General features: G+C 39.3%; 2 protein-coding genes across 4 annotated transcripts; one reads left to right on the top strand and one right to left on the bottom strand.

Annotated features, from left to right (window-relative positions):
- Window positions 1-17558: 17558 nt before the first annotated feature.
- On the bottom strand, window positions 17559-43679 carry LOC121859244 (rabenosyn-5-like). Of its 3 annotated transcripts, none has more exons than XM_042355986.1 (11): window positions 43631-43679; window positions 42342-42516; window positions 40363-40503; window positions 39482-39622; window positions 36765-36926; window positions 35874-36085; window positions 27828-27967; window positions 26290-26580; window positions 21145-21331; window positions 20330-20442; window positions 17559-19529 (listed from the first exon to the last, which is right to left on the bottom strand). In XM_042355986.1, the coding sequence occupies exons 2-11, from the start codon at window positions 42499-42501 to the stop codon at window positions 19433-19435; spliced, it is 1644 nt and encodes a 547-aa protein (XP_042211920.1). In that variant the 5' UTR covers window positions 42502-42516; window positions 43631-43679; the 3' UTR covers window positions 17559-19432. The 3 variants fall into 3 exon arrangements, with proteins under 3 accessions (XP_042211920.1, XP_042211918.1, XP_042211917.1); XM_042355984.1 differs by having other exon boundaries at window positions 43617-43665; XM_042355983.1 differs by lacking the exon at window positions 43631-43679 and adding an exon at window positions 42694-42974.
- Window positions 43680-44163: 484 nt separating this feature from the next.
- LOC121859243 (NADH dehydrogenase [ubiquinone] 1 alpha subcomplex subunit 12-like) lies at window positions 44164-57643 on the top strand. The gene is made up of 4 exons (XM_042355982.1): window positions 44164-44299; window positions 51302-51384; window positions 54629-54744; window positions 56672-57643. The coding sequence occupies exons 1-4, from the start codon at window positions 44205-44207 to the stop codon at window positions 56798-56800; spliced, it is 423 nt and encodes a 140-aa protein (XP_042211916.1). The 5' UTR covers window positions 44164-44204; the 3' UTR covers window positions 56801-57643.
- The last annotated feature ends 14446 nt before the right edge of the window (window positions 57644-72089 follow it).

Here is a 72089-nt window from a genome sequence, read left to right as displayed (position 1 = left end):
TCCTTTTTCATTCAGAGACCTCCTCGACCCAAGAGAATCCCACCTTGGTCTCTGGAAAAAGTTACTAATCTTCTTATGGGGCCTAATTACAATATAAATCTGAACAGGGATAAATTACTTCAGAAGGCAGCTTTCCTTCTAGCAATAGCAACAGGTATGAGAATCAGTGAACTGATTTCAATTTCCAATAATCCATCATTATTGGTATTTTCTGACGAGGATGTTATCCTCTTTCCTACGGAGATCCTAAGAAAAAATGAAAGGGAAGATTTCCAAGCTCAACCTATTAGGATAAAACGTCTAATGGATGAAACGAGGGTTCCTCACATATTGTGTCCAGTTAAAAATCTTAAGGAATGGTCAACCAGATTCTCTAATCGAGGCCCTTATGTTTTCTCATCAAGGGATGGTAAGAAATTATCTCCTAGTCAATTGACAAAATCCTTATCTCAATTAGAGAATCAAGCAGACCCTGGCAAGAAATTTTTGGCACATGACACTAGGAAATATGCAGGGTCTGTGGCCTTTCTGCGGCATATGAGTCTCAGTCAGATCAAGGAAATGGGCTTTTGGAAATCTTCAAAAACTTTCAAAGACAGCAATCTTCATCTACCTCTGAGATATGCTTCAAATTTGGTGGTGCTGGGTTCCCCTCCCCCATCTAGTCAATCTTCACTACCAGGACCTTCTTCCTCATCAGAATAAAGTGAGTATCCTTTTTGAGTAAATTAACATTTTACCTTCCGGTAAATGTTCCTAATTTTGGATATGTTCAAAACGGTTTATAATATAATCGGGACCTCAGTCAGCGGAGCCTTGTAGGCAAAGTCACCTCCCTCTCCACCTCCTGCTCGGGCATTCTTGCTGACGTCGCATTCAGAGCTTAAACAAAAAGCCGTTTTTTTCTAAAAACCAGTTTTTGTGATACAGCTCGAATGCGACGTCCATAACCCACCCATCTCCGCCCCTCGAGAGTTGACTTTTAATTACTGCTCTCTCTGAAGCAAGAGATGAGAGTCGTGATGCGTATAGTGGGGGGTGAAGGAGGGGGTTTTGAGAATTGCAATTAAATGCCAGGTAGTGACGTGTCCTCCTAATATTACTTATTAAGTAATTATTAGATATTTTAATTGCCTGTATGTTGGCCTGGTGAATTGGCTAGGAATTAACATACCTAGGTAGCATTTGCTGACGTCGCATTCGAGCTATATCACAAAAACTGGTTTTTAGAAAAAAACGGCTTTTTTATGCCCAAGCCAGGACAAGGATTAATTTAATGAGGCCATGGTACTGTATTATACTACATATATTTGCCTTTTACTTTGACTTTTTACATGGAAAAAAAATAATTTTGGAAACATAATAATGGAAAATATCAGCTAAACCTAAATTCCTTTGTTTCATACACAATTTAAAGAAATTTTTTAATAAGTTCCAAATACTATAATTCACAAGGAAAATACAGATGGCATTCTTTCTCCAATATACTCTTTTCTTTGACTACCCATACTTCTCACTAAGTAGTATACTTTCTTTACCATGTTTTTGTTATTTATTTTACATAAAACTGTGAGCAAGTTAAAATAATATTCCTTCTACTTTGACTTTTTACATGGAAAAAATATTCAGGAACATAATAATGAAAAATATCACCTAAATTCCTTGTTTCAAACATCATGCAATAAGTTGTAAATCATATACCTGTATACACAAGTACCCTGTATACTAGGGGGCAGTGAAATTTTGCTCAAAGCTGCACTCTTCAGGCATTGTTCCTTATACATATCTAAGACTCCATGCCAAATTTGAAGCTGATATGTCGAGGTTTAGTCTGCCGCATTTTCTACTGAAATTTTTTAATTTACCTACAGTACTAGCCAAACAGCAGCTGTGGCGGTGCAATGTTCTGTTCAGTGTTTATCAACTTTTTTTCATATCTCTTATTTCATTTAAGTTGTCTTGTTGCAGATGAGTATGGTGCTATGTCTATATTGATTATCAGCCTTTTCTGATCCAAGGGCTCTGACAGACACCAGTTCACAGAACCGGACAAGACTCCTTACACTGGCTGCCGCTTGTGACCGATACTTGATTAGTGATTATGCTGGAGCTGCCATTGCTACTGCCACCTTAACTGACTATGGCATTATCACAAAGGATGACAAGAGTCAGGTTATTGGACCACATAAGCTGCAGGATGCGAGACAAAAATACCGATTTAAGAGGCAAGAAATTGAGATGGCTAGTTTAGATAATTTGACGTCACTCTATTTTGATGGTAAGAAGACCGCCACTCGTGTGATGATAAAGAATGAGAAGACCGAGAAATGGAGTTCGAGGATGATGGTGAAAGATCATTATGTCATCATGGTTGAGCCTGGCAATGAATATCTCACACATGTGACTCCCAAGACTGGACACGGAAAGCAGATTGCCAAAACTATTCACGAGTTTCTGGTGGAGAAAAATCTAACCCAGCAGCCCATTGTGTGTGTTGGTTGTGATGGAACCAATGTAAATGTAGGATCAGAAAATGGAGTCATTCATCATCTTGAAATGTTACTTGGTCACCCGCTCCATTATTTCATATGTCAGCTTCACGGAAATGAGCTGCCTTTCCGCGCAGTTTTTTATCACTATGATGGTAAACCAAGTGGTCCTGAGCATTGGCGTGGTCCCATTGGAAAGCAGATCAAGGAGTCTTTGTCTGAGCTTCCAGTTGTCGCCTTCCAGCCAGTCAGTTTCCCTGATTTCCCTGTGTTTAATGATGAAGTGGAGAAAGATCTGTCCTGGGATCAGAAATACCTGTATAGGATTTGTAAAGGAGTTATCACAGGTGTTGTTGAAGATGACTTGGCTGCTATTGAGCCAGGTCCTCCCTGTGTGTCAAGGTGGAACACCTTATGGAGTAGAATCCTCAGGCTGTATGTAGCAACATCAAGACCCAGCCATGAGTTGAAAAGAATTGTCATTACAATAATAAAGTTCAGTGCTCCAATGTGGTTTTACATCAAGATACACCCTTACGTAACACACGGCTCAAGGAACGTATTCCAGTCCCTGCTATATATGAAACACCTGAATAGTGAGGAGGAGACGATAGTGAAGAAGGCTGTCCAGAGAAATGCATACTTCGCCCACACAGATCAACTTCTTCTTGGTATGTGTGCAGATGAGGACATGACTGTTAGAGAAAAAGCTGTCTCAATGATAAGAAAAATTAGAGAGGAGAATCAGCAAAAGGAAGAATGCACTGGCAGATCTGAAGAGGAAGAGGAAGATTCTGATGCTGCTGTTGACGAGAATTTGTTAAACTATACTGATGAGGAGGGTAAAGATGGAGATGGGAATGAGGATGTGCCTCCTGTAGTCAACATGAGAAAGGTGGTGACTCCGAAACTAAAGTGGCAAGCAGGTTAATGACATTCTTGAGACACCATTAGTGGTGCCCAAGTGGCCAAACAGCACTCAGGCGGTCGAGAGAGGCATAAAAGTGATGACTGAAGCTTGCACTGAAGTGACGGGATACGAATCGAGAGATGGATATATTAGGCAAAGATTATTGTCTAGGAAAATGATGCCAAGGTTCTGCACAAAAAAGAATTTCAATATGAACTTGTAATGATTTTCTATATGGTGTACCTGTAAAATAACAAGTGAATTAAATCGATGTCACCCATGTAAAATTTATCATTATCCTGGAAAACATTAAATGACACCTAATTTTTGGTATACACTAAAAGTTGACAAAAAGTCGTTCGCGATGCGGCAGGGTAAGTATGCATGAAATAGCATGAAATTTTGCACAGGTGTTTGTTACAGCCATACAAACGATGCCTGAAAAGTGCAGCCTGCAACTCAAATAAAAGTGTTTTTTCCCTGCCCCCTACTGTATACTATACCACAATAATACACAATTTACTCTTTTGCCTTTGTCTTTGACCATCCATACTTCTCACTCGATAGTACATTCTTTAGCATCTTTCTGTCATTTCATATTTTGTCATATAACTGTGAGCAAGTTAAATCAATATTAACTTTGCAGGAAAGCAAGGCTTAAACAGCACTCTCTGCCACGAGGCTAAGGTCTTGGGACCAAATATTGTTCATAATCGAAAAGACTCTTTCTACAGGGGCTGATGTTCCAGGCAAACAAAAGACAAATTCAATGACATGAATGAGACTAGGCACAGAAATGTTCTTTTCACTGAAGTGGTTAAACATCTGAACCCATTTTGCTTCACGGTTAGTCCCTGCATTTTCCCACTCTTTCTTCCTGTCACAGTCAGACAGGGCAATACCATTCAAGGGTTTAATTAACGTGATAAGCTGTAACAGGAATTGGATGCATGAGAAGGATTAGAACGTAGACATAGAGGAAGGGTGGCGAAGGGAGGGAGGGGTGGGAGGAGGATAGGGAGGGCCCTGGGCCCTCTCTCTATCTACCTACTCTTTCTCTCTCTCTCCCGGGACAATCTTACCAACCGACCGGGACCCTGGGACAAGAGTTCCAAATCGGGACTGTTACCGCCACAGTAAGATAAGCTAGAAGAGAGAGAAAGAGAGGGATAACCATAATAAGATAAACTAGGCGAGAGAGAGAGAGAGGGGATGAGATGAGATAAGAGATATAGTGTTGACAACGAATTTGCTGACCAATCTGCTGAAGTGTTTCAATACGAAAACATATGGCCCTCGCCTCCGGGCTGAGATTGCCCTCGAGGGTAGTCTACTGATTTCTACAGGACAGACAACACGTTGGTTCAGACCACTAGACCCTAAAACGTGAGTGATCGTGAAGTATTAGAATCTGCTAAGAAACTCTAAATAACTTTAATAAGTATATTTGTGTACTGCAATTTGATCATATTATACCAATTGTCTCCTGTATCAATAGTTATAACATGCGAGTTATATTTAAGATGTTAACAGGCTATGTACTGTATATTGATTGTATTTCATAATATGTGTCCTGAGATAACAGCATTTGTTATATGAGAAATGTTCTTTAACAGGTTTTGACCCAATTATATGGTACGCGTCAACGTTGAGGGTTTATTTCTCCAGCAACAAACCAATAACGCTCCTATGAGCGTTAACAGGGACTGTCCCAGCTAATCTGGGACGTATGGTAAGCCTACGTAAAGAAACCTGCCTATAGTTTCACTCTGCCCGGGGATCAAACCCGAGTCCGCTCGCTTGCGAGGCAAACATGCTGACCATTATACCACAGGTGGTGTTATAAAGCAGGTGAAGGCAGCAGCAACTAAATTAACGGGAAAAACTAGGGATAGAAGCTGATTAAGATGGAAAAGTTGCTATTCCTCCACCTGATTTGCATTAGTCTTAAAGTAAGAAAAAAGTTTTCTTCTATAGAGAATTTTTGTTAGGTTGGTGTATAACCCAGACCCTTGTCTTTAAATATTACAGATATCAGAAGTCTGGGAACTCCCCATAGTACCAGATACAGTACTGCTATGGTACATTATACAGTACTGTATGCTATACAGGTGTAATTTATCGTTCATAAAATGAACCAAACAAATCTGCATAACCTAACCTATGCTAACCTACCGACCTCAACTTGAGTGTTACCTATACATTATTTCGTGAATTTCAAGTAATCTTCGATAGCTATACCTAATCTTCCTCCCTAGCATTTGAAGATCATACGTAACAGCTTGTCTGATGTGATTCAACCAATGGGAGCCACGAATTACCCAAAAGTACCCAAAAGTATAGCAAATAAGGGTAAAATCTTAACGAACATCTGTTATACATACACAAAACATGTTAAATAATATTTTTCGTGTAATTTTGTAAAAATAATTTGTAAGATGAAATAATAAACAGCGAAAAACTTTCAGCATTGGCAATCGCTAAATTCCAAAGAGTTCGTGAACAAGGGAGATAACTCAGATCCATCGTGATGCACTTTGCTAACCTAACCTAACGAAAAGTAAATCCTACGGCTATGTTAAATACCCCAAAGTAACAGAAACATCGGTAATTATATCTCCATTTTGGATAGGTGACTCTTTGGAATTTAGCATTTTTCGCTGTTTATTATTTCAATATTTTGACTACATTTCAATGAAAACATTATTAATCAGGTTTTATTGATGTAAAACATATATTCGTTAAGATTTTACCCTGATTTAATATACTTTTGGGTACTTTTGGGTACTTTTGGGTAATTCGTTGGACCGCAACCAATAGTACAAAATAGAAGATAACTCTCTTAATTTTGGTTTTGGTAGTTAACGAGGGTCAATTTGTAGTTTCGACCAATGACAGCTCTTGAGTTGAGGAGGTTAAGTTAGTTAATTTTAGGTCATTTGCGAGGAAAATGCCAATGAAGAAAAAAAATTAAAATTTGTCTAAACCATTGGAAAAACACATTGCTGAACTCGAGAGCCATGGTTGGTCGAAACTACATTATACAAGATTATCCCGAAAGCACTTATCTCCAATAGAGTAATATCCTCAAGTCAGATAGATGGTCACCCTGAATCAGTCTCTTTTAAGTGTTACTCTGTCATTAGCTGAACAGATTTATAAAACACCTCTACTAGTTTTTTCCTTCACTCGGCCACTGAACTGAGCAACAATAATCCCAATAAAAAAAAATAGCTAGAACTAAGAAATAAAATAGCAACCTTTTCTCTAACCTATACCAGTTTCATTATAAAAGCAGTTCATTGGATGATATGGAGACTTACCTGGGCGTTTAAAGATGAAAATTATACAAGCTGTAAATGCACAGTCACCTGTAACTGTTCAGCCCAGAGTTAGGCCATGTTCTTGTGAGGTTAACGTGACAGTTATGCCTCTCGTCTTAGCTTCTGTACACAGCAACAAATAACTGTAAAATGACCAACATGTACATCTATACTGTGGCGTTATCCCTGGGGAAAGAGTTGGCAGGGTGTCACGTCCTCAGCCCAGTCCTTGTCCTTTCAGGGTATAACTTGTCAAGCCAATTATCACTCCGGGATCCAAATGCATCGACAACAAAGAATAGATAAAAAAAAATGAAAATCGAATGTTCAATTAATTTAAGAGGCGGAAAGTAAGTTCTTATACATTATATGTCTTCGAAGCCCCGCCACAGTCCATCCAACGAATACTGACGCGAGACTAACCATAACACGGTCGACACGGCAGTTTTCATGTGGCAGTGACACCCGCAACTTCATACTTCACAAATTAACGTACCTGAAATTTTTATGTCGTGCTGGAATATTGGAATGTTCTTAGATGTATATGATTCAGTTTTATTTTATTTAACTTAACCCTTTGGCAGCGAGAGGTTACCCTAAGCTGAATAAAATTGTCTGTCGGTAGCGAAAATAAAATGGCAAGTGCGGGAAACGCGGCGAAAGGGTTAAGGTTATCATAATCTCTAGAAAACTGGTTACGAAGAGGATTTGAAAACTACAGGTTGTGGGGTTTCAAGTTCAATTCTTGATTCCCCCAAACACAAGCTGCGGTGAGTGTAAAGTGTATTCTAAATCAAGTGTTTATTACCTGAAATTTCTTGGGAGTGAGGTAGTTGTAATGGTGACTAAGGTTAAATAGTGCAGAAAAAAGGCAGGGTCCAAGAAGTTGTGGATGGGGGTCAATAGTAATAACTTTTTACTATACAAAAATGCTTGAATACAAAACTCTCCTGGATCCGCCCCTGTTAAAAATAGTTCAACATGCATATACATAACACAGGTATACGTTATACATAGGCCATGCAGATATATAATTTCCAGTGTATCTAGATTGTGGGTATACAAATATAAACAGTCAGGTAATTTAACCAAAGATATATAACACTGGTCAACATAAAAGAAATTCTCATGGTTCTGGATCAAAACAGTCTGATTCTAGTGTAATTGTATGTGCTGAACTCAATTATGACATTCGTATAGCTGTATCAGGCTCAGTTTTCCAGAACCAGCATATCTATATATTTAGTGTACCATGCTATTCATACAGTAATTTATATGCTCATTGGCTCCACTTATGCAATTATTTTGTCCTGATTTGTACTTTTTTGTTTGTTTCAGTTTGCTGATTCATGAAATTGCATATCTACACCTGCATGATTTGTAATTACTCTGAAATTCACAAAACATGGAACGTCGCAAGTGTGTGAACGGTGCTGACAGTTTTTGCTACATATGTGGTGCCTTCACTCCTGGTAGCCTCAAGAAACCAATCACAAAAGCTGTTCGACTGAACTACAAAAGTTACTTCAAATGTCATTTGGGTGACCAAGACAAGAAATGGGCACCTCAGGCTCATGTAGCCTGTAAGTCTTGTGTTAACCACCTGAGCGAGTGGATGTGTGGTAAACGAAGTTCAGGAATGCCGTTTGCTGTACCAATGATATGGCGTGAACCTAAAGACCACAGTAGTGACTGCTACTTCTGTCTCACAAATATTAAGGGAATAAAAATCAAGACATGAGGCAAGGTACAGTACCCCAATATTGCTTCTGCAACCCGACCAGTACCGCACAGTGCTGAACTTCCAGTCCCAAATCCACCGACTGAACAAGAATTGAGTGATTCCGATTCTACCTCTACCTCAATGGAAAACGACTACCAGGATGACTCTGAAAATACCAGGCCTAAACTATTTACTCAAGAAGCGCTTCATGATCTCATCAGGGACCTAAACTTGTCAAAAGAAAAGGCTGAAGTTTTGGGATCCAGACTAAAGCAGCGTAACCTGCTAGAAGATGGAGTGCATATCACTACAGCGCGTTACCGACATAGACAGCTGTCTGCATTTTTCAAGATGGCAAACAACCTTTGTTATTGCGAGGACGCAGTATCTCTCATGCAACAACTCTGCAAGTCTGAAACATACAAGACAGAGGATTGGAGGCTGTTTATAGACTCAGGAAAAGACTCTCTGAAAGCTGTTCTTTTACACAATGGCAATCGGCTTCCATCTGTCCCAATAGCACACGCAACAAAAAGGATTTGAACTTATGTTTTTTGGTACAATTTTTTATGAGTTTATCTGTGATAGGTTTAAAATTGTATCTTGCATGACGCGATAATGTTACTATATTTACTATTTTTTTTATTCTTTAAGAAAGTAGGTCTGATGGTAGAATGAAACATCCAATTAATATTCATTAACATGAAATTAGTCATGAAAGCACAGTCACATGAGATAATCTCATCTTTTGCACGACACGTGATGGAATATTAAATATTTGTACCTATTGATTTTTTTATAAAACCTGGTCTGATAGAACAAAACAAATATCAGATTCGAATTCAGCAATATGAAATTAGTTGTGTGAGCATGATCTCATATGTGAACCATTTTGGCTGTTGACCAGTGTAGTTAGAGGGATTAGAATGGTCACCCGTCTTCGGGATGAGCTAAACCAAGGCATGCTTCCAAGAAGAAGGAAAAGTTTGGGTTTTAAGGCAGAGGCGAGCAAGCACAGGGGCCAGATCTTCAGCAGACTCCCTCAGAACACGAGGGGGTATTCCGTCCGGTCCATGTGCCTTACTCACATCCATCCTGGATAGCACACTAGCAACCCTGCGAGTGGAGATTATAGAAAGGTGCATAGGTTCAATAAGAGGAGCAGGGGTAGGAGGGATAGAGTGGGAATCGTCTAAGGAGGAGTTAGAGGAGAATACGGTGCCAAAGAGATTGGCTTTGTCAGAGAAAGAGTTGTCTATAGAGTTATCAGGTCGGAAGAGAGGAGGAAATGAAGGAGTGCAGTGTGTTGTGCCCGCTATTGTTTGCTTCATAAATGATAAATGACATGTCTGAAGCTGTACATTCCTCCATACACATGTTTGAGGATGATGCCAAGTTATTTCGGGAAATTAAGAACCAAGCAGACAGTGAAGAGCTGCAGAAGGATCTCTGTGAGCTTCAAGAATGGTCGAAGAAATGGTGACCAAGAATCAATGACACGAAGTGTAAGAGGCTGCACCTGGGACGTACCAACGGTAAGGAGTTATATCATATGTCCCAACGGGATGAAGAAACTGCATTAATTAAGATTGAATGTGAAAAGGACCTAAGTGTGTATGTTGACAATGTACTGAAGTTCTCGGGCCATTGCAAGAAGAAGGTGAATCAGACCGCTAAATTAATAGGTCTTATAAGAAGGTCGTTCAGATACAGTAACTCCTTGCTTAACGTCGTCCCGCTTAACGTTGTTTAGGTACTACGTCACTGAACTTTAAGAGATCAAAAATTCGTTTAATGTCTCGGGGATCTGATACTACGTCGTTTTGCATCATCATGGACTGCTTCCTACGGCGCATCACCCGGTCTTGTCTGGCCACGCTACGCTCTCTTGGCTCAGTGCGCCGCCCTCACTTATGGAACGTCACAGCTTCCCCAAGCGATGCCAAGCCAGTCTCTGCTACGATTTCACATCATTCATGTGTGCTTAAGTGCTTTTGCTCTAAAACTGTACTCTAACCATTCGAAATGGCTTTGAAGCACCCATCAAGTGCTATTGATGCTAGTGTAGTGAAGAGGCAACATAAGACCATTATCCTTGCTACGAAAATGGATGTATTAACCCGATTTGAAAAAGGGGAACACGCTGTGGACATAGCCGCTGTGCTTGATCTAACCACCACAACGCTGTGTACTATCTGGACCAACGCTGACAAGATTAAGGTTAGTGCTGGAAGTGGTTCTTCTCTGAGTGCTACTAAGACGACTCGTACTAGAAGCACTGTGATAGAGGTGAAAAAGATACTGGCAATGTGAATGGAGGACCAGAATCAACGCAATGCCCCTGTGAGCCTTATGGTTAACCAGCATAAGGCCAGATCCTTGTTTGACGACATGAAGGAAACAGAGGGTGAGGATCGAAGGAAGAGGCCTTTACGGCCAGCCGAGGCTGGTTTCAGCGATTTAAGCGTCGGTATAACTTCCACAACATAAAGATGACTGGTGAAGCTGCCAATTCAAATACGGTTGCTGCCGAGACATTCCCGGCAGAATTCAAACGGATTATCCAGCAAGGAGGCAACTCACCGAAGCAAGTCTTCAATGTGAATAAGACTGGTCTCTTTTGGAAGAGGATGCCTGAGAGGACCTATATCTCCAAGGAGGAGAAAAGACTGCCTGGTTTTAAAGCAGCAAAAGACAGCTTGACGCTGTTGCTTGGCGCGAACGCTGCTGGTGACTTCATGCTGAAGCCTATGCTGATTTCTCACGCTGCCAACCCACAGGCCCTGAAAGGTTACTCTAAGGATCACCTTCCTGTTATCTACAAGGCAAATAAGAAAGCATGGATAACCGGCGCCATATTTAGCCAGTAGTTGAATGTGTACGCCGTCCCTGCACTGAAGGAATACTGTGCCAAGGAGAGACTTAACTTCAAAACTCTTCTGATCCTTGACAATGCTCCAGCTCATCCTCCCAATCTCGACAACTTGCATGAGTTTAAAAGTTGTATTCCTGCCTTCCAACACGACAGCACTGATGCAGCCTATGAACCAAGGCATCATCACTGCATTCAAGGCATATTATTTACGCCGTACCATGGCTCAGCTGCTCAAGGCTACAGACGGAGAAAATAAACCAATGATCCGAGAATATTGGCTCAGTTTCAACATTCTTCATGCAAGTGACAACATTGGCAAGGCATGGGAAGAGGTTTCAGAAAGTTGCCTGAGTTTTTTTTTTTGGGGGTGTGGATTAGCTCACCCGGGCACAGGTCACTGACCCACATCAGGGCCTGGAGGAGAATAATAATAATAATAATAATAATAATAATAATAATAATAATAATAATAATAATAATAATAATAATAATAATAATAATAATAATAATAATAATAATAATAATAATAATAATAATAATAATAATAATAATAATAATAATAATAATAATAATAATAATAATAATAATAATAAAATAAATAAAAAGTATAACAATAATAATTATAAATATATACAAAAATGAAAAACCCAATCAACAGTGAGAAACGACAGTATGTATGTTGTGTTGGCAATAATAAGAGAAACAATTGAGGCCCTGCAATTGTGTGTAAATGAGGTAGAAAGACAGATCAGCAACCTGGGACTTGGTCACAATTTTTGTGATACCATATGGCATAAGGGTGTGAACCTTCAACCTTTATTTTTATTATTTTAAATCTTTAATTCCCTAGTAGGGTTTTCTTAATAGTTATTTCATTTCAACTTACTTCAATCTCTGACTTGTGGTAGCGTGACTCGAGGTGTTAGGACACATGGGTACATGTAATTATGGTATCAATCAATAGGAAGGAATAATGGTGACAACTGTAGGTGAATAATAGTCCCAACATACAAATACATTGGTTTATTAAAGGGTAAAAAAATGGTTCAAGGTTCACACCCTTATAAATGATGGCAGCAGTGGGATGTTTCCACTGGGAGACTCAGAAGGTTTTGTGGACGTGGAGCGTAATATGAATTATTAGGTTTAACAGGCTAACCGTCATTACGATCATGACAATGGCAGCAGGGTCTACCATTAGACAACACATTATGCTTCCAATATCTTCCCAGGTGGTAATACCTCCCTGTTTGGTAGTTGCCTACTACCTACTAGTAACTGTAGCCCGGGTGCATCAACAATTTTACGGGATTCGTGGACTTAGTCCAAGCTGTGAATAGGGATATCCTCAGCTTAGCTAGACAGGCAGGCTTTGATGAGCTGGAATCAGAGGATATTGAGGATGGCCTGGCATCCCATACAGATGAGCTCACCAACGAAGATCTGCAACAACTAACAGAACACAGACTCGTTGAAGACTATGACGAAGACAAAGAAAAACCTCAACGAACGCTAACTTCCAAGAGGACAGCAGAATAATTGAACATGTTCAAGCAAGCAATGCAAATCCTTCTAGTTGACGACCCAAACAGAGAAAGTAGCTCAAAGGTTCAACACAGCATTGAGGACAGTCTTGGTTGTTCACCGAGATCTATAAGGAGAAGATGAGTAGCACAACGCAGTCAACACTGGATTAATTTGTTCGTCGCGGGATGGCAGAAGCAGCTTCTTCACAACAGCCGGCGGCCGAGGAGGATCAAACAACAACGGAGGAGGAGCAAGCAGCGGCGGAGGAACCCCAGTCAAAGCAGGAGGAGGAGGAGGCAGCCGCAGTCTCGTTAACTCATCACCCTCCTCGTCTCCCGCCCTCCTGCCATCCTCCTCCTTCGCTCCACTACCCACCACACACATTCTCTCTACCATTGGTGAGTACCAAAACAAACTTAGTACTGTAGTTCTATATACTGTATATATACTATTTTCTATAGAAATGGCAATGATTTTCAGTATATGTAATGTTTTTCATAGGGCAAAGGGAGGCTGGGGAACATAACTGCCATATTTTATCTATTTCTTATGGGGAAAATTGATACGCTTAACATTGCTTTGCCGAATGTCGTGTTTTCAGGAATGTAACCCCGATGTTAAGCGAGGACACCCTGTGTCTAGACGGTCCATCCCTCGTAACGATCTTCAAAGGTGAAGTGCTTCCCCATCTGGAGTACTGTCACCCCGTCTGGTCCCCGAGATATGCATGGGACTGTCAGTTGATTAAAAATGTCCAAAGGAGGGCCACCAGACTGGTGACTGCACTATGGCACCTCAGCTACCTTGAGAGATTTGAGCGCCTGCATTTGCCTAGCTTATACTACAGATTGGCAAGGGGGGACTTAATTGAGGTGTATAAACATTTCAAAGGGCACTACTCAGTCAAGTAGTTGTAGTAGGTAGTAAGCAGCTATCAAACAGGGAGGTACTACTGCTTGGGAAGATATTGGAAGCATAATGTATGTCTAATGGTAGACCCTGCTGCCATTTGGCATTACAAGAATTGTGACCAAGTCCCGGGTTGGTGATCTGACTTTCTGCCTCATTTACACTCTATTGCAGGGTCTCAATTGATTCTCTTACTATTGACAACGCAACATACATGTTGTATATCGTTCCTCGCTCTTGATTTATTTGTTCATTTTTGTACAGTATTTATTTATGGTTATTATTATTGTTGTTGTTTTTTGTTTCTATTATAATCTTTATATTTTTATTCATTATTATTATTATAATATTTTCACCCCCCAGGCCCTGATGTGGGTCTGACCTTTGCCTGGGTGGGCTAATCCCCATAAAAAAAAAAAAAAAATTGCCCTTACCTGGAGCTGGCAGATGCTCGTCCCACAAAGGGTCACAGCTTAAGGTTGAAGAAGCCGCAAGCCCAGAAAACTGTGAGGGTAACCTTTTCAGAGTGAGAGTTGTGAACTCTTGGAACAACCTGCGAGTGTGTTGTGGCGGCACCGAGTGTGAGCTCTTTCAAGACCAGACTGGACAAGCACTGGAGCAGGTTCAGATACATTCAGGAGCCGGTGCATGCCCAGTACTAGCCAACAGTACATAACAGAGACGTGACCGATCACCCAAGCGGCTAACGAGCCGATCAGTGGTGAAGAGGATAAAAGTAAGTATCACCAGATGCTTATTTCCAGTAGAAGGGTCCTTTGTTTTGGCTTGGTTACTAATCATTAATAGTAAATCCACAAGAATAAAATTAAAAATGATTTGATAAACATAACACACAATACATTACGCTTAGCTATCAGAGGCTGATATGGATCACTTCAACAATACACTTACCGTAATATGAATTTCTATTTTAGCTTTGAAATGATTGATAACGTTTCTGGTTTTAATATTACACTTTTAAGACATTTCAGACTCAAGATTGGAGCTTATTTATAACTAGCAGAGTTACCCGACTTTGCCCGGTGGAGCTTCAAGAATATAATGCACGACCATCCCTAGGAATAGGCCACTCGCACCTCCCTACACATACAGAAAAAGGGCGGATCCAGGGTGGGGACCGCACACCCCCTTTTCACCAGAAAATTTCAAAACTTTTTCTTTAATGCAGTATTGTACTCAGACATTTTTCTATAGTAAAAATTATTTACTATTGACTTCAGAATATCTACAAATACTAAGCGTGCATGTTCCCCCACCCACAACTTCTTGGAACCTCCCCCCTTTTGATATTCCTGGATCCGCCCCTGCAGAATGTATCTTAAATACTGTATATAGATTTAACCTCTTATCAGCCGATTGGTCTGTTATTTGTTATGACCTTTATTGTCTAGTGCTGGCAGCTTAAGTTTCTTTTGCTATATAATGACCGAGAAATAATTAATTTTAAGTATCACGCATATTTTTTTTTCATTTTGGCTTCATATCTAACTACACAACCTTTGTACAAATATACTGTATAGTAAAAGAAAACAATGCATAAAATTGAACAGTTGTGTACTGCTAGCCCAGTTGAACAACACTGCCCAACGAGTCATTACAAGCTCTTTTGAGCCCCAGAGCCCTATTTCGAGCAGGAATGATTATGATTTTCATTAGGATAGATACAGTAATTCAGAGAAAAGTCACTTGAGTTATTTACCTAATGGCCACCAAAACTTGGGATGGTCATGCTGATGGACTAGAGCCAGTGGCCTGTGTAGGATCCCTCTCTGCTGGCTTACAGTACAGTACATGCAAATGTTCTTTACTTTATGACTTTGCTGTTACAGTACTGTACATTAATATCTGTTTACCTGTAAACTGTTGTTTCAGCTCTGTCGGTATTCAAGATGGTCTCGGAACAGAATGGTCAGGTCACCCATTGCCAACAAAGCGTGTTTCTAAATTTTGCTGCCAATCATCGTTAGACAAAGAACATAAATAAATATGTTGAAAAATGCTTTTATGTCTGGAAGCCAGGGCAAACCAGTTGTCCAAGCCATCAGTGGCACATTTGCCCAAAATTGAACACATTTTGTGGATCCCCCAGATGACAAGTCTGTATGGTTCGTTCCTCAACATACAGGTAGTTCTGCTATAACGCGATAATTGTGTTCTTGTAAAATATCGTGTTATAGAAAATCGCGTAATAGAAATAACAGGGCTTATGGAGAAAATAGGGTTAGGTGCAGATTACTCGAAATCGAAAAAATTTAGTAGTTAGCCTAACACAAAGGATAGCACAGTCTAAATAAATGTTACATTCATATCTAATAATGAAATCATACAGTAAATGTAACACTTTACCTTGAAAAAATATGAATGTAACTTGATGGGGGAGAAGGGTGATTTTGAGGTTGATAACATCGAGCTTCTCTTCAAGTGTTATATCCTTTCTTTTACGATAATCACCGGGAATTCTATCATCAGAACACTTTTTGGAGATATTCTTCTTTACCATAATCACAGTTAATACCACAAAATTGGAGAAATAGTAAGCAAAAATCGCGTTATAGCAAACAAGCGTTCGCGTTATACAAATATTGTTCCGAATTCATAAATCGCGTTAGAGCAAATTCGCGTTATCAAAACACGCGTTATAGCAGAACTCACTGTATCGCTGTTAGTCAAGTCTGGACTTAAATCACAGCCGCCTTTAACCCTTAAGAATACCAATGACATTTAGATTTTGATAACTTCACCAGCATTTTCTATCCATTACCGTCTGTATTACAGGAAGTACAATCCTTGCAAAACTGCTTCTTATAGTAATTGTCTGCCAGAATGCCAGCAAACCCTTTGTTGATGGGATCCAACACTCAGGACCTTTGCACTTTTGATGTAATGGGACAAACTGACTATCTCATTCTATCACAAATTGAGGTTTGTAGGTAAGTTTTCTCTGCTGTTCCGAGTTTAACTCAGAACTGTTAATGTGTTTCTGATGAGAGAGAAGGTAAGTCCAGTAATCGGTAATAGTATTGTGCCTGTAAGCCATATAAAAAGGGAGGGATAAATGAAAAACTATATACAGGTATGTAGTGTTGGTAAGTTGAACAGTGTATGCAAATCAAAGATGTACAGTATATGGTTTGATTATAAAGTGGAATGTTTTGCAAGTGTCTGAGATGGTAGGAAATGACAACACTCTATGTGCAATGTAATTTAAATGAAATGTGGGTTTAAAACACAAATTTTATTTGTGAGAGAGAGGCTTGCAATGAAAAAGATGCAATAGTATGAAACTAAAGACAAAATTATAAGATATTCTCAAAATGTAATGACTCTTAATCTTGTGGTGTTAATTTTATTGTACTGTCTCGTACACTTGAGTGTTTACTTCCTTTGCACTTACAAATATACAGTGCATAACATTATTAACTAACCTATATCTTTGGTGTTCATATGATACAGAAAAGGACGTCGTACTGAATGAGAACTGTAATGAGCTGTATGTTTAATTTGTAGAAGACCAAGCTGAGTTGAAGGGATGGAGCTAAAGAGTATAGTATGAGGGAATCAAGTATGGAGCAATACAAGATGAGCTGCAGGGTAAGTCATCTTCATGTATGCAGGAGAAAACATCATAATGTAGGTAAAGGCATTCAAGATTGATAAAATTACATAAGTAATTATACAGGCCAATTTCGAAAAGATTTGTGTATACACTACATACAGACACATATTCTTACATAGCAAAGAAAGATTCCTTGAGGTATTGTATAAATATATAAAATGGTTATTTTCTTTTGAATTATTATTTTTATTAATTAACTTGTCACCACAATTATTTGTATTTCCAAATACAGCATTACAAGTAAAACAGCAAATGCTTCCAATTTAAGGAACTAATATGTGTGTGTAAAACTAAGACCAAGATGAAATGATATGGTTGTGAGCCATCAAACTCTTCCATATACTGTACCTGTACTGTACTAAATATGACTAAATGTAAGAACATACTCCAGTACAAAGTCATTTATATTTACAGTACTGGCAGCTCTGCATCAGTTTATATGACTGTAAACCATTAGCAACTGAGTTCAAGATATGAAAAACTTACTTTTGTGGTAACATCATTGATAATGCATCATTTTGAGGTTATACTGTAAAGCTATATGAAGCTAAATCATGCTGCAAAAATAGCTAAGGTCCACTCAATTATGGAAATAAAGTTAGCATCCATTTATTGAACACTGTATATAAATACAGTATACTAGTACCAATGTAATCTGCATAGTTCTATAACCCATGAAAAAACCATTTACAAAAAATTGGAATGTTGGGATAAGTGTCTTAAAATCTTATTTGAGTGTAGAGAAGTATCTGATTTAATCAGCAGTCTTATGATGCATTAACTCCTCTACATACAGTTATAAAAAAAATCAGAAAAAAAAACATATACAGCACTAAAACCAGCTGAGGCACAATTGATAAAGTTGTACAATACTTTGTTACGGATAGAGAATCTATATAAAGACATAGAGGAAATTTCATGAGCTTTCAATAATCTTTGGTATACCCTACCTTTAAAAAAGTGAGAATTTATATATATAATCTTATGAATTTATAATACAAAAAGATCTATACAACATAACAACATACAACACAATATTCATTTTGAATCAAGTAATATTGAAAATCACATGGTCAATCTTATTCAAGTTATCATTAATACTTCACCTCAGATATTAAGCATATTTCACGTGGATTTGCATAGTATGTTTTTGCTGAATAAATTGTCAGCTATATAGTACAGAACAAGAAAACAATAATACAAGATTGTGTCATAAACAGTTTAAGAAATGTGCGGCAAATTAAAGCAGATATGTGCTGTAGGGACATTCTTGTTCTCTATATGAGGAAGCCTTATTACCTTAACTATGAAGAATGTACATTATACATATACTGGCAGCGTAGACAAGTCAAGTGGTCAAAGTAAACCAAATATTGGTTGTCTGCCTTTAAATAACAACCCTGAATTCTGTTAAATATTACCAATAAAAAATTCAATGGTAAATAAATATGGAGCAACTGAACATTGCTTTTTATAAATGTAAAAAAAAAACTTATACATTTAATGGAAGAGCCAATGTCATTACAGATTCAATAAACATTGTACCCAGTACGAGGTGATAAGGCTGCTGTAGAACTAACAAATTCCTAGTGACTCTTTTACTTTCACTTTACTTTCACTGACGCCTAACGAACACACAAACTAACTGATCTTCCAACACCATTAAGTAAAATACAAAATGTTTATATCTGTATAAAAAATTTAACAGAATATAAATGCAGTTGCTAAAGTACACAAGGGAATTTTCTGAGGACGAAGGCTTAGTGACAACTAAGAATAAAGACACTGTAATGGTAGATAACAGGAAGGACAAGCCGAACTTCCTGGTAATGTATTGGATATGAGAACTTAATTTAAATTTCAGAATCTCTTAATATACACTACTTACATCTTGTTTATCATGATAACACTTAAATGCTCAATTAATAGAAAATACTGTATGCTTGTTTAGAATTATGAGTACAGTAAGTATATCCCCCTATAAAAAAAATGAGGAAGAATTTTGAGTATTATGAGTAGTCACCAAGACCTTTACTGTACTATGGATTCATAAGTCTCTGTTGTTTCTTATACTCCTCTTGAAGTTCTCGAAGGTTTGCTTCTAGTAACGGCACATCGTCATAACGACTCGCTTCCCTGCAAGAATAATTTAGTCATGTGATGAGATGACACTATACTGTACATGGATAACTGATGATAAAATCCCTTAGGCACTCTGGCTAGACCCCAAGATAATTATTACCCAAGTCTGGTAACTGATTACCCCCCCCCATGCACATCCAGATTCAATAAAAAGTTCATTGTGGGATGGAGAGAAGGCAAGGAGTCTGCTTAGAGCCAGTGACTGACCAATTGGCTACAGTAAATCTGTTTTGCATGATGCATCTTTTAAGGGATCACACATCATTGTAACTTCATGCAATTATGAATCCATTTATTGATGGGGAAATAGGGGTTAGGATCCTTGGACCACTGAGTCAATCCATTTCTGTAATTTTCACTTTCTGTATTATATAAAGTATTAGAATCATCACATAATATTGGTTGGAAACAACATTTCAAAAATCAGCAGTACTGTACAGCAATAGGAAAATGCATGTTAGGTTTAGGGCATCAAATTACAGCAATGTGCCAAATAATTACATTCTTTGCTATCATCAGTTATATCAAACTATCTGCCATCCCTGCATCAGAATCACCAAATAATTGCACAGTTGACATAAAATGTTTTTGACAATTCCTTACAAATGAAAGCACAGAAGGGTGGAGTGGCAGTCGTGCCCTTGTAACATCCGCTAGCACCATTCCCACTCACATCTCTTTCTTAAAAATAATAATTGGGGAAATACTAAATGGAGCAGTCTAATTAAATTGCCTTCCTTGTCATGAAAACCTTTGACAGAAATACCTGTAGTAACCCTGATATCTGCACCCACCTGGCTTGTTTGATATAATTCCTAATGATATTCATCTGTTGAATCATTGGGTCATCTGTCTCAGTCACATTATGAGCTGAGGAGTCTGCCCCCCAGCCTGTGTCCACTACCACCTGATGGAACACAGATGACTTATTAAACCATATCAAGAAGGAAGAGGATTAAGAAGATGATGATGATGAAAAACTATGAAGAAGAAGAAATACAAAAAAGACTAATAATAAGAAGAAAGACTAGAAAACAAAGAAAATAAAAATGGAGAAAAAGAAAGGCTGATGCCCGAGTTTTAAACTGAACGAGTCCTGAGGGACACCGCAGTGCAGTACTTAACGGGGCGGTGTGGCGGTAAAATTAACTAATTCCAATAAAATTAATTTATAATATTGGCTTCAGTTAATTTTACAGCCACACCGCCCCGTTAAGTACTGTACTGCGGTGTACCTCAGGACTCACTTAATTTAAAACTTGGGTTGAAACACGACGACCCTCTTCAAGGGGAGATGTTGTTTAATAATACGGGCATAAGAGTAAGCAGAAGAATGAATGAGGAAGAAAGACAAATGGGTTTGATTGAAAATACATCAAATACAATTCACTATTTCAGGATAATTTGATATATTCTTGTGAAGGTAAAATTCACAGGATGATTTTTGTAATTTTGACAATACTTTTTTTTGCTCTAGTTGACTCCACCTTCTAATATAATGTAGAAAAGGTTGGCTACAGTATGTTACCTTGAGAGCTCTATGGATACTGTAATTTAATGAGAGAAGAAGCCAAAATGTTCATGATTAAATGTGGAATTGCTCACTAACCTCCTCTGTTTGCTGTCGCTTCTTGAGGCTGGAAAAAGATGGAGGAGTAACACTGCTGGAGCGCGATGGTGTGGAACGTGGAGAGTCTCTTGAATCTCGGTCTCTGCGTCGTAAGATCTCAGCTGCACGTGCCTCTGCTCGACGTGTTGCTTCCTTCTCTGCTGCTAGTCGAGCTTCAGCTTCCATTCTGACACAAAGAATAGATTTTATTTTTGTCTATGCATCTATTATCCATAATCCAAACCAAATACACAAGGAAGAACAATGTCCCACATGCAGTTAAATTTATCCATACAGTATTGTCTTTGTGATGGCAGATTTGTGTCAAAAATAATTTCACGCACACAGGCAGATTTGTGTTGCAAAGATAACGAGTAACATTATTAAGTGATGGGAAAGAGAGATGAAACTACAGGTCTATATATTTACATTTACCGTATAAACCCGTGTATAGCACGAGTTTTTAAGACCAAATTTTTTGGCAAAAAGTTGGGGGTCGACCTCTATACGGGTAATAGTTTTGTTAGGTTGAAAAATATTTACCAGTAAACAATGGAAACGACGCACCAACGCACCACCCGCTGTGAGTGTCAGTACAGTTGCCAGGGCAGATCTCTTGCGTCATCACAGCAAGCCCAAAGTAGCCAAATGCATGGTATGGTATGCACAGGAGTATGTAAAACATAAAGTATTCATTTTTAAAAGTTTATTTATAGATACATAAATTTTTGTTAATTAAATTTGAAACATCAATCTTTGTTAATTAAATTTGAAACAAAAGAAAAATACGATACCTCATTTCTAAATATTTTCATTAAAATATTACATCACAAGTATATTTTACCTTAACTGTGCCTGAATGAATATATTCTCAGTGGAAAGTGGGATAAAATTGTGACGAAAACAATGACTTTCACTTTCTTTCGTCGTTCAAAAGATTTTATCGTAATCGCTTTTCGAATGGTTTTCAGTTAAAAAACTGTTGTATTACAGTAATATTCTATCCTAATTGACTTGAATAAATACTACGATACCATATTTCTGAATATTTTCATTAAAATCCATCAAAATCATTTTCCTTGTCATCATCTGTAGCACCAGACAGCTCCTCCCAGTCCTCTCCTTGAACAGCATCGTCATATGGATCAACACCATCATCAGCCATAGGATCATCAATATCTTCATCCTCATTCACGCTCTCATTAGCCTCATAATCCCACAACAAGTCGTCTTCTGTTCCATCAAGAGCATTCGAAATCCCACATTTCTTAAAAGATTTCACCACAATTTCTGGTCTGATTGCATCCCAGGCCTCTACAATCCATTCACATAATGTTGCTAGTGATGGAGCTTGGATGTTGCCTCCCTTTGTGTATGTCTTATCGCCTTCTATCATCCAGTTGTTCCACTTCACTCTTACCGCATCTTTAAATGGTTTGTTTATTTTAACATCCAGTGGTTGGACAAGACTTGTTAATCCACCAGGAATCACAGCTGTATCAGTGTTTTCCTTCCTAATCCCAGCAGTAACACTGTCAACAAGATGTGACCGAAACATATCCCACACAAGAAGACTTTTTTCTTTGCGCAGTCCCCCTGGTCTAAAGTTCCAGACTTTTTTAAGCCATATTTATATGCCGCCTTCATCCATCCATCCTTTCTCGTGCACATGGATGATTATACCTTTTGGAAAATTTTGCTTTGGAATTGTTTTCCTTTTAAATATTACCATAGGCGTCAGCTTTGTGCCGTCAGCCATACATGATAGCACAACTGTGAATCTTGATTTTTCATGTCCAGTAGTTATAACTAAAACTGTTTTTTCACCAACTTTATTCACTGTTTGACTGATTGGCATGTCAAAATTCATGGGCGTTTCATCCATGTTTCCAATACACAAAAGTCTATATGAATTCTTCTTCCGGTGTTTGATTATGAACCTATGAAATTCAATAACCTTGTCATCAAGTTCTTGTGGAAGACGCTGTGATATTTTCGTTTTCCGTCTCAGTACAAAATCATTTCTTTTCATAAATCTTGTGCACCAACCATGACTCGCCTTAAAATCTGTGATACCTAATTTCCTTGCTAGATTCAAGGCAAAGATTCGAATTGATCCTCGGGAAACACCATATCCATTCTGTCGGTTTTCACTGACATACTTTGCCACTTCAACTTCCAACTGTGGCCACTTGTTACACTTTCCTCTGTTAGCACATTTGTTTTTCGGCAAAAGCTTAAGTTGTGCAGAGAGCTTTTTCCAGTCTCTAACACTTTTTTTGGAAACCTTAAATTCCCTTGCTGCTGCACAGTTGTGAGTCTGTTCTGCATATTCAATCACTCTCAGCTTGAACATTGCTGTGAACATTCTTCTTGAATCCATGCTGAAGAGAATATGGGTCAAGCACGTCTACACTGTAACAAGACACAATTTGAAATATACATGTGGGCTAATCGTGATGACATAATATGATGTGACTCAGGTCATCTACACACAGTTGCCAGTTTCAAAATTTTCCTTTTAAAATTTTAAGTTACTGAGTATTTCTTTTCCCAAATCGTTTTACAATACTGTAGGTAAAACAGTATACTATTGTGCAAACCCCACAGAAAAAAAAATTAACAAATGGAGACACCAAAAATGTAAAAAAAAAAAAAAATGCTGTCTGACTTGCAACACTGTTGGTAGGGTCAGGTGGTTCTAACGGCACCTGCCAGGACCAGGTAATCAAATTTATAACAGTATCTAACCTCAATTACTGTAGTTTATCTGATGTAGGCAATATGAAGTAAAAAATACCAGTTAAAGTGAGAAATTGGAAGAGAATAAACAAGAAAGATGTCGGGCTACTTTTGGTAGGGCTGAGGGAGAGAGTACCAGCTGTTTGGTCTTTTTTGGCGGGAGAATCACGCAAATATCCGTACTAGTATTTGTTTGGTGTCGTCTGTATTTTTAAAAATGAATACAGTGGGGTATGCTATAACGAATCTAATTGGTTCTAGAACCTTGTTCGTTATAGCATTCGTTCGTTATAGGATTAATCCGTTCCAGGCCCCCAAATACAACCACTTAACACTGAAAAATATAATATAAAATTGTAAAATTTGTAAAAAAGTGCATACATATGCATCTAAACCCCTGAAATAAAGAATATCATTAATACTTGTAATAAAAAAACAATAAATTAGTAAAAAAAAAAAAAAAAAAATTTTTTTTAAATAATGTTCGTTGTAGGAGTTTCGTTCATTATAGCATTCTCAATATTATAGGTAAAACTGTTCGTTATAGGAATATTCGTAGTAGGATCCGTTCGTTATAGCATACCCCACTGTACTTGTAAATTTAAAGTACCGTAACATTGTATTAATATACAAACTTGTCATATTTCTGGAAAATAAGAATATACCAGTAAACACAATTTCAACGTACGCTAAAATTAAAAGCTGCTTAAGAAGGGCCGATGCAAAAACAAAGCCTCCGCAACCAGGGCTCTGCCGTATCAGCTAGACGGTACACGTGTTTTTCGAATCTTTTTCAGTTAAAAAACTGTTACATCACAAGTGAATTAGGATAGAATATTATTGTAATATAACAGTTTTTAACTGAAAACCATTCGAAAAGCGATTACGGTAACATCTTTTCAACGAAAGAAAGCGAAAGTCATTGTTTTTGTCACAATTTTATCCCACTTTCCACTGAATACGTACGTCATTTCAGCAAAAATATTACATTCCCATATTCTCAGAAATAAATAGTAGTTTTGCTGAAACGTGATGTATTTCAATGTAAATTAGGATAAACTACATGACGAAAACAAAAGACTTTACCTAACCTTCCGATGTTCAAGAGATGTTACTCGTTTTTTTAATAGTTTTCGGTTAAAATACTGTTATATTAGTGATATTCTATTCATACTGTGGTTGATATAATACATTCACGGAAATGTAATATTTTTTGCTGAAATGACGTACGTATTATAGTGGAAAGTGGGATAAAATTGTGATGAAAACAATGACTTTTGCTTTCTTTCGTTCAAAATATGTTACCGTAATCGCTTTTCGAATGGTTTTCAGTTAAAAAGCTATTGTATTACAATAACATTCCCTCCTAATTGACTTGAATAAATACTTGAATGGAAATATACAATATTTTTGTTGAAACTACCCGCGTTTCACTGTAAAGTGTCGTAATAATAAATGGTAAACAAGTTTATAGAACGTAGAGTGTTTTTACTGAAGGTTTTGTTGTTCCATTACCCTCAAAAACTTGGGTCGACCTATAAACGAGGAATATCATAAATTAACGATTTCTTGGTCAAAAAATCGGGGTCGACCTATATACGAAGGGGGGTTATAGACGAGTATATACGGTATTTGAATTGTTTTCTTTATCTAATAATTATTAATAATATATACAGATATCAGTATTTTATTCTGGGGCAGTCTGAGAATCAGTGTCAAATGGTGGAGTCTGCGTTACAATAACCAACAGTTTATTGAAAGGAAATGGAAGCAAAAGAAGAAAGTACCCATAGAAATGACATGAATTACAAATGTCAATATTGGGACATGAGTCATTCAACAAAAGCTTTCAATGTGAAAAGAGGAGGAAACATGTGGAGAACATGCAAGTTAAGAGGAATCTGATAATTATCAGACAACACAAAAAGCATTAACATTTTGCAAACAGTAGCATTAATCATTGCAACAAGATGACAAGACAATTAGCCAATACACTCAAAGATCCAAAAAGCTCATAAGAAAACTTATAAGACAAAGAATCTGAAAACAAAAACTAATGCACAGTACTGTGATCTGGACAAGGTGAAGCTGCTACAATGAATGAGCTGTGGGGTTTGGTGTGCATATGTGATGAGTCTGATGACCCTAACATGTCAAAGTGGAAATTTGGTACATGATATTTCCTAGACATGCACGCACATTATTCATTTGTGAATTTTCTCGATGGTTTGTGCTGTACTGGATGCATATGGATGGTTTCCTTCTCACTAAGCATGGTTCATGCACACCTCAGGACATTTGTAGCTTATGCTGTGGTGAAAAGAAGAAAGAAAAAATCCTTACCTGGCTATACAGTATTTAAGGGAAATGCTTAAATGAGAAAACTGAAAATTATTAATTAACCTTCTCCTCTCTTGCATCTCCTTCAGCTCCTGATGAGTTGGTAACTTAGGTAGACTAAGAATTTGTTCTTTGAGAAATGCTGTTGTAGTTGACTGTATTCTGCGTTGCAAGAGTTCTTGTCGTGGACCTGAAGGAGGAACATGGCTTGAAGCTGCATCTCCTATGTCTTGCCCTGTGCTGCTACCAAGGTTACGCACACGCTGAGCCATGGAGTTGAGACTATCCCCTTTTTTGAGGATTTTCACTCTTAGTTCTTCAGCATCACGCAAACTGTATGTAGTTTCTCCACAACTGAAATAATATACTGTATTGTACTGTAGTTCAATTTTACTATAGTGCATTTTTTCTCAGCTGATAAAAGATGCCCCGCCCCTTCCCCAAGAGTTACAGCTGATTGGCTGTTACAAACCTGTCCGATTTTGTCCTGAAGTATCTAAATGAGTGAAATATTTAGCTACGCACCGTTAGCAGAGGTGGGAAAAATATGAAGTTGTTCGATGTCATACTTCCCGCCTCTGCTGACGGTCGTGTAATATTTCAATGTGATTATGATCTTTAAGAATGTTGTTTTTGCACAATGTAGTATTACTGATATGTAATTTGTCTTAGTATGCCTTAGTGGATAAAAATAAGTACTGTATATATTAAATGCATCTTCCGAAAGAGTGAATTTGCTACCAGAGTTTAACAGTTAATTCATGTATAATACTTCTGATAAACTTCCTACATGCTCATGTTTGAAATAATGAATTTATGTATCTTTATATAATTTAGCTAAATATCTTTCTCGTCAGCAACGGTCATCCCAACGATTATGAATAAACTCATTTAGAAATACATTATTACTTCAGGACAAAATCGGACAGGTTTGCAACAGCCAATCAGCTGTAAATTTTGAGGAGGAGGCGGGGCATCTTTTCTCAGCTGGGAAAAAACGCGCTATAACTGGCTGTTGTAATCATCACCATCATCATCACCTTACAGTCTCTTGTATCTTCTCTCAGTAGGTTCTTAACTCAAATGTCATTTCTTATAACCTGTACTCATGTTACTCTTGACCTTCCCCATCTATCCTCCCTTCCACATTTAGACCCATGCACCTCTAAACCCAACTGGTCTTCTCCATTTTATCCAACTGCCCAAACCATCTCAGCTGCCTCTATGCTAAACTTTGCCAATATGTAGAGGTACTCTCAATATCCAGCTGCCCTCTTAGCTCTGAACAGGGTATTTTATCTTTCAGTGTCACACTGTACATCCACCTCATCATTCTTATTTCAGGTCACTTAACCCGCCATGTTACACTGCCATAAAGCATCATACTTCTCATGCCAGATGCATACAACTTTTCAGGAATGTATCCTGAATGCTAAGTGAGGTATTACTGTATATCTTTTGACTATGTAGAGCTGCCATCAGGTAATCATGGCTAACCCCTTTAAGCAAGGAAAATTATTTTAAAGTAAAGATGACGATACATTTTTACAATTATGCGAAAGCAAAAGTCACAAAAAAAATAAGGACAAGCACTGCCTTACCTTAACGACTCTGCCATACGTATAAATTGTGGTAAAAGGCTCTCAATTTGAGATCTGTATTCCATCAATTTTTCATAATACATCGACAGTGTTGGTTTTGATGTGCGCTGCTCCACTTGATTGTCTCTTGCCTGGAGACGCTGAAAATTAAAGGATTAAACTGTACAATATATGAGGAAAGCAGTTTTCAATAATGTTAGAAGAGTAATCAGTAAATAAAAACTGGACAACAGAAGATATAATAACTAAACACTGTAAAATGTGTCAGGAGAGAGAGATACAATACAGTATAATAACCAATTACTGATACAGTACTGAATACAGTCATCCCTTGATATTTGCGAGGGTTACATTCTTGAAAAACCTCATGAATAAAGAAACTGTGAATGTAAAATCCTTGGTTCTATGATAAAAAAGAGTTAGGCTCCTGGTACAAGTGAACATGGGGAGGGGAATGGTAAACGTTTAAGAAAAATGTCTACAATAAACAGTGCACAATTCAATACCTGTTAATAATAATAAACTAGAGAAAGTACTGTAATGTGCTTTCTTACTTCCCCTTGATGATAATAGAGATCTGAGGTATGCTGTGTGACTGTCATCCATTATGATATGCAAAACAGTATTACTTTCACTCTTTTCCACACATGTTTTTCTCTTACAAGAGTATTCAGACTCACTAGGCTGCACATCACTATTAGAGAAGCTAATTATGTTGGCAAGAAATGTAAATTAATGACAAAAAAATGCAGAAGAATCACAACTTAACACAGACTGACTGGGAAAGCAGCTGAATTGAGCCATATAGAGTAATACTCAATCCTTTTTGGCTGACTGAGCCATGAGATTCATTTGTGATGCTGAATAGTTACTGGCTGAGGCAGGTTCATCTCACACTGACCCAGACCCAGTTTACACTGTGACTGCTTTTTCTTCAAGTAATCATCATAAAATTATTAGTTCTGTTACATTTTACACATCATAAGGTAGGATTCCATAAAGGCTGGCACAGCACCAAGCTATTTTCTTGAATGTGTGCTAAATCATTTTCATTAATAGTGCGAAAGGAGTGACCCGTAAAATTCTTTAAGAATTCAAAATTACATTACAAGTTATTTCACTTAATATGTTTATTACTGGCTTATATTTATTGGGTATACCAAAAACTTTCATTGTAAACACGTTTTATTGCATTTTACGATATTTTTGGGGAGTTTTTATGAGGAATGTGTGTCAGCTTTTATAAGAACATGAGAATGGAGGAAACTGCAGCGGGCCTATTGGCCCATACTGGGCAGTCCCGTTTACACCCAACCCCTATCGCTCATACTATATCCATCCAACCTATGTTTGAAGATATCCCTGCACATTCAATTTAATGATGATGTTTGGTAACTTGCTCCACTCATCCACAACTCTATTTCCAAACCAATGTTTACCTATCTCATGCCTAAATCTAAATTTGTCTAATTTAAAACAATTGCTATAAGTTCAGTCCTGGTTGGATAAGTTTGAGTACCTTTGTTTTTTCACCTTTGTTTAGCCCTGACTTCCATTTATACATCACGATCATATTGCCCCTCACTCTACATCTCTCGAGGGAGTGCAAATTAAGATGCTTTAACTTGTCAAGATATAGTTTTAGGATAACCTCGCTAGTCTTGTAGCTAACACTCCTTTGTATGAACCCAAGTACTTTGTTAGCCTTGTTTACTTGGTTTAAGATTCCTACTTATCATTACTCCTAATTCTTTCTCACAGTCAGATTTTTCTATAACAACATTGTTCATCTGATATCTGGTTTCTCTGTTTACATCTCCTTGACTAAGTAATTTACACATGTCCACATTAAATTTCATCTGCCATTTTTTTAGACCATTCGAAATTTTTTTTAAAAAGCTCCCCATAGTGTTGCGGAAACATCGTCAGATTTAATTACACGCCCTATTTTATTGTCATCAGCAAATTTACTTATTTTGCTGTCTATGCCTATATCTATGTCGTTTATGTATATAATATATAATAATGGTCCAAGTACAGTACTGAGTCTTGGGGTACTCCACTAGTGACGCTACCCCAATCCGATTTTAGTGCCGTTAATGCTTACTCGCTGTTTCCTGTCCTGTAACCACGCCCTAATCGATTTTAGAATATCTCCTCCAATGCCATGAGCCTCCACTTTTCGTATTAGTCTTTTGTGGGGGACTCTGTCGAAGGCTTTGCTAAAGGCGAGATATACCTCATCATAATCGTGTCCGTCGTCCACTGATTCAAAAACAGCTGAAAAGAATGTTAATAGATTAGTTAGACATGAGTGCCCACTTGTGAAGCCATGTTGGGAATCATTGATCAACTTGTGCTTCTCCAGGCGTTTTTGAATAGCGTTTGAAATTATTGCTTCCAGCAATTTGCCTACAAATGATGTTAAACTGATTGGACAGTAGTTAGAGGATAGTGATCTATCTCTCTTCTTGAAAATCGTTATCACATTCGCCCTCCAGGATTCTGATACTACACCCGTTTTTAACAACAAGATAAATAAATTTGCTTAGGGCATACTAAGCTCTTCCTTACATTCCTTTAATACTCTGGCAAATATCTCATCGGGACCTGGTGACTTATTAGGCTTTAGCTTGTCTATTTGCTTACTAAAGGTACGCCATAGATTTTCCGGCACCCTTGGTTCCAAATCCTTGCCGGATTATCCGTTTTGCTGGACCAACCGAGGTCAGGTAATAATAATTTAACAATACACCTCTAAACCACTAATTATACACCTCCTGTGTCTCTAAAGCACCATGGACTGCTAGAAACTTAAATTAATCAAATGTTAAATGTAAATTAAATGTGAAAAAAAAAATGTAATGTTGAGTAACATATTACTGCACATACTTTGCACTCAAATGTACCTCACTACAGGACTAAAATATTTATCTCTTGTGCAAACTATCTTATGTTTATACTCAAATTAATTACTATCTTACAAGGATTCCAGCAATGCAAGTTATATTCTGCTAAGATTAGTCTGCGACATTTTATAAGATAAAAATTTCAAGCCTAAAACTACAGGCATCCCCCGCGTTAAGAAAGCTCAGGTTACGGAATTTGTAAATTATGACCAATAATTTCGCGTAACTGCCCTTAAATCCGCCCTTATGGAAATTGGCGTAAATTAAAAAAAAAAAAAAAAAAAAAATCACTATAAAAAATTATAATTTTTTGTTAAAAATTACATTTGTTTGGTGTGGATTTCTCGGTGTTTGCTACCGCCAAGCGTGGCATCGCCACGAGGAGTCAGTCCATTGTTTACATCCAGTGTGTGCGCATGTTTCTCGCCCCAGCAGTTGGATTTAACTTTTACAAACATACAGTAAGTACAGTATAGTGCATTACCCTTATTCAAGATGACTGGAAAGAGGCCATCAAGTGGAAGTAACCGCAGTAGTGCAAAAAGAAGCCGCAAAGGCATTACACTGGATGTTAAACTTGATGTTTTAAGAAGATATATCATAAATTATTTAATGTACTGTATTGTATGTGTTTATAAATGTTTATTTTCATTCATAAAAGTGCTTGAATTACTTTTTTGGGGCCGGAAAAAATTCCTTAGGAACTCATCTCCAGTTTTATAATGGAAGTCAATGGGAAAATAGGTTTCGCGTTACGGAATTTCGCGATACGGTCAATTTTCTAGGGACGCAACCCTTCCGTAACGCGGGGGATGCCAGTACCTTCATCCTGGCTGGGAGAGAAGTTAAGTGCCCTCTCGTAATTTTGTCTGGACTAAAGGAGGTGCCGGACCATCAGTTCCCGGAAAATCGGTGGTGTACCTGTAACAACGTGACTAGTCACTACTATCTCACTCAATCTATTTTCTTCACTCTCTCTGTATATAGTCGGTGCCTAGGGTATCATGTTTAAACTTTCGATGGTGAAAACTGTGGAAAAATATGTTCAGATTATTGCTCATTTCTCCATCGTTATTGATTAGCTCGCCGGTATCTGACTATATTGGTTCAATCTTTTCTCGTGTTTTAGTTTGTTACATTTGAAAGAATCCCTTGAGGTTTCACTTTTCCTCCCTTGTTACCTTCAGTTCATTATTCATCTTTGCTTTTCTCATCTCTATCTTAACCCTCCTGGCCAATACCTTATAATAATCTTGGATGTAAACTTCACCATGATTTATTCTCCTACCTATAGCCTTCCTTTGTCCAATAATATTCTTTAAATAATTATTTATCCATTTACTGTACAGTCATTGTTATTTGATCCAAGTTTTCTGTATGGTATGTTCTGCCTATGTGCATTAAGTAACTTATTATTTAAATTGTTGTGGAACTCGTCAACCTCAGATCTCGTGATCAGGTCATCTTCAACTGTCATATTTTGTGAGGTTATCATTGTCAGGTCTCCAAGTAAAGTGAGGTTGCCCTCTGTGGGTACATTGTGTGAGGTCACCTCATATGAGGTCATGTAATTCACCCCAAATGTGATACCCCTTCTCTCAGCTGCCTTTTCAAACTATCAAAGTTTGCCATTCTGAAATCTGGGACTTTAAGGAAATTTTCCTTGCAACTGATATTAAATTCTATTTTGAATCTTACGTTGTGATTGCTGTTAGCTAGTTCGTTCCCTGCCTCGACATTACTAATAAGGTTTTCTCTGTTTGACAGAACTAAATCGAGTATATTATTACCCCGGGTGGGTTCGGCTATATGTTGTCTTAGGAAACAGTCCTGAACTGTTGTAACAGTGCCATTAGTTTCCCGCCACCTGAGAGTTCCCATCAATTTCGAGCCAATACAGTATGAAGGCCTTAGGCCTGTCTTCAGCCAATGAGGAGGCGTAAGGGGCATGACGTCATGAAGCTGTCCCTCTGTGCCACCCAGTTCGAAAAAGTCAGTCTGTGTTGGAATTTTGTGTAGGGAGGTGTGGGACGTTTGTGGTGGCGACATGGCAGGTATTTGGGTGTATTCTATTTGGTAAATCCTCAAGTTCCCTTTTGTTGTGAGATACGTGGTTCCCGTTTAACTAGCTAGGAGCTGGGGTTTTATTATTCTGAAGTGTAACTGTTAAACCCTAATACAGTACAGTGACCCCTCGTTTAACGAACGCCTCGGTTAACGAACTGCCTTCCATATGGATCTTCAATTCGGTTAACGAACAAAAATTCGGTTAACGAATTTCTTACGAACCGACCTCAACATGTTTTTGCTTGCACTGACCGGGCAACCAGCTTTAGTATCAGTCCGCCAATACATTAATCGGTTCTAGGGCTTAAATTCCTTACTATTTTAGTAAATATCAAGAAGTTTATACTATTCAATAATTTTAAAAGTTTAATATTCAATTTTTTAGTCATTTTAACAATTATTGAACATAATTGAAGGTAAAGTGACTAGTTTAATGCGCGGCATCCAGCCTCTTAACACAGCAAACAGGCGTTAGTCTCTCTGTTTTCACTGGAGGTAACATCTTGCTTGAGACTCTCTTCAACTAAACGCTTTTTTCTGTTTCCAAGCAAATTATTGGTCATTTTGAAATATATTTTACATATTGACAATATATAATGCAGTGCAGTGTTGATTTAAAAAAAATAATCTTGAATTACACCAAGAGAACTAAAATTTTATGGGTGAAATGGTGCCATGGGGTGACTTCTCTTCCACCCCAATGCCTTCTCTTCTTCCTTCTCCTCCACCCGCATTCTAATTCCCATCATCATCATCCAGGAGCCTTCTACATACACACCTCAAAGTAAGTGAACTTTTCTACCATTTTTGTTGAATTTGGGAAATTTTCGGTGAGCTGGAACCAATTACCCAAAAACCCATTGAAACAATGGTTTCGGTTAACGAACGACCTTTTGGAACGGATTGAGTTCGTTAACCGAGGGGTCACTGTATAAAGTATTCAATATATACAGTAACCATTAATAAGAGTCCTAATTCATCCTTCCTTTACTGAGAACGAGTGATGTGTTATGAATGTCTTGATATTATGCAGTAATATGGTGAGTCCTATATATAATAACTCTCCTATATTTCCCCTCAGTGAAGTATTGTATCTTAGTTCCCCTAACCAGCTTCCGTGAGTCTCCCCTGGCTGGTGTGCGTGGGAGGGCCAATTAAATAAGCCTATATCACCAGCCGACCGCACCCATAAACAATTACCTCCCTCACACTCTCCACCTTTCACGAGTATAACGAGAAGGAATAGCAGGAATAAGTAAAAGAAAGAGTAAATAGAAAAGAAATGTAACCAGTAAGGTAAGTCCAATCCATTTAACTAAAGATAAAGTCGCCTACTATACAGACTTTGCTATGCCTGGAAGCCCTGCGCATTTCATCCCAAATAAGTCGCTCATTAACTCTATCAAGATTAGGAGGTCTATATATTGCTCCTGCGATTTACTTTTCCCGACCATCAGTTAATCCTATCCAAATTGTTTTTGTATTCAGTTCAGTTTATATTTCCTTATTTATTTCACACATCAGATTATCCCTGACATAGATTGCTACTCCGACTCCTTTCCTAATCTGCCTATCGGTATTGAATAATTTGTAACCAGCAATTTGGTATTCGGCAGGTAACTCACATGAGTAAGTTCATCCATGTTTCGGTGAATGCTATTATATAAATGTTTTGGGTACATACCAACGCCCTGATTTCATACATTTTGTTTCTCATACCTCTACTGTTTGCATAGTATACAGTTAAGTTAGTCGTGATATGAGTCCTCCCTTTGTTGCGTTTAGGTTTTAATTTAGTTTTGTCATCATTCCTATCACTATTTCCCTGTAACCTTTCACTTTGTTTACCTGCTCCCACTGCAGTTTCCTCCACCTCCATGCCCATATGTTCCCCTAGCAGTTTAAAGACTTCGACATCATTTGAACTGCCCTCTCGAGAGAGCCAGCCAGGGTTGCCACCCCATCCCTAGCATAAAGGTCCCTTCTGCCATAAAAGCTGTCCCAGTTGTCAATGAGTGGAACTGATATTGACTTGCAATATCTGTCAAGATGGCCATTGACACCAACTGCCCTTGACAACCATTCATTGCCAACTCTCCTTCTCGGCAGGATACCACATATGATAGGGATCCCTCCCCACACCCTAATACATTCTATAGCTGTCTTGAACTTATCAAGAAGCTCCTCACTCCTACACCGGCCAATATCATTGCCTCCTGCACTGAGGCAGATAATGGGTTTGTTCCCATTACCAGACAAGATATTGTTCATCCTGTCAACTATATCCCCCACCCCAGCTCCTGGCACACACACTCGCATCCTATTTTTATTTTTAGCACAGAAAGCTCTATCCAGGTACCATACCTGGGAATCACCAAAAATTAAGGTTGTTGTACCTTCCTTGTCAGCCCTGTCCCTGACTACGCTAACGTCCAATTCTTCCACCAAAGGGCTAAGAGAGTTTTAACAGTTAGCTGTTGTCGTTTTGGTGTCTTTTCTTACCACCAATTTGGTCGTTCCTCTCCTCACAACCCTCCATTCACCTGTGCCTTCGTCAGACATGGGCTTTCCTTGTCTTGTGTCTTCCTCCTTCATCCTCGCAATCACTTCCTTTAATTTCAAGTTTTTGGCCTTGACCTTCACTAACTCGGCCCTCAGAAGGGCACAGGCCTGCTCACAAGTAGCACTAGCCATTGCTGACAATCAATCCCTGGGAGCTAAGGTGGCCGTGTCCTTTCCTCTAGCAAGGTCAAAACACTGGAGTCTATAGGAAACTGTGATCTGATTTACAAAAATCAATATACAAAATATTTTTCAGGAATGGAACCCTTTTGTATACTGTATTGGATAATCATAATGCCTATATGGAAATAGACTACAGCATACAAGTTATATACAGTATATACATAACTTAGAATGGTAATCAAAAGATTAATACAAATGTATTTATAATTACAGTATTCAGTTTAAGATATAGCTTTCAGTAATTCAATCCTATTGAAACCAAAGTGTTTATACCTATTCAGTAACATATTTCACAACATACCAGTGGTGCATGATATAATCTTACCGTCATACAATGTGTACATATTCGAAAATTTTGTTCTGTAGTCATAGAATCCATCACAGAGAGAAGTGAATTGAGGGAGCCCTGCGAGCCAGACCGCCGGAGACCTGAGATACCCGAAAAAAGAGAAGACATGCTGGAACCCACTCCACTGCTGACATTCACAGCTGCCGACTGAACCATGCTGCCTTGGTGAACTGGACTGATAAGTTTTTCTGAAGCAAAGAGGATCATAATCTTAACTCAAGAAAAACAGATAATAGGGCAAGAAGTAAATGGAGGATGGGGGAATGTGGGCATGGCTTCCCTGTTTTTCTAAATGGAATAGATTATAGTTGAGTGTCAAAGACTTTTTAACTCTTTATTTGTAGCTTTAATATAACCTGTAACAGCAGAATAAAAAATAATGAAGGGCTTTAGATGACCTAATGCACCTCATTCCACCAGCCAATCAGTTGCATTGATAAAGTCTCTCTAGGCTCTGGTTATAAAGCTCATGTGAACAGAATATGTTTCTGAAATTCAGCCTTTCATGCTGAAAGGTACAACTGTCTTCAATTTCACTCTCTTCTTCGAAAAATCATCACCTGATATTTCCCAGCACTCAAAGAAGTTAAAAACTAAATGGACATCCTTCATGTTTAGAGATAGGTTTACAGGATCAAACTAATGCCTCATAAGTTGACATGCCTAAACATAATTAACAGAGGTATGGCAATTATCTACAGCACTCTCCAATTATACATGAGTAGAAGTCATCCTCTGGGGGTTGCATTTATGAGAGAAAAAATTAGTTAATAATATTATATGTTATGGCACAAGTATCTTTTAGGAAATATTTGTATCACAGCAAATGTTAACTAACAGCTTCTACAAAAATATTCACAAACTTACTTGCATATTCAAATTCGAGAAAGTGAGAACACTCGTTACACATGATGCCTCCACACAGCCGACAGTGATGACGACGACGAGCCAGGTTAAATGAGCGAGCACAGAATGGACAGAGTGGAACATCTTTGTCGTCTGCCCACATGACAATACTTCGCTCATGAGCTGTAACACAACATTGAAAGTAAATTATGTTTATACTGTACTGTAAAATCTTACAGTAAATACAGTAAGGCAATAAAAAAAAGTAGTGAAATACATGCAGTGGAGAACACAAAAATTACAGTACTGAGAAACTGTGCCACAGGCTGTGATGCAGTGTAAGACTATGAGGCCCAGCCAAGACTATTTCAAGGATTTTCCAGTTTCATGGGTCCTGGGTAATCTATCTGTTACTCCAGGCCTACCAACAGACTACACCATGTTTAGCTTCCACTCATTCACATAAATTCAGTTGAACGTTGGTTTACTAATGAAATATCAAAATAAAGAAAATACTGTTGTACACATACTTTAGATAAAAAGATTCATTGAATGTAGTCTTTTCACAAGTTGAGAGTTCCCTAGGTAGGCCTCCATTCCACCGTATCTTGGGTTTGTTTACGTCTAACTCCCAGCAGCTTCGTGTGTGTTATGAGACATTTGTGAGAAGTAGAGTTTATAAATAATTATTGTACTGTACTGTATTGTCTAATTAAATAAATAACCTTGATTATCTTTATTAAGATTTACATGTAATAATGTAAAATATTCATATTGAGTTCACATACGGGTAGCTTTTGAAATTATTATTTGGTCAAATTAAACCAAAGATTTAGGTAACTTAGGCCAGATGTTGCTTGTTGTCACAGGAATCCTTCAGTATAATGCTAGCATGACTCACGCTGGTGATGGTCCTGGCAGGACTTTGAAGGCTTGATTAGTATTGTTATCACTCTTCTCTGATAGTTCATTGAAAAATATTGAGTATATTTTGTGAAATAGAGCAAAATAAATAAAGTATACCTTAAAGGCATATAGAGAATATACGGTACATGTAAGTAATCAACTGTACAGCCAATCGAAAAATCACCAAGACCCCATGGCTACGTTGAATAGAAAAGAAGCAATAACCTCAGACATCTCCAGGTATCAGTTGGGCTGGAATGGTTTTTGGCCAATGTTTCATATTCTTTCTGACGCCCGAGATCTCAATATTTTTTGGATTGGTTATACTATACCTGCACTATTTTGTTGCTGCATCTCTCTAACAAACTCACTGTACTTCCTTTAACTCATTTAATATCTGTTCAATAGTTATGAGCAAATACTAATTATTTATAAAGGTACGTTAGTTTATCTACTGCCAGTCCCTTCACCCCTTGAGTAACTGAGGTACAAATTAGGCTTATACATTAATATACTTGTACATGATAAATTTAATGATAGGGTGTCTTTCCATACAACAAACACCCATAAGTTCCATGTGTTCTAGGTTGCTTAAGCTAAAAGAGGGATAAATTCTTCATTAAAATATCAATTATCCATAGCTATGTCGAATAAATAAAAGATATCGTTATCTGAATCAATACCATAAGGATATTTCATTACTAATATTCCTTATTCCTCTCTCAGTATAGTAACATGTATAAGCTACTGCGTAAAGTTATGGAGAATACAATTGTCTGTAATATAAGACTTAGATCTGGTGCAGCAGAGAGTTTTAAATTCCTCTTACCACACATGCTACAGACATATTCTCCTAACAATCACTGTCTGTTGTCCCAGTATATGTGGCTATGGTCCTCAACCAATAAGCCAACAAACAATTGGATGACAGACAATAAACTGTGACAGTAAAAACCTTGAGAAAGACAAACAAGCATTTTATGTCTGGCATTTTAACTTCACTTAAAAATAATAAGGTAGAATTAGTCTGGCAAATCTCACAACAAATTATAAAAATAAATCCATTAATCTTTAGTTAACATTGAGCAAAGAAAATCATAATACAGGTCCACCACTGATTTTCCGGGAACTGATGGTCCGGCACCTCCTTTAGTCCGGAAAATATTACAAGAGGACACTCAACTTCCCTCCCTCCCTCCCAGCCAGGGTGAAGGTAGTTTTAGGCTTAAAGTGTTTATTGTATAAAATGTCACAAACTAAATTTAGCAGAAAATAACTTGCATTGCTGGAATCCTTGCAAGATAGTGAATAATTTGAGTATAAAAATAACATCTCTTGTGTAACACAAGAGATAAATTTTTTAGTCCTTTAGTGTAGTACATTTGAATAGAAAGTTTGTACAGTACAGTATAATGTAATCCAAAAAAAATTTGTTTTTTCACACTTAATTTACATTTAACATTTGATTAATTTAAGTTTCTAGCAGTCCATGGTGCTTTAGAGACACAGGAGGTGTATAATTAATGGTTTAGAGGTGTATTGTTAAATTATTATTACCTGACCTCGGTTAATCCAGCAAAACGGATAATCCGGCAAGGATTTGGAACCAAGGGTGCCGGAAAATCTGTGGTGAACCTGTACATGCAATGCAACATTGCTTAAGAAGTTCATAAATATCTGCTTGGCCCAATAAACAGATTAATCATTCAGGATTATTTCACTTTCTTCATCCTTTTAATGCACAATTCTTCACTGTGCTGGGCTCATTTGTATTTTTACTCTAAACATTAAGTAAAATCTAAGACACACCAATAACAAGTATAATCACTCACCTTTTCTTTTGACTGGATCACTGGGTAAGTCTTTCAGCAGTTTGTCTAGTCTGATAAGCAATTTATTTGTTTCTGCGACAAAAGAATCTATCCTTGCACTTCTTATTTTTTTGAAGAGCGCTGTGTGAGATCTTGAAGGTCCTGTTGAAAGCAAAATTTATCCTCAAAAATAAAAACCAAAGATAGAAAAGCTCTTTTTGATCAAATTAATTATTTTCATCAAAAATTACAGTAAATCTGCTTCCTCTTTTTATGAACTATATATTCATCATACAGGCAGTCCCCAATTTACAATGGTTCAGTTTACGAAAATCCTAAGTTATGAAAAACTTTATTTTGTCCCTTGATTAAAAAAAAAAAAAAAAAAATTGAAGTTACAATTATTTTTTTAAATAATGCAGCTACTTATTTTACTAACTCCATTTAGTCACAATCCCTCACTCTGTTCTTTCACTTCAATTCTGACATTGTTCTTCCTTGAACTTGACATGTTTGGTTCTCTTAATCATCCTTCCCACATTTCCAGCACCCACTTTCCCATATTATCTATACATACACAGAACTGTAGTGGCAGTCACTCTTCACCTTAAACTCTTAAGCATTCTCAAGGCAAAAATATCCATGATCCTACCTCTTTCTTCCTATCAAATGCTGAATAATCCTTAATATTTTATCTTGTTATATTTTGGCAATAATCTTGTCTTCAAACCTACAAGCCTGATATACTGACCATAAATTATTTTGTTTCAAATAATTCTAATTCTATCTTTATGTTTTTCACTCTTCTCATGAAAAGATTTATTTTATAAATTTTCACTGACTATACCTTAAAATATTAATACTTCAGTAGATCAGCTTCAACCAAGAAGAATACAGCTTACCTAGAGGCGGAGGATCCCAATTCCAAGGGTTATTAGGCTCATACTCCACAGCGCCATCATCAAACGGGTTATGGTTTCTTGCTGGCACAAAGTCTGGTTCATCCTCATTCAACAGTTTTTTCTTTGCTTTATTCAAGAAACCTGAAAAAAGATCATGTTAATATAAAAAGATAGTTGCATGGTACAAGTTGTGGAGGGACACGGTGGGTTCATTGAGATACTTCCCTCCCATTTATATGTCTATAAAGGAATGTGTGTATACTGTATAAGACCTCTCTAAGGTAACACATTTGGTGTGGTTGGTTTTGTGGCTAAACAAGTTTTTCTCAGAGAACAATAGTTTTCTATAAAATACAGTAGCCTTGGGTCATTTCACTGCACAATGTGATACAAAGGTAGAGAAAGAGAGAGAGAGGGAATTTTGAATATGTACTGTACTGTAATAATGCATTGTTTAGAGTTACTTGCATAAAACTTCACAAAAATCTATGGCTATTTCACTCCAATCTCATTGTTATAACCCAAACGCTTTTCAAGTGCTGTAGCTAGGAAATTATGTGGATTCCGACATTTTGTCATATCGACACTGTACCTTAGAATTGCCCCAGCAATACACCCCCCTGAATAAGGAAAAGTATTTCTGAAACACCCAGTACAGGTATACTGTACTGTACAGTATACCGATTGATTGATTTTGCCGCTTACAGTGGCTAGTTTATTGTGCACCCCATACTCATCCTGTTTAGCCGTAGCGCAAAAGGAATACAGAGTATGGTTTACAAAGGGTCATAACAATTAACCCCCGTGGTCAGGATATTATGGCTCTGAATGTTACACAGTATTTCAATTACATTATTTGTTTAGTTCTATACATAAAGGGTAACTTATTTACAACTGCGCGAGTACAGGAGTGTGAGTCAACATGTCTGGCCGCTTACTTTGTTATTCACATTTGCGTGAGAAGTATTCAAGCACAATGTGTGTTTGGTTCTATACATGGGAACTGATATAGTTACTAAGTGCAAAAAAGTGGATACAATCTTAATATGTTGGCTATCTTGCCATTAGAGATGAAGTGTTGTGCCATTTCACACACAGTGTGCTTGGACCTGTCCCTAAAAGGTTCTATCTTCACACAGTCGAGGACGTAGTGTTCTAGTGTGTGGCCACATGTCTGGCCACTCACTTTACATTTAGTCTTGTTTATATCTGCTTGAGGAACATACTGCCAGAGGTACTTATATCCTAACCTTAATCTAGTGGTTACAACATCTTGTAATCTAGTGCTCTTGTCACTTGCCCCATTTACATGTTTCACTTGATACATCTCATCATGGTAAACTATAGATCGACTAGTGACTGTTTGCACTTGGCTACTTGCATCAAATTCATCAATAATTTCCTTCCTAATTACAGTTTTAAGGGTTCCCTTTGACAGACCCAGATTGTATTCAACAGTGTCTTTGTTAGACGCGAGTTTGGCGAGGGCATCAACTCTGTCATGTTCTTTGAGGCCTATGTGAGAGGGGATCCACAACAGTTTGACCGCATATTTGTGTCTGGCTTCAGAGACAAGCGTGCGACAACTTAAGTTGAGGGTGTCAAGGGCAAGTAGTGAGGATAGAGAGTCAGTGATGATGAGACTGTCAGTGACAGTGGTTTCAATGAATTTGATAACTGTGAGTATGGCAACTAATTCAGTTTGTAAAGTGGATGCCCAGTTGTTAATTCTAACCCCTTTCTCAATTGTATTACTGTCATTACTGTCAGGTTGAGTCACTGAGGACTGCTAGTATTATACAGGGGGTATAATAACATTCATTAAAATAGTTTTATTGCAAAGTCCTAAACAGTTTTATGAAGTAATATTAAAGGGGATTATTTTAGTTAATATACTTGGGGGTAATAAAACAAATTACGATATTGAGAATAATTAAGATAACCCAACACTTGGGAAGATTAGAAGGCTGTACACACACCTTTGAGTGACTGGAGTACAGCTTTGTCTTCAGATTCGTGCTGTTCCTCAAAGTGTGCCTGGAGCTGTGTGATGGATGTTAGGTCTAAGAAGCAAAATGGGCACAAAAATCCCTCCAGCACTTCCCCATCCCTCCCATTGCCAAGTTCAGCACCACTCATTACAAGCTGCAACCTCTGTAACATAAGACAAAGCTTAAAAATAAAACTGGTTTAAAAAAAACTTCAATAGAATAAATACAAGAATTACATGAAGATCTGAAATCTACAAACCACAGAATATTAAAACTTTGAAATGACATATAGAGAGTGTTGGGACAATAGGCTTGAATTCTACAGAAAAATTTTACTCACCAGATCCTACAGTATTCTCTGCTACTTGGTATATCTAGTCAGTTGTTGAATTTCAGTAACTTTAGTTAAGTTGAGGGAATAAGGAGCTAAAAAAAATATGAAGTTGCCAGTCAGATTTCAATTAAAACCATGGAATTTTGATCACACAAAGTGGTCAGGGCTTTGAAGTAGAGGGAAATTGTGAGGTAAAAACAAGCAAGAAACTGACGTAACCAAACCCTAACATTTCTCAACTAATAGTACAATATACAGTATGTGTCTAACCTAACCAGAAGGACCTGACCTAACCTCTTATACTTATGTAAAGCATTATCTAAATTTCATTAGGAAAAAAACCCTAAGAAGCTCCTTTTTATAAGTGAAAATTAATTAATTTTAATAGAATACTTTTGTGAATAACATGAAGGATGTAATGCTGTATTCTTTTGTGCCCGGGAACAAGCAGCAGCTACTGTACTGTACTGTCAATTACACAAACTGTAACAGTACATTTACTCCTCCTTAAGGACTGTTCTAGAAAATCTGATTTAAATATTCTTAAAGGCGTTATTAAATGATTATACTGTACTGACAAATATATAGAACTGAAACTTAATAGTGTGGGGTGGGAGGAGGAGCACAAACTGTAGGAGGGAGTAACTGTGAGGTGTTTCCCTCGTCCCTGGTGTTGGGGGCGGCTCACACACAACACCGAGTATGTCAGAGATAAGGAAATTCCTCATTTACTCAGCCAAACAGGTCTGTCTGTCTGTCCATCAAAATGACCAATAACCGTGCATTCCTTAACCTAAATATGACCATTAATTCCCATACCATTTCCAGTACTCACAAAGAAGTAACAATCATATTCATTCACCAAGTCAATAATTTCATAACTGTTATAATTAACGATAAAAGAGAAAATAAAAACAATAGGTAATTACTGTAGTTCACCCACTCTGACAGCCACTGTAAGACAGGCGTAACTACCAGCTGGTTTGATGTGACCGCGGGGCTAATGACTTATTACAGCAGCCATACAATATAATTAATACAGCAGCCATACAATATAATTATTACACTGATGACAAATTATCATTATAATATGAATTGAAGAATACCACTTTTGAACTGAAACAATTAATTAAAGTTCTGAAATATCAATTTACAATATCGGAAATATATTGAGATATATATTGTTAAAAAGTAAAGTTTATTATAACAGAACATGACTTTGAAAAAAATTAAGAAGATTTAACTCCTATTTTTTATCTATAACTTTCGTGTTTATGAATAATTGTCGATATTTTTCGCCCACTACTAAAATGTAGTAGCCCAGGTATCTTTAAAGACCATCATAATTATATCTCTATGTTTAAATATGCATCTTACTAATCTCTTATTTATATTATTAAAAATTATAATATATATTTCAATTTAGTTATAGTATTTACAGTGTGGTGTAATAATATAGATGAAGAAGAACCATGAGCGAGGCCCCGGAGTGTGTGTCTCACCCCCAGGCAGCAGTGATGGCTTCTTACTTTGGCCTGGATAAACTAGTTAAGGCAGCTCGACTTATTAAAAATCATGGTGGAATCAGAGGAACTCTCTACCAGCTGTACAGGTGTGCCCAAAATATACATGTTAGAATACTTAGTTTTAATAAATGTGATTACTCAGAAATACGGTGACCGTCCAGGTACAAGTCTCGCTAACAACAAACACCTATTTTACCCACATTATTGACCTAATGGCCTCGATCACACAAACTAGAGGTGGCCATGCCGTGGGAAGAAGACCAGCGGTGTGTGTGTAGGCGTCTGTTTAGAATTAGAAGATTAGGTAAATTTGCATTACATAAGAATGGAGGAAACTGCAGCGGGCCTCTTGACCCATACTGGGCAGTCCCGCGGGCCCATTGACCCATACTGGGCAGTCCCGCGGGCCTATTGACCCATACTGGGCAGTCCCGCGGGCCCATTGACCCATACTGGGCAGTCCCGCGGGCCTATTGACCCATACTGGGCAGTCCCGCGGGCCTATTGAGCCATACTGGGCAGTCCCGCGGGCCTATTGACCCATACTGGGCAGTCCCGCGGGCCTATTGACCCATACTGGGCAGTCCCGCGGGCCTATTGACCCATACTGGGCAGTCCCGCGGGCCTATTGACCCATACTGGGCAGTCCCGCGGGCCTATTGACCCATACTGGGCAGTCCCGCGGGCCTATTGACCCACACTGGGCAGTCCCGCGGGCCTATTGACCCATACTGGGCAGTCCCGCGGGCCTATTGACCCATACTGGGCAGTCCCGCGGGCCTATTGACCCATACTGGGCAGTCCCGCGGGCCTATTGACCCATACTGGGCTGTCCCGCGGGCCTATTGACCCATACTGGGCAGTCCCGCGGGCCTATTGACCCATACTGGGCAGTCCCGTTTACACTCACAGATGATCTTCTGGAAGAGGCTCACGCCTGTGACTCCAGCTCAATAGCCTCTTCTCTACTCAGACGGTGGCTGTGTGTGGCGGATATTTGTGCCCTATAATTATATATTTCTTGATTTTTCCAGTATTTATCTAATTTTGCTTCAAACTTTTCCACCGTCTCCACATTCACTACCCACTCAGGTAACCCATTCCAGTTGTTGACAACCCTACTCGGGAACCAATGTCTTCTGAGATTTAGCCTCGCTCTTGTTTTGTAGATCTTCTTTGTGTTCCCCCGAGGTAGTGTCAGCCTCCCTCATCTGGAACATTCCTGCTGTACATGCCTGGTCATATATGCCACACACTATCTTGTATGTTTCCACTTGGTCCCCACGAGATCTTCTGTACGCCAGTGTCGGTAACTGTAATTTCCCTAGTCTTTCCTCATAAGATAAATCCTTGATCTGTGGTACTAATTTGGTAGCCCTCCTCTGTACATTCTCTACTGCTTCTATATCCTTAATGAGATATGGGCACCAAATTTGATTAGCATACTCAAGGTGTGGCTTAACCAGAGCAGTGTACAGAGCCTTGAATATAGGTGCATCCAGATGAACAAAAGTTCTTCTAATAATGCCCACTATTTTATTAGCCTTGTTGATTTTCTCAGCTAGATGGTCAGAGAACGTCAGCTTATCATCAATGACTACCCCTATATCCTTCTCTACAGTCGCCTTCTTGATCGTGGTGTACATATGATATCCCTGGTCAGCAACTTTTGTTCTTCCTATCCTCATGTATTTACTTTTTTCTGGGTGAAAGTTCAGCATCCACTTCTCAGTCCAACCCCTGATCCCATCCAGGTCCTCTTGCAGCATGTCACAATCCTCATCTCGTTCTATTTTCCTAAAAATCTTTGTGTCATCCGCATATAGATATACCTCGCTGTCATGTTTAATTGCCTCAGGCAGGTCACTGATAAAAAGGGCAAACAGCAGGGGGCCGAGGACAGAACCCTGAGGGACCCCACTAGTGACCTCTCTCCAGTCAGATACTTCTCCATTTACCACAACCTTCTGTTTTCTCTTAGTTAAAAAATTCCTTACCCAATCAAAATATTTTCCATCAATGCGATAACTAGATACTTTTTCTAATAGTCTTTTGTGGGGTACTCTATCAAAACCCTTCATGAAGTCACAATACACTATGTCCACAGCCTGACTGTCATCGATAATTTCCGTCCACCTGTCTAGTACCCTAATCAACTGTAGGACTGTTGACCTGCTGGAAATGAAGCCAAACTGTTTATTACTAAACAATCCATATTTTTTCATATGGGATGTCATCTCTTCCCGTAATATTGACTCCATTAATTTGCAGATTACACTAGTTAGACTGACTGGCCTGTAGTTTCCTGGTTCACTTTTACTTCCCTTCTTATAGGTAGCTGTGATATATGCAATTCGCCAGTCCTCAGGTGTATTTCCTTCTTGAAAATAGCTTTCAATCAAGATCCTCAGAGGCTGAAGTAATTCCTCCATCATCTTATTGACGCTTGGATGTACCATCTGGACCAGGAGACTTTTGTCTTTTCAATTTTTGAATCACCTTTCTTATTTTGCCCTCGGTTATCTCCAGGTGTTGAAGAGCTGGCACATCTTTCTTGTTGGCTGTTGGTATCCCCCTACAGTAGATTAGTTAGACACGAACGCCCAATTGTGAAGCCACGTTGAGAATCATTGATCAACTTGTACTTCTTCAGGTGATTTCGAATAGAGTTTGAAATTATTGCTTCCAGTAATTTGCCTACAATTGATGTTAAACTGATTGGACGGTAGTTAGAGGATAGTGATCTATCTCTTCTTGAAAATCGGTATCACATTCGCTATCCTCCAGGATTCTGGTACTACACCTGCTTTTAATGACATGTTAAACAATTTTGCTAAGGGCATACTAAGATCTTCCTTAGATTCCTTTTATACTCTGGCAAATATCTCATCGGGACTTGGTGACTTACAGGGTATTAGGCTTTAGTTTGTCTATTTGCTTACTAACATTATTACCAGTCACTACTATCTCGCTCAATCTATTTTCTTCACTCTCTCTGTATATAGTCGGTGCCTCGGGTATCGTGTTTAAATTTCGGTGGTGAAAACTGTTGAAAAATATTTATTCAGATTATTGTTCATCTCTCCGTTGTTATCAGTTAGCTCGCCGATATCTGACTGTATTGGTCTAATATTTTCTCGTGTTTTAGTTTGTTACATTTGAAAGAATCTCTTGAGGTTTCACTTTTCCTCCCTTGTTACCTTCAGTTCATTATTCATCTTTGCTTTTCTCATCTCTATCTTAACCCTCCTGGCCAATACCTTATAATAATCTCGGATGTAAACTTCACCATGATTTATTCTTCTACTTATAGCCTTCCTTTGTCCAATAATATTCTTTAAATAATTATTTATCCATTTAGGGTCATTGTTGTCTGATTTGAGTTTTCTGTATGGTATGTTCTGCCTTTGTGTATTAACCCGTACAGCATCAACGGCGTAACAGTTACGCCAATATGCTTTCGAGATAAATGAATTAGTACTATAAAATCTATACTTATAATGCAAAAGTGAAACCAAATAAAAAATAAATAATTATAAAATCAAACAAAAAAAATTCGTATTGGTGAAAATTATTATGAAAATGAGTGTAAATAATACGAAAAAGGATAAATATATTGATGTTCTGTAATCGAGATCAACAATAAACAAAGAAAAAACAGCTACAGACAGTGAAAACTTATGGTAATTACCATAATTCCACTCTCACTCGATGAAAAACTTCAACACCCGTAAAACTCTACGGGTTCTACACAAACTTTCAACGTCGCGACACATTCACTCTTGGGCGTAACTACACCTTCCATGGTCCGATGAGAGGCTAAATGATGTTTTTCCTTCGAAAAATTGCCGACACCAGCCGAACATAATTATAATAACTTAGCTGACGCCGTACGGGTTAAGTAACTCATTATTTAAATTGTTGTGGAACTCGTCAACCTCAAATCTCGTGATCAGGTCATCCTCAACCATCATATTTTGTGAGGATATCGTTGTCAGGTCTCCAGGTAAAGTGAGGTTGCCCTCTGTGGGTACATTGTGTGAGGTCATGTAATCCATCCCCAAACGTGATACCCCTTCTCTTAGCTGCCATTTCAACCTATAAATGTTTGCCCTTCTGAAATCTGGGACTTTAATGGAATTTTCTTTTCGACCGCCATTAAATTCTAATTGGAATCTTATTTCTTTGTGATCATTGTTAGCAAGTTTGTTCCCTACATCTACATTACTAATGAGGTTTTCTCTGTTTGACAGAACTAAATTGAGTATATTACCCCGGGTGGATTCGGTTATATGTTGACTTAGGAAACAGTCTTGAACTGTTTCAAGAAAATTCTCTGATTCCAAGTTACAAGTAAGGTCGATCCAATCTATTTGGCTAAAGTTAAAGTCGCCTACTATACAGACTTACCTATGCCTGGAAGCCCTACGCATTTCATCCCAAATAAGTCGCTCATTAACTCTATCAAGATTAGGAGGTCTATATATTGCTCCTGTGATTAATTTTTCTCTACCATCGATTAATTCTATCCAAATTGTTTCTGTATTCAGTTCAGTTTTTATTTCCTTAATTATTTCACACTTCAGATTATACCTGACATAGATTGCTACTCTGCCCCCTTTCCTAATCTGCCTATCAGTATGGAATAATTTGTAACCTGCAGTTTGGTATTCGGCAGGTAACTCACGTGAGTAAGTTTATCCACGTTTCGGTGAATGCTATTATATCGATTTTTTCGGTACATACCAACGCCCTGATTTCATCCATTTTGTTTCTCATACTCCTACTGTTTGCATAATAGACATTTAAGTTAGTCGTGTTCTGGGTCCTCTCTTTGATGCATTTAGGTTTTAACTCCCTGCCTAACTTAGTTTTGTCATCATTCCTATCACTATTTCCCTGTAACCTTTCACTTTGTTTACCTGCTCCCACTGCAGTCTCCTCCACCTCCATGCCCATATGTTCCCCTAGCAGTTTAAAGACTTCAACATCATTTGACCTGCCCTCTCGAGAGAATCAGCCAGGGTTGCCACCCCATCCCTAGCATAAAGGTCCCTTCTGCCGTAGAAGTTGTCCCAGTTGTCAATGAATGGAACTGATATTGACTTGCAATGTTTGTCAAGATGGCCGTTGACACCAACTCTTTTCTAGGCAGGACACCACATATGATAGGGATCTCTCCCTTCAACCTAATACATTCTATAGCTGTCTTGAACTTATCAAGAAGTTCCTCACTCCTACACTGGCCAATATCATTGCCTCCTGCACTGAGGCAGATAATGGGTTTGCTCCCATTACCAGACAAGATATTGTCCATCCTGTCAACTATATCCCCCACCCCAGCTCCTGGCAAACAAACCCTCATCCTATTTTTATTTTTACCACAAAAAGCTCTATCCAGGTACAGTACCTGGGAATCACCAACAATTAAGGTTTTTGTACCTTCCTTGTCATCCCTGTCCCTGACTATGCTAACGTCCAATTTGTCTATCAAAGGACTAAAAAAGTTTTAACACTGAGCTTTTGTCGTTTCCTTGGTGTCTTTTCTCAGTACCATTTTGGTCATTCCTTACCGGGGCTCTGCCACCTGGACCCCCCAATACAGTAGGGTTGGGATATATAGAAACTTTATATAACGATTTTATTGCATCGCGGCTACCCAAATTATCGACATTTTTCAATATATAGCAATAAATTTATTTACAGTACTCACAACTTACACAGGGTTATGTTCCTGGGACCTCACAGTTTAAGTCAGAAACACTCTTAAAAATACTCTAAATTGTCCCAAAAATATGAGTTGAAAAAAGTGCAGTACAGTACTTAAATTTTTATCTCTTGTGCAAAATATATGAGGTCTACCTGTATATTCAAACTATTCGCTGTCTTGCAAGGATTACAGCAAAGCAATTTATAATCTGCTAACTTTAGCCTGTGCCATTTTATAAGATAAACACTTTTAAGCCTAAAACCACCTTCACCCTGGCTGGGAGGATGATTAGTTTTGACAGCCGCAGGGAAGGTTTGCAAAGGTCACATAGTGTGTATTTATCAGTCATAATGTCTGTTGTTTGAGAGTCTAGTGTTCATTGGTGCTTTAGTTAGTAAGAAAATAAACGCGTTAAGTCAAGTTTAATCACTTATGTTGGCTTCAGAACTTAACCCCATTTTCCCCATTAATTACATGCGATTTAGTATACAGCGAACATCCTTGGAACCTATCTTGCTATACATCCCAACCCTACTGTATATTAAACACAAAGAACTTACTATGATATGGTGTAATTTGAGGCTTTTTCTGGATGCGAGATCATGCATCGGCTCTTGAGCAGGCCGGGCGGCGGAGTGATTTATTGTGATGGCTGGAAACGTCGAGCCAGCTGCTTGTTTTTCTTGTTGATAATTTTATTATTACATTGGAAAAATTTAATTTCCTATCTGAAAGCACAGGGATTCCTGCAGTGTGGACAGTCTCTATTGAAAAGAACAATGCCGTGGTCTTTGAACAATTGAAGGGTCTCGTTGTCTTTATCCGTAAATTTGCAAATTACCTCCATATAAGATTGGCGACAACCTTCACACGTCATGATGAAAGTGAAATTGCTGTGGGTGCGGGGAATAGCGCCGTAGCAGAGCGTGGCCTCATTACCACAGGGAAGACAAACTAGTGTTCACCTAGGCTTCTAATTATCTACAAAAGGAAACATTTGCACAAGAAATGATTATCATATCAGAACTCACTGATGAAAATAAAGTAAGAAAATAAACAGTAATTCAAATAACTCGTCCGCAGTTTAATCGTATATATTAACCCACTTTTATAGCTGAAGTCCATAACTCAATTTTCTCCATGACCCATAAGTTTGGTCTTGTGAATATGTGGATCACAGAAATTTTAAAGAAATTAACCCCCAGGAATGGCAAGGTCCTACTGTATAATGTACTGTACTATACGTACTGTATTATGTGGATGTACAATTAAATTCTGCATGCATATCCTTGTTAAGAATATATGAAAGTACTGTATCTTTTAAAGTTATAAGTTGCTTTCTGTAATAAGGTGTATATATTTTTTGTTAATTTTCCAGGGTAGACGACATTAAAGATGGTACCTTGGTGGGTGAGGACGCTAATGGCAACAAATACTACGAAAACAGAAAACTTACACTTGGTAAGTACGGTATTTATTGTGTTACCTTGTTGTGGTCTTAAAGTTCCACCTTCCTAATCATTGTTTCAACCAAGCTTAGCCTCAAATACAAATGTATTTCAAATTTCAAATGTAAATTTCAAGTTTGTACCTACTCCTGATATTAATATTTTATCTTAAGGTCAGTGGACACTATAAGCTATGTGGCTTGTACCTATAATGTCCACTGAAACTGAGATGATTATTCAAGCTCTCACATCATCCTTGACCAGGAGAATATCTCAGAGGATATATGGGACATCTGGCTCTGTTTGATAGTACAGTAAACCCTCCAGTTTGGCGACTAATTGGTGCCGAAAAGACCTCACCAAACCCAGAATCGCCAAACCAGAGGGCTTAATCCAATGGGAAGAAGCATAATTGGTACTGAGGGGCCACCCAAAGTCTCAAAATTTTCTTATTTTACCCACATATAACCTATATTTTATTGTTGAAAGAGAATGAATAATTTGTTAATGAACATAAACATAAAAAACTAACCTTAAATTTAAAGTTGAGGACCTTAATGTACACTAAGCTGGTATACGTGGCTGGGAAGGAAGGCTAACATCTGTCACCCCCCTCCTCCACCACTGCCTCTGCCACCACTAAAAAGTTCTCTGGCAGGCTAGCTAGTTTGAGACAGTCTTCTTCCCCTTCATCTTCCACCTCTACACGTTCAATTGCTTCAATCACTTGCCTATTTTCTTCTTGTTTGCGGCTCAAGTAACGAGTGATCAGATCTTGTTGGTGGTCATTTACTTTCTTGTTATATTTTTCTTGGTAGCGACCTCGTATTTTATTAAACAAACCCATCATCATCTCACGGGCATCATAGTTTGGCTCAACCAACAACATCCGCTCTTCGAGATTGTCATAAACGCCAAGGAACATGGACAAATCACGAGTTGTTGGTTCCATCGGTTTTTGCACAATTTGTGGGAATGTTTCTTGCTGAACTTGATTTTCTTCTCCTAGCATCTCCTCAATGCTTTCTGGGGCCTTATCTGCACCTAAAAGTTTGTTAATTTGGTCCTCGTTCCTGCTATTGTATCCGGCTGCTGGGATACTTTGGACTGACTGAACTGTCTCCCGTAGGAGATCTTTCTGTTGCTGGCGGCTATCCTGTGACTTGGCAAGATGAGGGAATAGCGGCATCCAGGCGTGGTGAACTGTTGCTTTCGTTATCTGGTTCCAGGCTGACACCAGATAATTGACTGCCTCACGAATACAGTATTGATTTTTTCCAAAAGGCCTGGACAGTCACAACTTCTGTCTGTTCATTCAAGTGAGAGGGTGGGGAGGAGGAGGAGGATGAAGGTGCTTCGTTTGCCTTCCTACCACTTTCCTTTATATCTCCCTCATTTCAACCTGTGTGTCAGTCTGCCTCCTTAGCCGGTCATGCACTTGTTTATAAAATATCAACTTTACGTTGGCTATGATCTCTTGGTCAAGGGGTTGAATTTTGCTGGTTGTATTAGGAGGTAAAAAGCACACCTGGACATTTGGATGGCAGCCTACAAGATACTTGGCATGCCCAGGGGCATTATCAAGAAAGAGAAATATTTTGAATGCCAGGTTCTTTCGCTTGCAATTTTCCTTTGCCTCGTACACAAACATGTCATCAAACCATTCCACCGACAGAAGGGCATTCATATAACCCTTGGTATTGTTATGCCAATGGACATTGGGTTTATTCATATTACAATTTTTATAAGCACGGGGGCAGGCTGCATGATAAATAATAAGGGGTTTCATTTTGTGGTCACCTGATGCATGCAATGCAACAGAACACTAGCTCGATCCTTGGCCATCTTAACACCTTGGGCTTGTGTTTCATTCTTTGAAATAGATGTTTCCTCTGGTGACCGCTTCCAATAGAGGCCTGTTTCATCACAATTGTATATCTGGTCAAGTATATAGCCACCTTCTTTCACAATCTGTCTTCCTACTTCTGGGAAAGATGCTGCTGCAACCTCATCAGCAGATGAGATTTCACCTTGGTATAACGAATATTTCACACTACACCGGCGCTTGAATTTGTCCAGCCAACCTTTTGAAACCACAAATGAAGGAGGGTTGATTATCTTCTTTTTTTTTTTACGAATAGCAGCATGGAAAAGTCTGGCCTGATCCCTAATCTGAGGCCCACTGACACTGGTTTTGTCCTTAGATCTATGGGAAATCCATATCATTAGAAAGTGTTCAGTCATCACAATTAAGCGGTTTTTGTCCTCCACAACCAAAGTATTTTTCAGCCATATTTATACTTTTCTTCACTTTATCTTTCTTTTTCCTTATTCCTCTCACAGTAGACTCGGCAATTCATTAACTTTACCTTCTCACTTGTTTTCATTCCACACTTAATCATATCCACAATCTTTTTCTTATCCTCAAATGAGTACTTTTCCATTTTCTTCCCAACTCGATATTCAAAAATTTTTCGTCTTTGTTTCTACCCCATCATTTGAACCACCCGGGCGCTCAGACGGTCTTTCACCACCACTATCAATCCCTCCAATCCCCCCAGGTACTTTTGAGGCCATTAATCCACGCGAGAACACCGCGTCAAGCGAGAGGGAATAAATAAAAGTTACACAAAGGCCATGGTCACTCAAACAACCCCAGGAATGTGGACTGACACGGTCAAAATGGCTGTCTGAACAGCTGACTGGTGCTTTGTGCTCGGTAAATACTCACCAATAATATTCACCAATGGTATTAAGCGAGATTTATCTTGAACTTATTATTCTACAATTATGAGTTGTGATTGCATTTAAATTTAAACCCTCGCCAATGGTGAGGGTTTGGTCGCCAAAATGGAGGGCAGGGTATTTTTAATATTGATGGCCAACTTCGAATTCGCCAAACAGGAGGGTTTACTGTGCAGTATTTTATTAATTTAAAACATTTGTAATCAAATGCATAAGCCTGCATTTGAACCCAAGCCTGATTTCAACTGGGCAGGTACTGTATATAGTTATTTTGTAGCCTCTTCAGTGATCTTTTAAGGACAGTGTCCCTTCTTCAGAATGTGCATACTAGCACCATGAATACATATAAGGAAGGTTCTGCTGTAGAATTGAAAATCACAGGTCACTTTGCTCTTTCCTTTAGCTATAAAATGAGGTCTTCAAATTTGTTCTCTCCCCAGAAACAGATATTACAATTAATCACATCAATGTATCGTATGAATAGATAACTTTTTGTAATTTTTTTTCCTTAGGTCGAAATCGGTGGGTAATATATCACCCACGATACGGGACAGATTATGATGGATCCTTGGTTCCTGCCGAGTGGTTTGGATGGTTACACCACAAGACTGATGGGCCACCAACTGAGGTCAGGATCATGGAGGTTTTGTTTGTTTAATATTTCCTGTTATACAGAGTGGATGAGAAATAACTTTAAAATGTGTTAATTATTTCCTGCCCACCCTCTATAGCCTAATACCTTGATTATTTTTATTTTTATTAATAAAATACAGTATTGTACTGTATTATTGAATTCATGGAGCTATTGAAATTAATATTGGTAAAATTAAACCACATATTTGAGACTGGTTGGTAGACGTGGCTTTGGGTTACGGGAGATCCTACAGTATGGTACTATCATGGCGCAGTGCTGGTGATAGTTATGCCTCATGATATTGGAGGCTTAATGGTTATTTGTGAGTAACATCAATACTCTTCTATGCTACTTTCTTGACAAAAAAATAGTTTAAGTGGTAGCAAATGTTTTGTGAAATGATGCATCAAAGCCAGGCCAGTCAACCTTTCCACTGTCATCCTGTTTCTCATGTAGATCTTGATACACTTTAATTTAGAGAATGCTTTCAGCCTCAGAGTAACCTACTGGTGGCACACAACCAATGCACAGTACTGTAGCTCATAGAGATTTGGAAATAAACATATATCACAAAGTCCGAGACATTTAATGAGATTTTGGGGGGACTATTTCTTCCTTGAGATTCAGAGGTTACCAGTACAATAACTCATTTAAAAGAGGGGGGAGGTGAGGGCAGGTAATTTTTCAAAAATGGAAACTTTTCACAAGAGTACCAAGGTTATCAATTGTTTAAATTAACTTTGGAATGACTTGGAAGGGAGCAGCACTTGTCTGACTCTGTGATCATGGAATTAAATGGTTAGAATATTATGGTAATGGTCCTCTGGTGTTTCAAAAGGAGCATTGTTGTGATAAATTTGTAACCAACTTATGTGTGGGGTTGACACCATTCCACCAGCACTCAACAAACTGGGAGGCTTCTGTGAATCATTTGCTAAAGTAATCTTTCAAAACCTGTAATAGTGGGGGTACTGCTTTAAGAATTTACTTGTAAACTGTATCATTACCTAAATTTTTGTATATTTACAATACCGGTACAGTGGTCCCTCGGTTAACGAACGCCTTGGTTAACAAAATTTCGGTTAACGAATTACTTTCCATAAGAATCTTCATTTCGGTTAACAAAAAAAATTTGGTTAATGAAATTATTACGAAGATGTTTCGACATGCTTTGGCTTGCTCACCATCTGGAAGATTAGTCCGCCAATACAGAAATCAGTTCTAGGGCTTACATTCGTTAAAATTGGAGTACATGTCAAGAAGTTTGTACTATTCAATAATTTTCCAAGTTTTATATTAAATTTTTTAGTAATTTTAACACTTATTTAACATAATTGCAGTACAGGGAACTAGTTTTTGGTGCGCCCATCAGCCACTTCACTCACCCACCAAGGCCTCAGTTTGTATCTGTTCAGTGGAGGAAATATCTTGCTTGTGGGTCTCTTGAACACAGAGTATTTTTACGTTTTTACAGTACAATTATTGGTCTTTCTGAAATTTATTTAACATATTGACAATAAATAGTGCAGTGCAGTGTTGATTTAATGAAAATAATCTAGAATTACACCTAGTGAACTTAAAATTTTATGGGTGAAGTGACGGCATCAAGCATGGGGTGATTTCTCTTCCACCCCCACTTCCTTCTCTTCTCCTTTCTCCTCCACCCCTACTTCTAATTCCCATCATCATCATCAACCAGGAGCCTTCTACATACACACCTCAAAGTAAGTGTACTTTACTGCATTTTTTTTTACTTTATGTAATTTTCGGTGAGCTGGAACCAATTACCCAAAATCCCATTGAAACAATGGTTTCGGTTAACGAAATTTTTGGTTAACGAACGACCTTCTGGAACGAATTGTGTTCGTTAACCGAGGGACCACTGTATATGCAGTATAGTTCATGTAATTCTTTTCTTCAGGTTGCTCCCACGAGTTATGCTTGGCAAAGTGGACACCAAGAGAATAAAACTGGAACAGAAGATGCATACACTCCCTATACCACAACAAAGCCCAAGATTGAAGCATGGGTTCCTCCTCGGAGGCAGTAAATTAATCAGTCCCGTGTACTGTACTGTATATCTGTAACGACACATACTGCAGTTTGAAAAATATATTATTTGAAGAATTAGAATTTTTTAGAAAGTTAGATGTAGAATTTGTTAATTTCAAGATTTTTAATTTTTTTTGCTTACTTGATATTTTATACTGCATTATCTTTTAAATATATATTGTATGACAATATGATGTAAAGAATCCCAAGTCACATGTCACCAAATTAAATTCACAGTGGAAATTTTGCATCATTTTTGTTCCATTACATTTTGGACCAGAGCAATATTCATTCATAAGAAAATTTTGTGAATTTTTAGAGCACTTTATTCCTTTACATACTTTAATAGTTTATAAACAGATAATTTTCATAAATTTAGGTAATTTACAAAAACTTTTATTTTGAAAAAATAAAATAAATAAATAAAATGGTACAGTAATGATAGGATGTGCTGGAGTGCACACACACTTACTTTTAGGAGGGATTCTATTTTGCAGTAAATCGACTCTTTTATCACCCGTTTTCTTTTCTCTTAACAGTATGACTTCCTGATACAATAGAACATAAGGAATTTGTTTATGGACCTATATTGTACTGGTACTGTATAGTATACAAAAGAGGGAGATAGGAAGTCATTCAAGATTTATAGCAGAATTAGCTCTGTCATCACGTTTACAATGTGTGTGTGTGTGTGTGTGCAGTATAAAAGGTCAAGTATGTTGTCCAATATTTTCAAGTCTACTGAGGTGAAATCCCTCTAGGTAACTGTAAATACATTTGGCTAATTTTTCAACATTTAAATCACTTTGTAAATATGTAACATAATAAAGATATGTAGAAAGTGCTGATTTTATTTAAACCTTTTAGGAAATAGATTTTACATAAACATGGTAAGATAAGACACAGTACAGTACCTGTTATAGTGTTAGAGGAAGTTCTGTAATATACCTTTACTGTATTTTCCAATATGGCACTAAATATTTACAGCACACAATATTATACCCTTTTAATATTTAATGGTAAACCTGGTAATCTTTTCTGGGAGGTGGTAGATAAAGACATGTATGAGAGGGTTAGTCCAGGAAGGAAAGTTACCATTTTGGATCAGAATGAAGGATACTGGTGGGGGGTTGAGAGACCATAGTTAAAGAGGGGGAGATTACAGTATTTTGGAGAACAACTTAGGATGGAATAGTGGGCAGTAACCAGAGGGGAGGCCTACCCAAGCCTTAAAAATTGTGCCCTGTCCCTTAGCTTAGTTATATATGTGATTAGATTTATCCATTTTCTAGCAAGTCATCTTAATTTGATAGCTATTCTTTTGAGGAAATAATAAACCAGACATAAACACTAATCCGCATATTTTTTCTTTGTCGTGTCTTACTAGAATGCGGATACTGTAATCGGAATCTCTGATGATGAAAGTTTGAGCCTATTTCAAATATCAAAATACTGATATAAAAATAGGTCCATGGCAAAATGTTAGAATTTATCGCGGTGTGTGGTGGTGATGGTCAGTGTGTGGTGGTGATGGTGTTAAGTGTGTGGTGGTGATGGTGTTAAGTGTGTGGTGGTGATGGTGTTGTTAAGTGTGTGGTGGTGATGGTGTTGTTAAGTGTGTGGTGGTGATGGTGTTGTTAAGTGTGTGGTGGTGATGGTGTTGTTAAGTGTGTGGTGGTGATGGTGTTGTTAAGTGTGTGGTGGTGATGGTGTTAAGTGTGTGATGGTGATGGTGTTGTTAAGTGTGTGGTGGTGATGGTTTTAAGTGTGTGGTGGTGAGATGGTGTTAAGTTTGTGATGGTGTTAAGTGTGTGGTGGTGATGGTGTTAAGTGTGTGATGGTGATGGTGTTAAGTGTGTGATGGTGATGGTGTTATGTGTGGTGGTGATGGTGTTGTTAAGTGTGTGTGTGATGGTGTTGTTATGTGTGGTGGTGATGGTGTTAAGTGTGTGATGGTGATGGTGTTGTTAAGTGTGTGGTGGTGATGGTGTTGTAAAGTGTGTGGTGGTGATGGTGTTGTAAAGTGTGTGGTGGTGATGGTGTTGTTAAGTGTGTGTGCGTGTGGTGGTGATGGTGTTGTAAAGTGTGTGGTGGTGATGGTGTTGTAAAGTGTGTGGTGGTGATGGTGTTGTAAGTGTGTGGTGGTGATGGTGTTAAGTGTGTGGTGGTGATGGTGTTGTTAAGTGTGTGGTGATGGTATTAAAAAGTGTGGTGGTGATGGTATTGTTATGTGTGGTGGTGATGGTGTTGTTAAGTGTGTGGTGGTGATGGTGTTAAGTGTGTGGTGGTGATGGTGTTAAGTGTGTGGTGGTGATGGTGTTGTTAAGTGTGTGGTGATGATGGTGTTGTAAAGTGTGTGGTGGTGATGGTATTGTTAAAAGTGTGGTGGTGATGGTATTGTTAAGTGTGTGGTGGTGATGGTGTTAAGTGTGTGGTGGTAATGGTGTTGTTAAGTGTGTGGTGGTGATGGTATTGTTCAGTGTGTGGTGGTGATGGTATTGTTAAGTGTGTGGTGGTAATGGTGTTGTTAAGTGTGTGGTGGTGATGGTATTGTTCAGTGTGTGGTGGTGATGGTATTGTTAAGTGTGTGGTGGTAATGGTGTTGTTAAGTGTGTGGTGGTAATGGTATTGTTAAGTGTGTGGTGGTGATGGTGTTGTTAAGTGTGTGGTGGTGATGGTATTGTTAAGTGTGTGGTGGTGATTGTGTTGTTAAGTGTGTGGTGGTGATGGTATTGTTAAGTGTGTGGTGGTGATGGTATTGTTAAGTGTGTGGTAGTGATGGTGTTGTTAAGTGTGTGGTGGTGATGGTATTGTTAAGTGTGTGGTGGTGATGGTATTGTTAAGTGTGTGGTGGTGATGGTGCTGTTAAGTGTGTGGTGGTGATGGTATTGTTAAGTGTGTGGTGGTGATGGTGTTGTAAAGTGTGTGGTGGTGATGTTAAGCTGATGGTCTACCTTCAGACATCTTCCATATTATCCTCAACAACTTCAAACATCTACATTATCATCCTAACCTATTGTCATCATACAGCACCTAATCGAGCACGTCTTAACAATGCATTACAAGATGGTTTCATGGGGAGAAAATCTTTTCTGACAAACTTACTCGCATTCCTTAAAATGGTAATAGACTATCTGAACCAATGATTAGTATTGGATGTCTTATATGGATTGCCCTAAAGCGTCTCATAAATTACAAATGCACGATGAGCCTCTCAACACATTTTCCCATCCTAGGCACTATTCTTTGCAACTGTCATACATACAGTATTACCATATTTCCTATTCAGGTTTTAAAACTAAAAAAAGGTGGTAAAATTCATTTTAAATGGGTTTAGAAACACTTACTGTCCCAAGAAATGTTGGTATGCTTTTGCAATCCAACAAATTATTTAAAACAAAATTGCAGAAAACACCAATTTATTTAAAATTTCCTCCTGACCCAACTTTATGTTGATGTCATAAAAGCTAATGATATTGTTGATATATCTATCGGGTCTCATTGACAGTTTGTCTTCCAAAGTTTTCTGAAGTGGCCAGGAACACCAATCACGAATTGGATGAAAATGTGAAAGCTCAACGAGTACAAAGTAAGATCCTGATAATCATTTTGAGAATGTAAGGTTTTAAAGATAGAGTTTATACTGCATTAAAACTGAGGTTATGCTCAGTTGTGAATAAATAACATAAACTGGACTAAGAATAAGATCATGAATATTGTTTGGTTTCAATAAAGTCTGGGGCACCAATGACCTGAAGTTCTGGAATGAGCTGGGTTCCAGACTCAATGAAACCACAGGAGACTCCAGAGCATCTAGTTACAGCACTTGTTCCAGCACCTCTGTACTGCGCACATCATTGTCATTCCTAAAAACCCCATTTAATTCATATTACGCTATATAACATTCAAATCCACCACGCTTGTAGAGTCTCAGAAAACAGGAAACGTTGGCAAAGGATAACTCATCTAATGTATGTTTATAACTCATCTAATGTATGTTTATAACTCATCTAATGTATGTTTATAACTCATCTAATGTATGTTTTATACAAATTGTACCCAGGTACTGTCATATAATATTAAGTGTATGTACTCATAGCATTAAGGAGAACTCAAGGTATGTATAGGATGATTGGGAAGGTCCAATTGATACGGACTAGTGTACTATAAGGGATAAGTGTAGATCGTGTTTGAAGGTCATAATATTTATGTCTGTGAATGATTAGTGAACATAGCTACTGCAGGTATCAGATGAAAATATAAAAGAACATTGATTTGGAAAAAGGATAAATGTATCAGAGCTAAGTGAAGTGTTGGAAGTGATCCAGAAACTATACACCTTAATACACCTCGTTATCTCATGTGACATATAAACACTGACCATGCAATGATCAGAGAATCTTATGAATGTGTTCAACGATTGCAACGTGTGAGGGGAGGTTCCCTAAATACAGATTGAAGTGAAGTGGATATACCCACGCCATGAAAATACGACGCTCGGCTTTTGTTCTATGTTAGTGTCTTTTCTGCCCCGGGCTACAGTTTTAAGTTAATGATATAGCCCAATTAATTTCCCCAGGAACTGTCAAACCAGATCCTTACTTTAGTATGTAATTTAGGATTATGATATGTAATTATAAGGCATAACGTCACAATAGATAGGAAAGTGGAAATGTGAGAACCAGAAGAAATCAAAGTGAAAATTAAAGTTTGGAAACTGTAGGCCTAGCTCAATGCGGGACGCGAGGCGTTCGTCCTTAGATGTGTGTAGGGTTACGTGACATTATGTTGTCTAGCACTCAGGATGGATGGAAACTCTAAGGTGGTGGTTTTCTTATATAATATAAGTTATATGGTAGACAGTCTGGTGCTGGAGCCGTGTGGTGAGGAGCTGCTCAGTAGACACGTTCGGTGAGTAGCGTGTTGAAGGAGGTAGATGTGCAGGAGCTTCGTTAGAGAAGATGTTGCCTGTTGCTGGCCTCCTGGTTGAATGAAAGCTGGACAGCGAGGAGCTTGCTTGGAGGAGGTGTTGCGTGTTCAGGAACTTAGAGTAGAATAAGAGCTGGTTGGTGAGGACGCTCAGAGAAGGACAGCTGGTGGGTCGCCATGCTCGCCGGCGGGAGCGAGGACCGCCAGGCAGGCGGGGAAGAAGCGAGGGCCGCAGGCAGCGGCGGAGGAGGAGGTGTTGCGTGTTCAGGAACCGAGGCCAGAATGAATCTTAATGGAGAGACAGAGCTTATATACACAGCAGGCGGAAGTAAACCCGCCGGTTTCTCGACTCCGTTGCTAGGGAAGACGTAGCAGGTGGCTGGTTGCTAGGATACTGTGGCATCTGGTGACGCCCCTCCCCCCCTGGATCGCTCGTTTGGGTGCTAGGATACTGTGGCATCTGGTGTGCAGATACGCAGTTGTAGGGGAGACGTCCACTACACGCGCCTCGCTCTTCCACCCAAACAGGTCAGTGAACTCCTTCGTGCTCCATTCAGCCCGAAAAAAGATTTATTTAGCAGTATTTTACATCTTAAAACCTTGCCTGGTGTTATAAAGTGAAGTAATAGTTGTACTAGTGTGTGGTGATAAAAGCCCATCAGGCATTATACTTAGACACGCCTCGCTCTTCCACCCAAACAGGTACCATGCGTTCTGAGTGTCGGCTATTACCACACTGTGAGGGACGCACCATGTGTGGTGTGACTGTTTACGGCCATTATGCCCCTCCACTATGAACCTGTGGATACCCTGCATATCACCACCCAGGATAGTAGAAAATAATTGTATGTTTGAGAAGATTCGTTGTCGCTAAGTGGAGCAACCTAAGAATACCAGGAGTGGAAACAGTACTGGTATGGTTACTAGGGAAGTAACCCCTCTACTCATCAAGAGTAGTGTGTGGACGAGGTACTTGGTATGTGTACCTAAGAATACCGAGGAGTTCCATACTTGTAGGTGTGGCGTGTACCAGGGATGTGGTGCTATGATATAACATGTAGTGCTGTAATGTAACATGTGATGCTAAACTCTAACAGGTGGTGCAGTCTGATGTGTTGGCTGTTTGGTAAGAAGGAATGACCGAGGAACAGAGGTCATTGATTGTTATGAAGAATGAAGATGATAATAGTAATTATTTGATGTAAGACGTGTATTGATGTGAAGTGTAATGAAAATAATACCATAGTTGTTCTTCTGATGAAAGCCAACACTTTTTTTGTATGATGGCGGGATGCAATATGTTTTATAAGGAATAAATTAGTTAAGTCATGCTTGATGTTTCACCCTTCTTCCCACTATCGATTTGATCAAAGAAAAAGCCAACCCAATGCCTAGCTTACTCTGCCTGCTACCTAACGAGCTACATGCTGTCCAGGGGGTCTGGTGGCAGTGACCTTAAAATTAAGAATAGAGTTAAGTTATCCCCTTAGAATTAGTGACCCCAAAATCTGGCAGTATACCTCAGTATAGTATTGTAGGGGTATCGAGATATTAATGTTGTCTAGCACTCAGGATGGAAGGAAACTCTAATGTGGTTTTCTTGTATAATATATAAGTTATATGAAGACAGTCTGGTGCTGGAGATGCCGTGTGGTGGGGAGCTGCTCAGTAGAAGACGTTCGGTGAGTAGCTTGTTGAAGGAGGTAGATGTGCAGGAGCTTCGTTAGAGAAGATGTTGCCTGTTGCTGGCCTCCTGATTGAATGAATGCTGGACAGCTGGGAGCTTGCTGGAGGAGATGTTGCTTGTTCAGGAAAATGGGCAGAATCAATCTCAATGGAGAGACAGAGCTTATATACCCAGCAGCCGCTATGAGTCATGTTGGGAAAACCCGAGAAGTCACCGGCCTTTTGGCTCGGTTGCTAGGATACGGCGGGCATTGGAATGCGGATACGCTTGGTTGCTAGGGAAGACGGTAACAGGTGGTGGCGTGGCTACGCAGTTGTAGGCAGTTGTAGGGGAGACGTCCACTACAATACTCCCCCTCCCCTCCCGGCGCGGCGGGAGGCTGGATGTTGTCCGGGTTGTGTCCCACACATAACACATACCGGGCAGGTGTATGTACGACTCGACCGCTACGTGTAACAACTCCATCCAGTGACACAAAACCTGTGGGAGAATTAGGAGGAGAAAGAGGGTTTGGGATTAGTGGAGGTTGTACAAGCAATGGTTGTTGTGCTCCTGCTGCTGCAGGGGCTGCGTCAGGAGGAGGGTCCATGGCAGGAGCAGGTTCTATGATAGAAGGGAAATCTATTACAGGTTCAGGTTCTATGACAGGAGGAGGATCTATGACAGGAGCAGGTTCTATGATAGAAGGGAGGTTTATTACAGGTGCAGGTTCTATGACAGGAGCAGGTTGTACATGAGGGTGAAAAGAGGGTGCCCAGAAATGTCGTGGGCGTGGTGTTGCTGCCGGTGGTAACTGCGGGTGGACTGGTGCAGGCGTAGTTTGTTGATGGTGCTGCTGGGCTGGGGGCCCGACGGGTAAGGTGGCCGGTTTGACTCGGTCTATGCTGACGGTGTCATGTCTGCCATTCCGGAGAATTGTCAGGAACTTTGCTGAACGGGTAACCACCTGGAAGGGTCCATCGTAGGGGCGTTGTAATGGGTTGCGGTGAGCATCATGCCTGACGAAAACATACTCGGCTGTGAGTAGTGCAGGAGGGATGTGTTCAGGGCGCCGAGTAGGCTGGCGTGGAGCAGTAGCTCTGAATGCAGAAACTGCTTGTCGTAGCTTTTGGAGTAAGTCGTGACGAACGGCTGGAGTGGTTTGGTTGGGATCAGGAGGGAGTGAGAAATCCCCGGGTAGCCGAAGGGGCTCGCCTAGTGTCAGATCTGCTGGGCTACAGTCCATATCCTCCTTGTGTGACGCACGGATGCCGAGGAGCACTAAGGGAAGCGCATCAGTCCAGCTGTAAGGGTCGTGCTGTGCCTTGAGTGCGTCCTTCAGCTGCCGGTGAAAACGTTCTACCATGCCGTTGGCTTGAGGGTGGTATGCTGTAGTGCGTTGTCTAGACGTGCCGAGGAACTGTAGGAGGTGCTGCCAGAGTTGTGACTCAAACTGTACTCCTCGGTCAGTGATTACGGTTGCGGGGGGGCCAAAACGGGAAACCCAACCGGACATGAAGGCGCGGACAGTAGTCTCTGCTGTAGCGTTGGGCATGGGAATTGCTTCTGTCCACCTGGTGAAACGGTCGATGCAGGTGAAGATGTAGGTGCTACCGTAGGATGATGGTAGAGGTCCCACGATGTCGAGGTGTACTACTTGAAAACGTCCTTTGGGAATAGGGAAGGCTTGTAAGGGGGCCCGTATGTGACGATGTATTTTGGAGGACTGGCAGGCCAGGCACTGGGCAGCCCATTTCTTAGTATCAGACTTGATGCCGGGCCAGACGACACGTTGCGTGAGGAGGCGCTGGGAGGCCCGCACACCCGGGTGGCTGAGACCATGGATGCGGTCGAAAACAGCGCGGCGGTGGACGTGAGGCACGAACGGTCTAGGCTGTCCACAGGATACGTCGCACCACAATTTTATCTTTGTGCCAGGAACAGGGAGTTCTTGGAGTATGAGGCCTGAGGGGGATGTCTTGTATGCTGCCAGGTCTTCGTCTTTCTCTTGAGCCGCGGCTAGCTGCCCATAATCAATGGGTGGAGATGAGGGAAGAATGGTGGATATACAACGAGAGAGGGCGTCGGCGATCTCGTTGTGGCTGCCTTTAATGTGTTGGACGTCGCTGGAGAACTCCGAGATGTAAGCCAAGTGGCGCAGGACACGAGGTGTATGTGACTGGGAAGCTGAAGCGAAGGCGTGGACGAGGGGCTTGTGATCAGTGAAGATGGTGAACTGACGGGCCTCGAGGAAGTGTTGGAAATGTCTGACAGCCAAGTATATGGCCAGGAGTTCTCGATCAAAAGCGCTGTACTTGAGGTGTGGTGGTTGAAGCCGTTGTGAGAAGAAAGCAACGGGCATGAAAATTCCGTTGATCTCCTGCTGTAAGACGGCGCCCACTGCAGTAGAAGAAGCGTCTGTTGTGAGAGTGGTCCGGGCGTTAGGTGCGGGGTGGGCCAGGAGGGTGAGGCGTGTGATGTGCTGTTTGATAGTGGTGAATGCCGTAGTAGCCTCTTGAGTCCACATGAGAGACTTGTGAGACTTCTTTGGGCATCCCTTGAGAAGGTCGTGTAGGGGGGCTAGGACGGTGGCAGCTTTGTCAATGAAGCGGTGGTAGTAGTTGACTAAACCCAGGAACTCTCGGAGTTTCTTCGCCGTTTCAGGTTTGGGGAACTCCCTAATTGCGGTTATCTTCTGTGGTAGGGGTTGTATGCCACTGGGCGAGACTCTGTGACCGAGGAAATCGATGGCCGAGGTTCCAAAGACGCACTTAGCAGGATGAACTTTCATGTTGTTGTTCTGCAGGCGTTGGAGAAGGAGTTGTAGGTGGTGGCGGTGCTCGGCAGGCGTCGAAGATGCGACGAGGATGTCGTCAATGTAGACGGTGACAAAATCGAGGTCGCGAAGCATATGGTCCATGAACCTCTGGAAAGTCTGTGCTGCATTGCGTAAGCCAAAACTCATGAAAGTGTACTCGAAGAGTCCGAACGGAGTGGTGATGGCTGTCTTCTGGGTATCTGCCGGTGCTACTGGGATCTGGTGGAAGGCACGCTCCAAGTCGATCTTCGAGAAGATAGTCTTGCCATGAAGTTTGTGGTGAAAATCCTGGACATGCGGAATAGGGTACCTGTCAGGTTTGGTGACGAGATTCAGGGCTCTGCAGTCGCCACACACCCTCCACTCGCCGGGTGTTCGCTTAGGAACCCTGTGAAGAGGCGATGCCCAGGGACTCCTTGAAGGGCGAATGATGCCGTCTTGCGGTAGTTTGTTGAATTCTACTTTGGCTGTGTACAGGAGCTCAGGGCGCAGGCGGCGAGGGCGTGAAAAGACTGGTGGTCCTTTGGTTTCGATGTGGTGGAAAATTCCCGACGTAGGTGGTGGGGGTAGGGAGACTCGGGGTGAGAAAAGCTCCTTGAATTCGTCGAGCAGGGAGGAGAACTCGTTGGAAGGCGCAGATGCAAATGCTTTCGATCTGGACTTTCCTGCACAGCACTCTACAGCTGCATATGTGATCAGCAGTAAGTGCACAAAGATTTGTACTGTCAGGAGAAGTCACAGGAACCAGTGCTATTAGTGATTATTTTTTTAAGTAAGTTCTTTTTTATTATATATTTTTTTTAACTAAAATTGTTATTTTATGTGGATAAAAATGTTACAATGGACTTAAAAATATAAAAAAATTATCTGAGCATGCTTGAAAACATACATATCGACACCAAGATCACTCAGATTGACCAACTACACCAGTTTCTATAGACTTTTGAAGGTCAATATGGCGGCCATCTTGAAAAATGGCCGCCATCTTGGATTTTCAAATGGCCAATTAGGCAGACTTAACTCGTAACCATTAGAGAATTACCATGCCAAATTTGGTGTTTGTATCACCGTTTGCATGATTCTCTTGAAAAATTGCATTTAGCTGCCCCACTAGTAAGGGGGTATAAATTTTGGCGGAAAAAAGCGTTACGTAATTTTTGAATGGCCCTGTAGTGGACGTCTCCCCTACAACTGCGTAGCTGCAGGCCACCTGCGACGTCTTCCCTAGCAACCAAACTAGCGGCCCAGGGGGGGGGGGCGTCACCAGATGCCACCGTATCCTAGCAACTGAGTCAAAAGACCGGCTACTTCCTGGGTTTTCCCTACATGACTCACGGCTGACTCACGGCTGCTGTGTATATAAGCTCTGTCTCTCCATTGAGATTCATTCTAGCCTCTCTTCTTGAACACGCAACACCTCCTCCTCTGCCGCTGCCTGGCGGCCCTCGCTTCTGCCAGCGAGCATGGCGACCCACCAGCTGTCCTTCTCTGGGCGTCCTCACCAACCAGCTCTTATTCTGCTCTCGGTTCCTGAACACAGAACACCTCCTCCCAGCAAGCTCCTCGCTGTCCCGTTCTCATTCAACCTGGAGGCCAGCAACAGGCAACATCTTCTGTAACGAAGCTCCTGCACATCTACCTCCTTCAACACGCTACCCACCGAACGTGCCTACTGAGCAGCTCCTCACCACACGGCACCTTCAGCACCAGACTGTCTATCATATAACTTATATTATACAAGAAAACCACCTTAGAGTTTCCATCCATCCTGAGTGCTAGACAACATTATATCACGAAACCCTACAGCCCCTTTGATTTAATTGTTTGCTGTTTTAATTTGAATACATACATGAGTTTCGTTTGTTTGAGCATTGTTGTTTCTTTTCCATAGATTATTCTGATGATGGCTACGGTGATAATCGAAACATTAGCTAATTAAGAAGAATAGGTGTCAAGATGACCATGTTTGTGTGTGTGTGTGGGGGGGGGGATGCTGCATAGGGATAATCGCCTATTAAACCTTAAAAAGCAACTAACGTTTCTGCCAAATAAGGATAACTTTTTTTTTTTATTGCTTCAGTGTAATGAAAATTACTCCATATATAGGGTAAAACTTTTCTGTACCATTAAGATGTTTATAATCACAAGTTAACCAAATTGTAACTAAAGTAGGTTAGGTAAGATTAGATTAGCTTAGGTTTAGTTGCGTATGAAACTACTCGTTTACATGTACAGTATTATGATTATCCAAATGATCAACTATGGTAAGTCTGAAGCTTTAAAAATGCATAAAGTTATTGCTATCAGGTAATTATCCTTATTTAGCCTAATGTATATAAACACACTCACAATGATACACGTCCTTTTCCCCGAAAATGTTACACCCATTTCCTTGTCATCCTTGGCTTATTTTATACCAATAAGCAATACTTCGGATTTTGAAAGTATTACTTTATAATCTGATTGTATTTTGTGATTGCTACCTATTAGCGTGACAAAAATGAAGATGACAGCACATCTCATAGTACTGACGTCTATTGTACGGAATGAGTTTTCATGCTTAAAGACCTTACTTATTGAAGCACAGTCATAAAAGCAACAACTCAGTGTTACTCGTAACTAATGTAAATTAGTTTTCTTACTACAATTTGCACATTGTTGGCACCTTGTCTGCTCACCATAACAAATCTTAATTTTGTGTTGCACTTATGACTGCATGATCATATTCTCTTATCTTCGATTACCAGTTCCATACTTTCTTTTAATTTTAGAGCACTTTTACATCTATAAGATGAAAATTCAGCATTTTGGGAGAAAAAATCGTACTAAGTTCAAAGATTTTTCCAAGCATCAACTCTGTACTCCAAATACATAATATAGCATGTCCCTTGTCTTAGAACAAGTACATTTAAATCAGTGGTAGTTTGTAAGGTCAGCTGTACAGTGTATATAACCGTTATCTATTATATTATAAGCCCAAACATTCTCCATCAGAACTATTTAAACATTTAGGAATAAGAAAACAACATTCATCATTAAATTCGCATTTTTATGTTAGGGTTATTGTGAGAATATAATAATGACTAACAAAATATAGGAATTATGTGTGGATTAATAAAATCCAAGAATGGTTGACAGGATAACTTCGCCAGTATTTTGAAGAAAGTTTGTGAGGTTAATTTGTTAAGAATTTATTGCGATAATTATGACGCACTGTCGTGTTTTGTGGGCATAATTTTCTCCCCATTAAGAGTTAAGACTGTAATATGACTAAGGTTAATTTTTGCTTAAGGTTACAACACAATATACTGTAGTTATATTAAACAATAAACAAATTGAAGTAAAAGCTTCAACCTGACTTAGTTATACTTGTTAAAGTTTAAGATAAAATTTCTTTATTCTTTATTAACTTCTATTTGGTGTGGTTGGCTGTACTTATTTCAAGTTTCTTTCACTAATCAAGAACTACTGTACACATATCATAAGCTAACGATGTTAGCTGTGCGGATTTCCCATGAACACTTTACAGCACTCATTCCTGCACAGTATCAAGAGGCTCCGAACATAAATAACGAAAGACTATACAGTACGGAAAGTACAATTTACGTCACACGGATACTCTTAGGGAGGGCTACACTTTAAACATAATGTATAGAATTAGTAAATTGGTAATAATAAATCTATAAAGTGAAAGAAATTATATGTACTGTAAAATCTAAAATTATATAGTCTATATATTATAGATTATGTTAAAAAATATAGCGTATCTAACTATTAATTGGTTTCAGTTAACCATTAAGAAACATTTATATTCTTAAGTAATGGCTGGGATGACAAGACTGAGCGGCCCTAACACAGTAATATTAATTACATCTTTTACACCTAAGACAAGACTGTCACCTATACAAGCACTGCGTCTGATCGCTAATAATTTATTCTACTATTTTTGCTGTATTCAACGTCAGAACTCAACAGGACTAAAGTCCACGACACACATGATGTCCTCAGAATGGAAAATAGCTCCTTCAAGCAACTCCTCTCACATAATATTATAAACTAAAACTATTCACTTGTTAAAGCTTCAAAGAAGTGGAGTCTATGACTTGTTTTTAGACTGGGAACTGCTTCCTCGAAGTACCTCTTGAGAAGGTAGAAGGCAGAGCGCTGGTGATTTAGTTACGTTACGGACGGAGTATGACGCGCCACGGAGCTCATTAACTGGACGGGGGCACCAAATGGAGCACTAAATAGTGCTGTTGATTGTGTTCTGTGATCGAGTTTACTACACAATCACCTTCAATATGGTACGATCAAGAGCGTTCAATTATTCTTGCACACTGTGTCCTGTCATCAATTCAGTGGAAATTGGACATACCAGAAATGAGGAAATTTAGGGTTGGATAAGATCACAGATCTGTGTTGCTATGTAGCCAGTTCACATCATAAAAAAACAACAGTTTATGGTCGTGGTTCTTCATTACAAGATGTGAAGGCCTCCCGAGAAGTCAATAACACGGTTCCATCTATCCGGCAGCTTCCTGATGGACGCTGCCAACTCGTTTTCAGTGAAGCTGTTGGTGTGATGATGAATGGCCGACCAGGTGCTTGAACGGTCCTTGAAGGAGGAACCTTTGATCTGCTCCTTAAGGTGAGGATAGAGCCAGTATTCTGATGGTAGGAGGTCTGGGGAGTCCGGAGAATGGGGAAGTGTCTCAATGTTTAGATCCCTCAGTGCCACTTGTGTCACCTTAGTATTATGTAGGGCCGTGTTCTCCTGAAGGAGAATAATTTCTCTATCTTTCCCTGCAGGTCCGCGACGCTTCCTTTTGATGGCTGGTACAAGGAGGTCTCGCAGAAGGTAGGCGTAGTACTCTGACGTCATCTGCGTTTGATCTGGTACCGGGTGGGCCAAGAGTAAGCCTTGAATGTCGTAATAGATGGCATACAACACACGGAACTTACTCTGAAAAACTTTAGCTTTCTCATGAGAACTTGGGAACTTATTTACTGATGAAGTTCGCCTCTCAGGCATGTAATAAGTGACGTACGTCTCGTCTCCCGTCACGATTTTGGTCAAGAACTCGTCGCCCTCGGCCTCGTAGCGGTCCACCAACTCTTGACAAGTTGCAATGCGGGTTTGTCGCTGTTCAGGTGTTAGGAGGCGAGGCACCCACCGCTCACACACGCGTTTCAGTCCCAACACATTAGTGATGATCATTTGTGACGTGTGTTGAGTTACGTTCACCATTTCGGACGCCTGCTCCAGCGTGACGCGCCGGTCTGAGTTGATGAGCTCCTCCAGCCGCACCACAATGGCTGGATCGGTAGGTGCCACGGCTCCATTGTTGACTCCTCCATTGGACCCCACGCACCGCTGGCACTGGTCCATCAGATCCTCGCGTCCATCTTGAAAATCCTGTATCCAATCGCGTATCACTTTGTATGAAGTGGTCCCCTCACCACAGACAGCCATCAGCTGCTTGTGTATCTCTGTTGGGTCGATCTTTTTCAAATATAAATACTTTACCACTACTCGCTGGTCGCGGAGGGAGAGGAGGGTAGTCATCTTGACTAAGTAAAGACGTCCGCTATGTCAGTAATGAAAGTGGCAGATAGAGCGGTGGCACCTGCAGCAGTCCTCAGGTGAAGCAATGACCAGGTGAAAGGTTCTTCTCTCCTGATCCTCCCTGCAGTAAGATAAGTCACATGTTAAGGGCGATAGATATCAGTGAATGGTAAGTTAATTATGAAAGAAATTCCAATCACTCAACTCAGAGGATCACTGTCAAGTAACACTGTGAGCACCACATGGCCAGCGTACCGGGGCAGTAGCGGAGGTGTGTTGACGGGGCGAGGTGCAGGGCAGAGGTGTGG

Source organism: Homarus americanus, unplaced genomic scaffold (genome assembly GCF_018991925.1).
Source record: "Homarus americanus isolate GMGI-L3 unplaced genomic scaffold, GMGI_Hamer_2.0 scaffold36188, whole genome shotgun sequence".
Lineage (NCBI taxonomy): Eukaryota > Metazoa > Arthropoda > Malacostraca > Decapoda > Nephropidae > Homarus > Homarus americanus.
The sequence above is the reverse complement of the archived record's forward strand: the minus strand, read 5'-3'. Positions and strand labels throughout refer to the sequence as shown.

What these genes read in the sequence shown, in the direction of transcription:
- LOC121859244 (XM_042355986.1), bottom strand. Translation starts at nt 42,501, where the DNA reads ATGAGTGGTGCTGAACTTGGCAATGGGAGGGATGGGGAAGTGCTGGAG. An exon ending in CGTATGGCAGAGTCGTTAAG is followed by an intron (nt 26,581 to 27,827) that starts GTAAGGCAGTGC and finishes ATATTATTTCAG; the next exon opens with TTGTGGAGAAACTACATACA. An exon ending in AGCGACAGCAAACAGAGGAG is followed by an intron (nt 20,443 to 21,144) that starts GTTAGTGAGCAA and finishes GTGTTCCATCAG; the next exon opens with GTGGTAGTGGACACAGGCTG.
- LOC121859243 (XM_042355982.1), top strand. Translation starts at nt 44,205, where the DNA reads ATGGCTTCTTACTTTGGCCTGGATAAACTAGTTAAGGCAGCTCGACTT. An exon ending in ACTCTCTACCAGCTGTACAG is followed by an intron (nt 44,300 to 51,301) that starts GTGTGCCCAAAA and finishes TTAATTTTCCAG; the next exon opens with GGTAGACGACATTAAAGATG. An exon ending in AAACAGAAAACTTACACTTG is followed by an intron (nt 51,385 to 54,628) that starts GTAAGTACGGTA and finishes TTTTTTCCTTAG; the next exon opens with GTCGAAATCGGTGGGTAATA.